Raw genomic sequence first — 62,094 nt, 5'->3', positions numbered from 1 at the left:
AACGTGTGTGCAATCAGTAATTACAAACATTTAGAGAGAAGCAGAGAAAGAAGAAAGAAGGGCGGGCTTAGGAGAGGGATGGCAGTCAATTTAGTAGGGAGAAGAGAAGTGGGGAGCAGGCTGTGCTGTGCATTGAATAGGCATCTCACCAGGTTCACGAAGAAGGTTTCAAAGGACTTGTTTGTTGCTGGACCTTGGAAACGATGCAGGCTTCAGATGGAGGAGACATGTGGGTGCTGGAGAACAGGAGCCTGGGGTGCAAGCTTCAAGCAGGCTGGAGGTAGATGCTCAGAGCGAAGTGGGGAGCGAGAGCAGCATGGTTGGGGGAAGTCTTGACTTCTCACTGTGCAGCAGAGGTCACAGACAGTCCCTTCTCCCTAGAAAGAGTTTCTGCTTTAGCCTTGCAGCTTGGAGCAGCAAACCCCAGGATTGTTCTTGAGCAAAATCTGCTGGTTAGGCAAAACTTGTTAGCTCTCTGTTCAGTGAGCTCCATTCTTTATAGTTGTTTCTTCCTTTGATCTCTATAGAGTTTATTCAAAATATCATCATCCTTCCTAGATCACAAAAAGGTGACAATTTGCCGTTACCCAATCAATACCTTCTTTTAATTATTGATATTAGCTCAGTCTGGGGAGATCTGAATCCCATCTTCTGTTAAGTGTGTTGGGCAGAGTATTGTTCTACTGACATTCTCAAAACAAATCTGCATCTTTGAGCTTGCAAATGGGCCTCATCTCTTGTCTCCAGATTTCTGGCACCTGGTCCCAGAAAGTGTTAAAAGGTGTTAACAAAAGAATCAGAGCTATAGGTGTTATCTTTGTGTGCATCTACCTAGGGTGGGATTCCTAAAGACAGCAATTGGCTGTAACAATACTTCTAATTCTACATAGCAAATGACACTTAGAGAGATTATCCCCTTTGGTCAGAGCAGAGCAATCATTAACAAGGATTAACATCAACTTTTTGCAGGAGGAAATGCGAGCTCAGCTCCTAGCTTCTTCCAGAGACACTATCTGACAGCAAGTTAAATTTTAGCATTTGGATAGAAGACCAAGCTTGGCCTTTGTGTTTCTTTTGAGTACCCTTTCACAAACATTGAGTATGCAATGCTGGATTGCCTCTGCCTTCACAAAGCAATTAGCAGAGGCAGTCATGAGACCTGGGTGTCATGCCCTGGTCAGTGCATCTGAATTCAGGCATTAATTGATTCCTTAATAAAATGGAGTCAGACACAGGCGTGGATTCCATATAATTCTGGGTTGGTAACTCTGGTTTTAATGTTGGGGTCAAGGTGTCACCAACAATGGATATGATGGCACTCTTCAAATATTTGAAGGATTTTCACATAGGTTCTACTGTGCTACTTTGCTTTCTAACTACTGAAAGAGACCCACTTTTGATAATACATTGGGCATTTCCACACTTCCAGATGTTTTAGTCACGACTAAGCTCCATTGAAATAAATGAGACAAGTAGTCATGACTAACTTCCTCTTTCATACCAAACACTTGCAATACAAATTCTCAACATCAGTTTTCATCTTGATACAGCTTCACATAGCCTTTGATAAGCAGTTTGAAAATAAGTAGATAAGCTACTGCAACATTTTATCTTAAAGTTGCTTAATACATGATTGTCATGAGCCCTACTATGAGCAAAGAAAAAGGATTTCTACATAGTGTAAGTGGAAACACAATTCTAAGGTACTATGATTAGTAGATGAGATATATTTTGAAAAATGTTTGTTTTTCTTTTTGGGTGTCTAGCTTACCTTTTTGGTATTCTGAAGTTCCTAAACTAAATGACTTTTGTGGATACACTTAACTAAATCCAGCACAATATAAAAGAATGCAAAGTATTACAATCAATATGATCGCCTAGGTCATAGAAAACAACTTCCTGATGGAGAATTTTGATCTTTATTTTTCAGTACTGCAGAATATATATAGCCTTACTCATTCTGGGGATTGTAACACTCTAGACAGTGCTTCCTAGTGGCAATTCACATGAGTGCTGCACTGTGGTTTTTTCAGCTGCTGCACTCATGGTAATGCCCTGGAAGTAAACACTGTAAACAGAATTGTGCTGCATCAGTACTTCATCCAAGGGGGCAGTGTGTGTGTGTGTGTGTCACATTCCTGTGAAGTGATCTTTTCATTACTGCAAATTGAAAGAAGACTATACCAAGGATCGCTACTAATACCATTATTTATATACTACTTTTCAACAAAAAGTTTCAAAGCGGTTTACATTTACATAGGGGAACAAGAAAGATCGTTTCCTGTCCCCAAATGGTTCATAATTAGAGATGTGTGGGGATGGGGGCATAACAAAAAATTCCCCCAGAGAAAACGGTTCCCCCACCCAGACTTCACATCTCAGCTCGTAATCTAAAAAGACATAACGTAGATACCACTGGAAGGTGCTGTGCTTGGATAGGGATAGTTGCTCTCACCCTGTTAAACATAAGAGAATCAGCACGTTGAAAGGTGTTTCAGGGCTCACACATTCAAGTGGGTTGGAGGGTCAAATTCCCCACCCAGCAGATGCCCAAGAGGATACACACAGGATTGATTAAGTGCCATCAAGTCGGTGTCGACTCTTAGCAACCACATAGAAAGATTCTCAAGATCATATCATGGAAGCTGGATAGTTTTGTTTTTCGCTTTAACTTGACTTGGAATTTGCACATGAGCAGTTCTTGATCTGTTCCACAATTGGCCCCAGGCCATGACTTTGCTGTTATAACTGAGCTCTTCCACCTCCTCAATTTGATTTCTGTGTACTCCGTCTGGTGATCATGTGTATAGGCTGTGGTTGTTTGAAGAATGTGTTAGCAATGAAGAGATCATTGGCTTGGCAGAAACTAATAAGTCGTTCTCCTGCTTCGTTTCTGTTTCCTAGGCCATATAGACTGACTGTGTTTCCCTCCTTACCTTTTCCAACTTTGGCATTGCATCTTGCTTGCATGTTCTGTCAATTCCAGACTGAACTTGAGCATAAAACTCATCAACTTCCTCCTCTTATGTATCAGTTGGGGCATAGACTTGAAGAACTGTCATGTTAAAGGGTTGTCTACAAAATCTAATTGATATTAGTTGGTCACTGACTGCATTGTGCCCAAGTGCTATCACTGCTATATCTTTCCTGACTATGAAAGTAACACTGTTCCTTCTTGGGTTTTCGTGTCCTGAGCAGTAAACAGTATGATTTTCTGACCGAAAGTGTCCCATTCCAGTCCATTTTAATTCACTGATGCCCAAGAAGTCAATCTGCAGTCAATTCATTTCATCTTTCACTGTGTTGAGCTTTCCCATATTCATGCTTCTTACGTTCCATGTTCCCATTGTAATTCTGCCTCTGCAGCTTCGGATTTTATCTTCCCATATGACAACATCAGCTGCTAGACATCTAAAAAGTTTTAGTCTAACTGCATCATAAACACCATCGGTACTCTGAAAGATCCTCAGCTCTTCCTCAGTAGCATGTTGAGTGCCATCCAACCTGAGGGGCCCATCATCTAACACTACATTAACCATCATTCTATTTTGTCTATCCATGTGGTTTTCTTGGTAAAATACAGGAGTGGTTTACCATTGCCTTCTCCCACGCAGTATGAAATGATGCCTTTGTCATTATCACTGAAGTGATCGTCCGTCTCCAGCACCTTCCTATATAGCTGCTGCCCAATATAGGTGCCTGCTTGCTTTAGCTGAGCAACTGTGATGACCTTTGCGCTTTGGGTGACTCTACTGGGAGTATACCTCTCGGCGTACTGTGCTCATCCCTCCCAGGAACACCTTCCCCCCACTGCCACAATGAGGCAGCATAGCAGGACATGTGCGGGGGGGGGCACACACAATTACTTCACTTAAAAATGTTGATTCCACCTTAACGCACCACCGTTGTATTAACCCATAATTCTTAGACTATTCTTCTGGATTTGATGGTTTCTGTCTTTGATTTCCAGCTTCTGATTTAGAAGGAAAGGAGAGAGTAATCGATACTAATGTTATCTGGTTCATAGCCCTGAAAATGTTCCATTGGTTTCTCTGGAAGGTAAGAGTGAAGTGCTGAGTGCATTAGATCCCCCTAAATGCCCAGTAAGTCCTGTGCCATTCTGTTTGATGCCCTTTGTATATAGTAGCCCAATTATTATTTTAAAACAGTCAGCTTTGAGAAGAAATCACTAACATGTTTAAATACATTCATTATTTGCCAATTGGAATGGATTACCTTTCACTTTCCTACTACAAACTGCTGTAGTGAGAGGGCTGAAGTTCTTGTGTGGGAGTGTGAGGGAGGACAAGCTGTCCCTTTGTACTGGCGGCTGACCTTGGCGCTGTTGCTGTGGAACTTCCTCTCTTGCCCATGGCCAGCCACTGCAGTTAAACCAACCTGTAGGACAGAGCAGCTTCTTTAATTAGTGGATTAACTTTCCATCCTTATGAAAAATGTGCTTGATGTAATGTTAAGAACCTGGATTTTCTTGTCTGTGTAACAGAGAGGCATTTTAGACTGACTGGTAAATAAAGCATGAGGGTTGCTCTGGATTTCTGCAGCTTTTTCAAAGTGATGGAATGCTGCCTTCATGGCGTCCCATTGGTCTGAGATGTTCTCTCCCCCCCTCCCCATATATTAGGGTTTCTGTATAAAAAAGAGCTATTCCTCAACCTGCCTTTCACTTGCATCAAGGAGAGTGAGGAGGAACGTTCAAGGAAAGATTGACAAAGACAATGTCACACACTGTCTGCCTGCTGATATTTCTGCTATATCTTGGATTTACTCTCCCGATTGTGAAGGGAGTGTTTATGGACAAACTTGCCAGTAAGAAGAAGTGTGCTGATGAGGAGTGTTTGTGTAAGTCTCTCATCTGTTTGTTAAATTGTGTGCACCGAATGTACAACATAATGCCTGGTGTTCTGAGGGAGAGGATGGTGCATTTCACCGGTAGTTTATCACTTCCTAGAGTTAAACATTTTTTAAAAAAATAATTATAATTGTTGCAAAGTGTCCAGGTGTTCTGTACTTCTGCAAGAGCTGAGTTGCGTGTCTTTGATGAAAATGGGTAAAAATCTGCTTCTTGATTATGTGAAGCACTGTTGCATTTGCAGAGACTTGCAGGGATATCCTTTCCTCCTCTTCAAGTCCTTGAAAAATCAATCTCCCTCATTTAAGTTTGCTTCTCTCTTTCTTTTCTTCAGACGCCATTTCTCTGGCAAGAGCAGAAGATGATTACAATGCACCAGACTGCAGATTCATTAATATTAAAAGGGGGCAATTGATCTATGTTTATTCAAAGTTGGTGAAAGAAAGAGGATCTGGAGAATTCTGGGCTGGAAGTGTAAGATGGCCTTCAATACTTAAACACTATCCTACCTCAGCTATATTCTTCTGTTTTGTTTTGTTTTTTAATTTTATATGGAGTTTATCAGAGTTCTTGAAAAGCCAAGGGACAGAATAATTCTGGGTCATTCTCTAAGGGAGGCCCAACCGTATGCCTAGAAACATCTCTCTCCTCTTGCCAAGTGGTTAATGGGGTGGGGACGTAGGAGTCATGCTTACTCAAGAGAGACTGGAAATCTGTATTTCAGCAAGAAAAATCACTGCAGTTTCCTTCCTCCTGATGTTTGCTGATGAGGAGCATGTGAGTTTTCATGATGGGACCAATATCTGTGGCTGTTGACCAATAGTCAACATAGGACCCCCTGCTAATTGAGCAAAGATGCACCTTTCAAAGTGGTGGTTCTTTTATATTTAGCAGTGGGAGGGCAACAATCCCAGTACAGCATCCTTCCAGTGGCTGCTGTTGGTTCTACCTTGTGTTTCTTTTTAGATTGTGAGCTTTTTGGAACAGGGAATCATCTTATTTATTATTTATTTAGCTTTCTATGTAAACCGCTTTGCAAACTGGTTGAAAAGCAATATATAACTATTAGTAGTGGTAGTGGTAATACTTGGGTAAACATTGGGCAAAAATTTTTTTTTCAAGTGGATTGGAGTTAGAGTACTATCAGAAACCTTTAGATAGGCTGAAATCCTAAGCACACTTACTAAGGAGAAAGCCCCATTGATTCAGTGACTTCTGAGTAAATATGCTTGGGATTGCATTGTTTTTGGACTACTTTTGCATGAAGTTAAAAGGTTGCAGTGAAAGATTGAATTAATTTCTATTCTACATGTTGGTATGAGAGAGACTAAATATATATACTTATAGAAAGGAAATAATTACCAAAACAATAACACAACTTTGTTTTACTTGTTAGCATCTATTGAAATCTCCAGGACAAACCTTTCCAGTAATATGGGCTTTTAAGCATAAATCCTTTGGAGGCTATACATACACTTAAAAAAGAAAAGAAAAAAGCTGACTCTGTGTTACTTGAAAATGCATGTATACAAAAACAAAGAAAGGAGGTTGAAAATGTGATTTATTAAAATAACATGATCTATGTTGTTAGTACCTTATGGTGGCCAAAATTATCTCAAAAAAGAAATGGCAGTCTTTGTTTCCCAACAAAAAAAGCAAGGTAGTTTACTCTGGATAATAGCTGTGCTTAATTCCGGGCTTGTTTGCTGTCACCTGTAAGGTTTATGGTGAACAATACGAGGACCAGATGGGCACTGTTGGTTATTTCCCCGGGAGTTTAGTCACAGAACAGCATGTCTTTCAGGAAGCAAACAACACAATTTCCACAAAGGTAAGAAATGAGCTGTACCCTGCTACCTCCATGAATGTTTTGAACTGGTCAGTGCTGGTTTATTGTCAGAATCTCATGGTTTGGGTAATCATAGAAATGATGGTCATTGGTGGCGTTATAAGTCAGATGAATATTTCAGCAACATTAATTGTGTGACAATCTAGCTTCACTGAAATTATTAAATAAACCTCTGCAGAGTTTTCCTGATTGAATTGGCTCTGACCCTGGGTATACTGAGAGGTGCACTCCTTTGAGCACAAGGTATGCACTGTGGTTCTTGGCAAGGCTGCTTCCTGTTGCTAGAAGCTTTCTGTTTTCTGGCTGGGCTGTGTGCCACATTTTCTGCTTCTGCCCTATTGGGCTCCTTCCTCTTAAGGGAAGCAGAAGAGAACCTGAGTTTTTGCTTGTTTCAGTTCTGGAAGCCCTGTGGTTTCTTAAACAAAACTTGAGCCTAATTCTTACATAAGGTGGCAAACCTGGGTTGTACCACTGCAGGCAAAACTTTGGGGCCACTTTGGATAATACATGTACATGGAGTGGTTTGAACAATATTTTTCCAGCCCACATGTCTTTTGAAGACATTCCAACATCCTTCCAGCATATCTCTTTATCATATGTGGGGATGGATTGTCCAAACTGCCCCTCTCATGCTCCGAATACTAGTTTAGACCAGTATTTGGAGTGCATGTATGTAGAGCAGTGGTTTAGACAATCCTGCCCCACTGCCCTCCCAGCAAAAAGGAACATACCCGGAGGATGTTAGGACGTCCACAGAAGACATCACAATAGGCACTCTCTCAGCACGTCCCCCTTTTAACCACATGGGTCCTTTCTGGGGGCAGGGGAGGTATCATTCAAACCAGCCCCATCTAATGGAGGAGATCCATGATTGGATCTCCCAGTGTTTTAATTTTAAGTTAGAAGCAGATGAGGGGGTTCAGATTGTGGCAGCTGCACTAGGAAGGGTTTTAAAAACCTTTTGCATGGTGCGTTTTTCTAACTGTAATTGTGCCTTTCCACCTGCTAGTAACTCCACAGGGGTGAAAAATGCAGGTACTTGCATGAGGCTTGTATTTCTCTCTCTCTCTCTCTACCAGGCTAGTGGCAGCACAGGAAGCAGGGATTTCAAGGGATAAAAAAGCATGGGACAAAGTTCTAATGTACCCTCCAGCCCCCCCACCAATTTGCCACTGTCTCAATCCAATTTTGTGGAGGGAGTAGCTGCTTTTAAGTTAAAACACTGAGATCTCCAGTGACTGGAGATCCGGTCATGGATCTCCTGTATAATATGTAATTTGGCCTTCATCTGGCTGAAGGCACTGTCATACCAAAAAAAACTCAACAAGCATATTTGGGAGAAGGCTAGACTAGAACCCTTCTTTCTGACATCTAGTTTTCAGTGTGTGCGGATATTCTATTCTATTAATGGAAGAGCCTTTAGTCATATGAGCCCACACCTGCAGTTTGAAGTAGTACAGCCCAGACATGGGCTTACTATCTCAGTGAAAAGTAGGCCTCAGTTGAGAGTGAGACTGTAGGTTCTTTTAGTCTCCAAATTAATGTTTTTTGTCTCCCCACCCCCACCTTTCATGACTGGCTTCCTCGGTTTAATAACATTAAATAATGGACCCCCAAATAGCTGGTATAGTCAGGACAGTCAAAAGATCTCTCTTCCTCTACTCCCCTTGCTCCAGTTTGAGAGACCTATTTTCTGTGGGGGCAGACTCCCTCCATCTGCTCAAACTCTTCTCTCCTCTACCTCCCTCTCAGTCTTTTAAGAAAGAGTTTAACTCTCCTGTTGCAGTGCTCCAGAAAAACTCCTGTGCATCACAGCTGTTCAGTACAAGGGGCTTTTTGGAAGCTGAGAAGCAGGCATGTAGTATCCTACAAATGTTCAGATCAACCCCTGTATTTGTAACACCAGTGCAGCTGACCATATACAATAGCAAGGCTGGAACTTGGGATTTTTGAACATAGTGCTAGTATCGTACACTATTTCTGCCCATAACTTAGGTTTTTGGTTTTCAAAAAGTGAAGTCCAGAAATGGCTCTAAGAGGCATTGGTGAATCCTAACACGGGTTTGCATAAGCAGGCCAGCTTTTCTATTAATGTGGTCTGTGGGGGGCAGTATTTCTGCAAACTCATTGTCATATACTACACTATTGCTGGGAATCTCCAGACCCTCAGGATTGGATTTTGGGGGGAGATGAGGGCTACAGGACAGAGAAGGATGGGAAAGTCCAACTCAGCAAGTGACACTGTGCAGTTCTTTAGATCCAAGCCATTGTCTTATCAGAACTGAATTCTTGAACTTAAAAAAAAAGATTTTATTTCTTATTGTTTTCAAACTATACAGCTAGACCTAATTTTTTTTAAAAAATGTTACTTCTTTTTCAGGACATTGATTTCTTCTGTGAATAGAAGCCTGTAATGTGAACCCCAACCAAGTTGCTATTGAAAGACTGACAGAACAGAAGTCCAGAAAAGCTGAACAAAAGACAAATATGTTCTTGTTTATTGTAGATTACTGAGAAATATAGAAAGTATTACTTTACTAAAGAACTTATTTAATTAAAGGAAGGAAAACAATGAACTAAGAATAGTCCTATGTAATTTTTATTTACTTTTCTGCATTTGATACTAATCATCGTCAGACATGCTGTTGCCTTTTAAACTACTACACTTTGCTTCAGTGTAATAAAGTGGTGTTATTTTAGATAGGACGCTACACGCTTTGTGTTGTTAATCTGTGCATTGACCATCTTTCTGAGCAATCCTCTGGGAAAAGAAAAGGTTTGTTTTGTCTCGTGTCATGTGCAGTTCCCACCGACCAACTGCCTATATCTGTATTTTATCCCTGTTCGCTTCCTCCATGTCTAGAAATGTATGAAGAATAATTTGCTGAGGCGGTTTTGGCGTTTTACTTTTGGAGAGTATATGCAATTGTTCGGTAGGTTTGTGCTGACCTCCAGTGGCTGTATTGTGCTCTAGGTTTTAGAATGAAATTAACATTATATTCTACTGCAGTACTCTCAACCTGACATTTAAAACAAAAATAAAAAAAGCAAAGAGCTACCAGTTTAGGTATAAGAGGAGGCATTTTGAGGGAGAATTTCTGTGTATATTTGTATCCCAGTTCCAAAGGTAGCTGTATGGGTTACTCTCCAGCAGCTATCCCAGCAGATAGCTTGGCAAGCTGCTTAATAAATATCATGGGATCTACATTATGTTGCTTGTGTCCCAAAGAATCAATTGTGTAAACAGAAATTATGATAAATGAACACAGGCGTCCTAAGCAGGCTTACCCAGAAGTAAGCCCCACTGTGTTCAGTGGCACTTGCTATTATTATGAACTAGTATTTTTAAGCCCGTTATAATAACGGGCGCTAGCCTTCCCCCCCCTTTATGGTTTTTGTGTGTGTGTGTGTGTGTTTGTCTGTGTGGTTTTTTAAAAAAGAAAATGCTGCCAAGAGGAGACGGAGACCGGGGAGACGGAGGAGACGGAGGCCGGGACCAGGGGCCGAGTGGAGGCCGTAGAAAGCATTTTTAAAAATGCAGCCGCCGCCGTTGCCGCCGAACTCCCACCCTCCCTCCCAACTTCCGAGACCACCTTACCCCGGCCCATGTCAGTTGGGCGAAGAAAGTCCTTAATTGAAGGGGGAAAGAGGAGCTCGCCAGCAGAGCTCCTCTCGGAGCAAAGGCTCTTCCCGAACTGGCGCTTTGGGCGCGAAGGACGCCTATTGGGTCCTTCGCGTCCATAGTGTCAGTTCAGGCAGAGCCTTTGCTCAGAGAGGAGCTCTGTTTGCGAGCTCCTCTCTCCCTCTTCAATTAAGGACTTTTTTTGCCCAACTGACATGGGCCGGGGTAAGGTGGTCTCGGAAGTTGGGAGGGAGGGTGGGAGTTCGGCGGCAATGGCGGCTGCATTTTTTTTTAATGCTTTCTATGGCCTCCGCTAGGCCCCTGGTCCCGGCCTCCGTCTCCCCGGCCGGGCAAGGGCCCCAGCGTGTCCCAGCCGCCCGGCTTTGGCGGCGGCGCCAGGCCTCGGCGGCGGCTCTGCCACCACCTCGGCCGCCTTCCCCCGCCTCCTCCTCCCCCCGCCCGGCTTCGGCGGCACGGCCAGGCCTCGGCCATGGCTCCGCCGCTGCCTGGGCCGCGCCTCGGCCACTTTCCCCCGCCGCCGCTTACCCGGCTTCTTCGGGGCGGCCGCTTCTGGCCACCCAAGATGGCCGCCGGGTGCTGGCGGTCATGTCTCCCTTGCTCTGTTCTGGGCATGCACTTCGCGCATGCCCAGAACAGCCCAGGGAGGCACGGACACACGCTTGGTGTCCATCCACGGACGGACACCAAGCCTTTTATTAGAGAGGATTACTATGCTTACTTCCAGATAAGTAGGCATAGGATGCGCTTCAGTTAATCAACATATTTAATTCTCTAAGGCATACCTGTGGCTAACCTCATGCATGGCATCTGTTGCAAGAGTTAGGAGAGCTGCCGGATAGTCACGGGACAGGTGGGAGGGAGGAAAATGGCGGCTGTGGCTGGCAAAGGAAACCAGACTGGCCAAAAAGTGGGGGAGTGGGTGGCAAGAAATGGGGGGGGGGGATAAAAAGCCTCCCCATCCACCCACCAGAAAGTGGTGGGGGTCGCGAAGAAGCTGGTGCCTGACTAGCCAGAAAGCAGCAGGCAGGCCAGCTGGCCAGAAACGGGGACGGGAGAAGAAGCCCACCCTCCTGCCCGAAAGCAGCGGGTGGAGAGGGAAGAAAAAGCTGGCACGCAGCCAGCCAGAAAGTGACGGGCCAGCTGGCCAGAAAAGGGGGGGCAGGGTGGAAGGAAGAAGCCTGACTGCCTGCCCCCCCGAAAGTTCGGGGGGAGGGGGGACAAGAAAAAGGCATGCAGGCTGACAGGGGAAGAAGGTGGCGGTGGGTGGGCCGGCCGGCCGAAGGTGCAGATGTTCTGCGCCCAGCCAGTAGAAGATTAATAGTGAATATATCTTACACTGTATTTCACCTTTTTCATTAATTTTCTACTATTCTATTTAAATATTATTACAAATTGACAATATAAATGTGCACTTGTCAAGCACTTCCCATACACTAAGATGTTTAGAATTTCAAAATTCAGGACCACAGCGGCTCACTGACTTAAGTCTTTCATAATCAACTTTTAAATTTTTAACTACAAGAACTCATGTGGTCTACTGATAGCTTTTAAACTTACAAACCAGGAGTGTATACTCACAATCTTTTAAGAGTTACAGAATAATTAAGACTATCTATTGTGCTTTACTGGATCAAGCCAAGAGTCATCACATCCAGCATTCTTTGCAAGAAACCTAGCAATCAATAGGTGATAGGTAATCCACCAGAAACCGACCAATGGCCAACTGGCAGATTGCAATTACTTTTTGCCAACCACTGCAGTACACAATAGCAAATTTATGAAAACTGTTAAGGTAGAATGTATAGTGATAGGCAAAATAGATGGAGTTTGCACATAGGCTCCTATTTTGGGTACACACTTGGTTATCAACAACCGGTATACAACAGAGAAACAAGTACAGCTGCCAATAATTATTTTGGAAAACAAGAAGTTTTTTGGGTTTAAGTTGAATTTGTACATCCTTTCACCTCTAGATGTCCTCATAGTTCCAGCTCCCCAAAGTTACAAAACTGAAAACCAGGTTACATAAGTCTTGGATTAGTGCATGTTTCTGGGCTTATAGGCACTAAAGTATCTGGCCTGTGGTAAATATCCTATAATAGCCTATGGGTAAGGTGGTCCTTGAAAAGATGCTTTTTAAAGCAGAAAGTCTTACAAAGCTTAGCCACAAGGCTATGAGACAGAAATTACAAGAAATTAAGGCTATTCACACAACTGAAAGGTGGGCAGGGGGAAGGCTGCACTAAACTTAGCATCCCCAGATGATTCCTCGATGTTGGTGGGAAGTACAGACCGTGCTCCCAGACTATCTGTGCTGCTGCATGCAGTGCCAATCTCTGAAGGCTGGTTGATGCATCCACATATCCCACAATGCACCACGTGCTGAGCATTGGGGGATACCCTCATGAGACGGGTGCTCTAGACACCCATCTCTGTGTGTGCTTGGGCTGCAAGCAGCCCAAGCACCCGCATGACCCTTGTGCCAGGGTTAAGGGTGCACTTGCAAAAAGGAAAAAGGCTGGGGTAAAAAGCTGGGCGGGCAGTGCCAGAGTCCGCAACCAAGAGTGAAGCTCAACTGAGACCCAAGTCTTAGGTTGTGCTAGACGGCTTGTGAGAACTGCCTTACTGTTATGGTCCAAGCAAGACAGTGAGGTTGTTCATACAATCAAAAACTGGGCAGGACAAATGTCCTGTCCAGGTTTGGAGCTGTGTGTGCTCCCAGTTTTCGCTTGTGTGGGAAGTAAACAACTAGGTAGGAGAAGTGATTGAGTGAGAGACAGGAGCTGAGTAGGACACCTTTGCCTTCTACCTTGGTCAAATGCTGGGTATGAAAGGTGGCTAGGGTGATAATCACTCCTCCCCACTCCTCCTCAGTTGTTTGATCCCACACAAATGAAAATTGGGAGCGCACACAGCTCCCAAATCTGTTTGTGGTTGTGTGAACAGGCCCAGTGTGATGTTGGGCTATAATCAGGTGCAGGATTTAAGATCTGCAGACGCTCGCCCTCAGTTGAAGGTACTTTGAGCAAAATGAAATCAAACAAAATGTATGTATTGTCACTTGCCTCATTTGGTATCACATTAGAGGCAGTTGTCTGAGACTCCACAGGTCCTGTCTGACATTGCTTTTAGTGGTGTAGAAGCTGTTGTAGTGTAGCTCTTTCCTGAGGTGATAAAAGTCCAAGGTCACATGTGGGGAGCTCTTGCTACAGCTGTTTCTCACTCCCGTGTTGCTTCAGTTCTCTGGGGTGGGGCGTGACCTTGGCATGGGAAGAAGTAATGGTTTTATTTATTTTTAATTGGCCTCCATGCTAAATAATTGGAATTCCCCCTCCCCCATTCATATACTCAGATGAAAAACTTCCATTTTCTCCCTTCTGGAAGTGCTGGCAATCCACACAATATTTAAAATGCCATTTGTGATCCATACTGAGTATCATATGTCATGCCAACTTTTAACAATTTCACATTTCAGGAGTTCCTTCAGTGTCAAATCCTTGAGGCTATTTCCATTTCCCTTTTCCCTTTTTTAAACTTAGTTGTTCAGTTTTCCCAGTGCACCTACCCTTAAATCACTGTCCCTTTCCTTACATTTCTATTACCCTTTTATTTTTAAAATCCTTGTGATAACATCCCTCAAGCACAACTGTCTACCTCTTTATCTGACTTTCTGTCATATGATAAAAAGGATTTCATACCATGAGGCTATTTATGAAATGTTGTCAAAGAGAAAGTGGTTTGAAAATATGCATTCAGCACTAAGAAAATCAGCACTAAGAACAGCCAGTTTGGCAATCTTCCTAATGACAAACCAATAGTAATTTAAACATGAGAATTGGGTGGAAGTAATTTGCTGTGTTTACGCTCTCATTGTTGGCCTGCTTGGCACTTTCACACTGCTTTGCTAAATGGTGCCAGAATCCAGTTTCCTTTGGCAAAACTGGTGGTTTGGAATTGCCCTCCTGGCATTCCGTTTTTGCTTCCTTTGTGCTCACTATCCTCTTCCTAAGGCTAGCCTACAAGCTTTGGATGTCCTTGAGCAGGGGCGTATCTAGGGTAGGGCAGGTAGGGCACGTGCCCTGGGCACCACTTGGGGGGGCGCCATTTTTGAAAATTAATTTTTTTAAAATGGCCAGCAAAAACAAAATGGCCACCGTGCATGCTCAAATGGCCTCTGTGAGGCCCTAGTCCATGCCAGGACTTGCAGAGGCCATTTGAGCATGTGCGGTGGCCATCTTGTTTCCAGTGGCCATTTTTTAAAAAAATGTTATTTTTAAAAATGGCCACCACACATGCTCAAATGGTCCCTGTGAGGCCCTAGAAGCCAGTGGGGGGAGGGGAACCTTTGCAGACCCCCTCACGGCCTTTAGGAAGCCCCCGAAAGGGGCTACAGGTTAAAAAAATTTAAAAAATTTAATATAATATGAGTCACTGTACACATATTCAGATTGGCACATTGGAGTTAAATGTGATGTCTTAATAATATGGCTATTAATGGTGAGTTTGTCTTTTAATCAGTGTGAAATCCTTAGTATTAAGCCCCACTGGGAGTTTCTTGCTCTCTTTCTCTCATTTTAACTGTCCTTCTGAAATACTAGACTATATTCCAAGCAGTGACACAGTTTACTCTGCATATCCTTTAATTATTTTCAGAGTATCTGGGAGAAGTCAAATTCTCCATTTATTTTTAAAACTTATGTAATAGTGATGCTACAATGCATAGTAGAGAATTAGACAGGCACTTCTGTTTAGTTTTCCAAGTACATCTCCATAAAGTATTTGGGTATTTCATGAGCCCCAGCATACTGAAATGTGTAGTTTTCCAGCATTTTTTGATCTGGCTACGTCCACTGCTAAATAGTTATTGAAATATTAAAAGATTAATGAGCTTGACTTGTATTTTTGAGCTGATATTATGGTGAAGTTATCTGAAAGATGAGTGTCAGATGTTTGGACAGGGGGCGCAATTTCAGTGCTTGCCCTAGGCGCTATTCTCCCTAGATATGCCTCTGTCCTTGAGAGATTAACTGGAAATTACTCAGATGAAAAATTGAAGAGATTGTTTAATCTGTGAGACACTTCAGTCTTACTACACCCGATTAAAATACCTCAGTCTTATTACACCTGATTATTGAGAAAGAAAAGGTTACAGGGCACTCTACTCATGGGATGAGATGAATACACTCAATCAGACCTGCTTCAGATAACCAACGCTCCCCATTTGGGGATAGCGGCACCAGGTTGGTTCTCTCCAGATTCACCTCAGCAGCACATGGCAATTAATATTCTCAGACTTTCAGAGCAACAGATGTAATTGATTTAAAAAGATTTAAAATACCCTATGAACACAACAAAAACAGCTAACAAAATAAAAACCACAGAGAAAAGGGGCCAAATAGAATAATAAGCAACTAAGAGTGAAGCTCAACTCAGACCAGAAAACCTGGAAGAAAGTGTGTCAGCCAGGGCCTTCATCCGGGTCCAGCTGCATTGGGCCCAGGGCTCTTGGAATGGCTGCTGCTGACACCGTCTCTGCCCCCATGATCTTTGCGTGGTGACGGCAGAGCGACTCTGACAGGTCCCGCAGCAGGAGGGTGCCCATGGGGCACAGTGTGTTGAAACTAGCCTGAATGCTGATAGCTGTAGGTGTACTGATTGATACATTGTATCAAAATCTGATGGCTATTCTAACTGTTGGAAATTCTCTGTGGTGAGAGAATCTCTTTCTCATTATAGCAGAGTGCACAGAGGCACAACACAGCGGAAATTTAGTTAGGCATGCATGTATGCTGAGAGTAAAGTAACTTGGAGCCAATTCATAGTTTCAAATCAATATAAAAGGCATTTATTCTAGATAGGAAAGTGAGGAGTTAGGATCTCTAATCTATCTATCTAGCTGGATGCAGATGGATTCTGCATCCTCTCTGCACATATGGTGCAGGGAGAGAGGCTTGCCATGTTGCAAGGTAGGAGGCCAGGTAGGAAGAGAGAAGAGGAAGGAGGAAGTTGAATTCCCTAAGAGTAGCAATCTACATTTCAAAGGGATAGCATCAGAGCAGTGGAGAAGGGATGACCAATGTCTTGACCCTCTAGCCCTCTTACTAGTCTGTCCTCCACTGTCTGAGGCAAAGAGACAGCGCAAAGTCCTTTAACTTCCAACACTAACAGACTCTTTTTGCTGCATTAACACACATAGCAATTCTTCACGCTTTTGACCTGAGCTTCTATTGCCTAGCAGTCTAAGCTGGAGATTCCTTGAAGCAGAATTTATGGCAGAATATTATTAATTTTAATTACAATTTACCCTGATTGATTTATGCTCTGAGTTAGGAACATAGGAAACTGTCTTATATTGAGGCAGACCATTCATCCATCTAGCTCAGTATAGCCTGCACGAATTGTGTTTTATAGCTGCTTCCCTCACACACACAAAGAAATCTTGTGTAGCTCTAACAAAAGGTTTACTTAGCAACAATTCCATTTTCTCCTTCTCCTTTCCCTCCCTTTTCCTTTCTGACTCCACCCCCCACACTCTCTATAGCATCCCCACTGGGACAAACGTCCAAACAATTAAATACAAAAGATAATTGGATAGAACACATCCAATTGGCAGTGGCACTCTAAGTTTTCAAACAGGAGTCTTTCCCAGCTTACTTGGGGATGCCAGAGATTACCTGGGACCTTCTGCCAGATGCTCTACCTCTGAGCTACAGCCCCATCAGATAAAGGGAATATTTTACTGCAGACAGTGCTCACAGGTAGTCTCACCCATCCAAATGCAAACCAGGGCAGACCCTGGGGTCTTAGCAAAGGGGAAAATTCATGTTCACTACTGCACGATCAGCTCTCCATCTTATTAAAAAAAGGTTAAGAGTTTAAAATCTTTTCAGTCCGCAAGTGTAAATATAATACTACTCCATCTTATTTATTTATTTATTATTTCCCTGTGTAAACCGCCCTGAGCCATTTTTGGAAGGGCGGTATAGAAATCAAATTAATGAATGAATGCTGGTTCAAACATTAAGGCCTTTCATTGCCCAAAGATGTTCAGGTTTGAGCTTTGGTGTGAGAGATAATTCAAATGCTAGGAAGCAACCACTGAGTAAGAATGCTTTTTTCTATATATGTTGTCTTTGTCAACATTTTTTTACATGGTTAGTATTATTAGTACTGAAGTCTCCTGTTTAGCCATAAAATTGGCTAAACTATGGAGAAAAGGGGACAAATAGAATCAAAATATATTGATTCTTGGCAAATGAGTAGGAGGCATATTTATTTTTTGCTCTTAGGAACATGCTTTACAGGAATGCAGTAGTAGTAGTTGTTTATTTACGATCTTAGATCAAACATCAGACTATACACAGAATATACACAGTAAAGAGAGAAAACAAAAACAGAAACAAAGTCTAAAATGTCATCAAATACATAAAATCAGGAACCTTTGACAGTAACCGATTGCTGTGCTCTAGCTTCTCTTTGTTTGGTCAACGTGTAACAGTATTTAGCAACCGCCAGGGATATTGTTGGGTCCCTATCTTCTAATAAACATATAAGAATTGTCTCCACTGAGTGGCTTTTGAGATCTTTCAGATACTGAGATAAAAATAAATCTCTTTCATCAGTATAAAGTGGACAATGTAACAGTGAATGCATCAATGCAAATATTCAAAGATCTACCACAGTTTTCTTCCTTTACTTTCATTGTAAGTCAGATGGTATGGACAAAAGTACAAGAGGCCAAGACTGGGATTAGAAGCCTAACAACAGCCCAGTTTTAGACATGCGTACTTTGAAGTAAATCTCACTAATATCAATGGGACTTCCAATAAATGTACATAAGATTGCAACCAAGCCTTCGCTGACCCTTTGCGTGCTTACTGATATCACTGAGTGCTTGAAAAGGTTAAAAAACGGCCTTAGGTTGAAATCCTGAACATATGCACTCTGGCAGATGGTCTCTCTGAGATGACCCAGAGACCAAGCTGGCTGCTGCATTCTGAACCAGCTGAAGTTTCCGGACTATGTACAAAGGCAGCCCCACGTAGAGCGCATTACAGAAGTCCAGTCTGGAGGTTACCAACAAATGTACCACTGTTTTGAGGTCATTGATCTCAAGAAACGGGCGCAGCTGGCGTACTGTCATTTTAAGAAAGTATATAACCCCGCCAGTTTCCCTCCAGAACTGCATGGGTGGAGTTTGCTTGGGATATTTTTTTAATGTCCTGGTCTTGTGAATAACTACAGAATTATCCTGTTATTTTTGTTCAGTAAAGAAGCCTGTTGCTTCAAGCTGGTGATCTGGTTACTCATTCTGCCCTAAGAGCCTAGTGGAGAGACAACAAAGATGATCCACAAAGTGAGTACACCCAAGAGACCCACAGCCATAAGAAGACATTGAGGCAATCAAGCAATCCTTTATTACGGCCAGAGACCAGCATAAAATTGATACAGCTTAAAAATTACATGTTATGTGATGTTGTTATGATGATATGATGGTACATAACTTGACAAATCTAAAATTAAGGATGATTGCAATTTAAAAGGCAAGTTAAAATACGTATTAGTACATAACACCAAAAGGCTAAAACTAAGAATGATTGCAGATTAAAAAGTAAAATAGATAGAATATACTGGTTAAAATTAAATAAGCTAAAAAGCTAAAATTACTAAATTTTATTTTTTTATTTTTTTATTGTTGCATTTATATACCGCCTTTCGTTAAAAGACAACCCCAAGGCGGTTTACAAAAGTTAAAACATACAATAAAAGACAATAAAAATATTAAGCTAAAAAATACATAAAAACAGACCAAATTTAAAATCTATAAAATACTAGCATAAAAACAATACAACAGGTAAAAATACACAGAAGCAGCAGTAAGAATGATTATGTAAAAGCCTGGATAAAAAGCCAAGTTTTAACAAGCTTTCCAAAAGCCGTGATGGAGTCCGAGGAGCGAATGGCCACTGGGGGAGCATTCCAAAGTCTGGGGGCAGCAACAGAGAAGGCCCTGTCCTAAGTGCACAACAGCCGGGCCTCCCTCATTGTGGGCACCCGGAGCAGGGCCCCCTCAGATGTCCTCATCAAGCGGGCAGCAACCCTTGGGAGCAGGCAGTCCCTCAAATACCCCGGGCCCAAACCGTTAAGGGCTTAAAAGGTCAAAACCAGCACCTTGAATTGGACCCAGAAACGAACCGGCAGCCAGTGCAACTCTTTCAGAATGGGTGTGATGTGCTCCCACTGGGCAGCTCCAGATAAAACCCTAGCTGCTGCGTTTTGCACTAGCTGCAGTTTCCAGATATTCTTCAAGGGCAGCCCCACATAGAGTGCGTTACAGTAATCCAGCCGCGACGTGACTAAGGCATGGGTAACCATGGCCAGATCTGCCTTCTAGAGAAAGGGACGCAGCTGGCGCACTAAAGCTAAAAGAGAGAAAATAATAATATAGTGAGACAGTTTCTGTTATCGAAATGCCCCGAAAAAAATAAAGAAGGGGCTATTCCTATGACCAGCCAAGGGGACCCCGGCCCTGTTTGGGATGGTTGTGTGCTGCCATGGGAGTCGCACAGCTCCCGGTGGCCAGCCCTCTAAAATGCCCCCCGTTTTTGTGATCATGAGTTGCCATGGCGCGGTTCCGTGCTGCAGCGAATCATGAGGAAAGCCCCAACTGGGAGTCTACAACAAGCCTCCCTGCGTCAGGGGGCTCCCCAGAATGCCTCACACACTTGTATGGGGCATTCTGGGACTTCCAGGGGCCAGGTGGCCCCTGATTCCCGCCATCCCAACCAGCTCCACGATGGAGCCAGTAATAGTGTGGGTGGCACATTCCCTGCTCGCGTGTGGGGAGAGTGGGTCAAGCCCACTCTGCCCGCACAAGCCCTCATGGTGCTTCACACTACTGGTGTGAAATGCCTCATTATGTGCACTAGGGAATATGCTCAACTGAATGCAGTGCAACTCATTTCCAAGTAAACACTCGTAAGATCATACTACAGAGATGCAATCCCCTATGCACACCTACCTGACTGGCAGTAAGGCCAATGGAATACAATGGATCTTACATCCAAGTGTACAGAGGATCAGATCCTGATTTCAGATGTTCAGTGTGACAAGTTAAGGATAGCTCTATCTGGCCAGTTCCCTTTCTGCAGCATCCTAGAAGAGGGATGCACAACTTGGGCCCTCCTCCAGGTGTTGGATTACAACTCCCATAGTCCTGAGTACTGGTCACTGTGGCTGGGAAGGAGTTGTAGTCCAGAAATAACTAGAAGACCAAAGTTGTGCGGCTCTGGCCTAGAAGACTGAGTGGTTGTGAGATACTTGGAACCTTGAAAAATGGAGCTGGCATGAAGCAGATAACGCTAGTCTGCAGCTATGCAGAATTCAGCTAAAGAACTGTTTATTTGACTTGACTGGGCTGCTGATGAGGTCCCATTCCAGAGCTGCATCAGTGTGGGCATGTTGATCAAAGCCAATGCGCAGCCCTCTCCTGTGGAAAAGCAATACTGTTATGTGAATTTCCCCCTGAGTAGAGCTTCACTTCCAGGAACTGGTTTACTAATTCCTAGTTAGGGTTGTGCCTGCATCTTGCCTAAGAGATAAAAAGAAAAGGGTCTCAGACTTCAGTGCTGTCAAGATTTGTTAAAGAAGGTTCATGACTGATGTATCTGACTACTAAAATGTGTGTGGGTGGATGGATGCTTTCCATCGAGCACTGATATGTGCTGACAGGCTGTGCGCTGTTGCACAAACAGGCCTGACAATTAAAATGTGCTTGCTTGATGTGGCTAGAGAAAGATGCAGCTCTGCATCATTTCCTTCAGACCTTGGAGTGGGGGGAATAAAATACATATTATTACAAGTAATTGCATGTGGATATCCCCCAAAAGCTTGGGAGGGGGATGTTGTTAACAGGAGAGTGGGGGTGGGGAGAGGATAAGGGCTGTTTAATATTTTTCTTCCCAGCCATTTCTCCAAATTCTCCTTGCAGCTACTTTCCATCCATGCAGGAAATGATAAAAGATTATCTATCTATCTATCTATCTATCTATCTATCTATCTATCTATCTATTCACTAGCTGAGCCAGACCAGGGGCAGCCCGTGTCCGGCCGCCATGGCCCCTCTCACCCCGCCCCACCCCTTACATCTGACATGAGACATGGAGATTAGCCACGCCCCCGCATCTGATTTCAGATGCAGGGGCATGTGGTCTGGCTACCGAATGGGGCCACGCAGCTCCGTTTGGGAGTTAGATCCAGGCCAGCGCTGCTTAAAGGTAGGGAGAGCCGCTTCTGGCCATGCTGCAAACTCAGCGCTGGCCATCCAACTCCCGTTGCAGGGAGACTCTGTAGCTCCATTTGGGAGCTAGATTGGGGCCAGCTCTGTGTTCGCAGTGCAGCCAGAAGCAGCTCTCCCTGCCTTTAAGGCAGAGAAGAGCCACTCCTGGCTGCACTGTGAATGCAGCGCTGGCCATTTAACTCCTGAATGGGGCTGTGTGGCCCCGCTTAGGAGCTAAACCAACACCCCCCACATCTGATGTCAGACTGATGTCCCCTGAGGGGTGGCGGCCCAGGTTCTTTGAACCTGGTCGCCCAATGGTGGCTACGCCCCTGCATCCATCTATCCACTCACCCACTTCAGGAAGAAAAGCATTTGGGGAGTGTGATTTTGAATAGGGAAATGGTTCAGAAGCTCCTTCCCCCCTGCCTCTTCCATTCTCAAATGCTGTTGTCAAGGTGGCTTCTCAATTAAAAAACAAAAGCCAGGGGAAACAAACATGCAGCTGCTTGTAATGCGTGGCCCAAAGACCACATTTTCTGCAAGCAAATGTTTCCCTTGCCAAATGGGCCCTTTATTCTAGGGGAAATACTATCTATCTATCTATCTATCTATCTATCTATCTATCTATCTATCTATCTCATATTGAATTTAAAACATCTGTCATTGCTGAGCCACTGACAGTTTCTCTTGACTGGACAATTGACCTTTTGATGACACTGGAAACACAATGCTAAATGCTTTAATAAAGAAGTAGAAATAAAAAGGGATGCTTTGAATCATACCAGCCTGTATGGTCTGGAATGCATTGTGCAAAATCCCCACATTTGGTGCAAACAAAGAAGCCACTTGCTGAACTCAGTGGACTTTCCCCACCTGACCAATCTTCAGCAGCACTTTCCCCTTGTTCTCATTATAAAACAAAACCACTGAGGGATGGGCCTTCTCCTTCTCCATTGCTGCCTCGAGGCTTTGGAAAGTGCTCCCTGCTGAAATAACATCCTCCCCATCTCTGACAACTTTTTAAAAGGCAGTTAATTAGACTTATATTTTTAATTAGACTTATAGTTTTTAACCTTGTGTTAAATTTTAATTAGACTTACAGTTTTTAATCTTGTGTTAAATTTAACAATATTTCAATGTTTTAATTTTGTTTTAATTTGTACTATTGTAAACCACCCAGAGACATAGGTTTTGAGTGGTATATAAATATTATGAATGAATGAAAGAATGAATGAATTTAAAAAATGATCCCAAACAATCTTTGCTAAATGTAGGGTTTCTTGTCCACTGTACTTGTTGAGTATTCTTCTTTATGGTAATAGTTTCCCAAATATTTTTCTGGTGCCAAGAATGAATGGAATTATGACAATCAACTCTTGAAGGCTCAGAAGTCTGCTATGTCTGGAAAAGGAAACCCAGTGCCTTGGAGCCAGGGTGTGGTGGGGGAATGCACTCAGCTTTACCCAACAGATACTGGTAGGTTGTTTAGCACAATCAGATGGTTACTGTCTAATAGCTTAGATGACTTCTGTCCCCTGACCTCGGCTACAGTTCAAGAGTCCAGAGGGAAGGTAGGACAAAGTCCTCTCATGCAGGCATGTCATCTGGAAGATCAGGCATGAAGCCCCTCTCTGCAAGTAAAAAAAAATAAATCTACTTATCTGTTTTCAGATCCCCTTCCTTCCTCCCTGCTTCCTCCCTGGCTTTAATCCTGGCTTGTAGGCATTTCTTGCCCTGCCTTAGCATTGGCAGCATCATATTGCTTCCAGGCCTACTTAAGGAGAAGGCATGCATTCTAAGTGTGGTAAAATCCACACTTGTTCATTGTATTCCAAAGCAATGGTTTTCTAGGCAGGTAATGCAACCACTTCTGCCACACTTTTAGAGGTCCATTTGCTTTCATGTTGGGTTAGCTCCTTGCACCACAGAGATAACAGCTGGCCCTGACCACTGTGGTGACTCACAAAAGACTATACACTGGTGGCTACTCCCAATTGCTGTGAAGGGGAATCTTTATGGAAATTTTGGCATTATTTATTAATAATCTTGGACCATAAAATTGTTACATCATTGGTTTAATGACTATCTGCTGGCATTTCAGAATGCTTCTGTTTGCTATTGTAGCATTTAGAAAATCATCCTCAGAGGTGACATCTCTGTTAAAAAAAAATCTAATGATTTTGGCTTTGTTTGCCAAGATGAAAATTATGATACCTCTGAGCTCACATATATAACAAAATATTTTAAAATTACAGTACTGTCAGCCTCAGCACTGAGATGATCATTCATAGGCACTGTGCTTGCAGTACTGATGGCGTTTCCTGCTTTCCTGTCACTAGTCCTATGAAGAATATGTGTTTATCTGTCTGCATTTGTCATCTTCATGCACTGAAAACGTGGTGTCAGGGTGGAAACCAGGTACCCTGCATCTCTTGGGAATGGTATCAATTGCTAGGAAACATTAGAAGGCATCTTTATCTCTTCTTAAGAAAGATAAGATCAGTTTCTACAGATGTAGCCATATCTACATCTGCACCTACAGATATGGCTACAGTATAATTACATTATGAACTAAAAATCCATTACCATGGGAAGTAACATTGGCTGAAGGTACTTTTTGTGTGGGGCACTTGCTCTTTGATTGTGGAATGCTGCACACTGGATTAGATATGTTCATCTTGGAGTGTGTGTGTGTGTGTGTGTGTGTGTGTGTGGTGGACCTTTTGAGCTGAGGATGGGACTAGAGTTGTCAGTCTCTTCCAATTATCTGAGTCTTGGACAAGAAATATAAGAATGATGGTCCCCATTGCTAACTACGTCCTTTGTAAATAATGCACACGAACAAATGGCCTACTCATAATGTAAAATTGTATCTGGATGTGACATCCTGGAGGGTATATTACATCCATTCTTCCAAGGAAAACAGGATTAGCTAAGTAATTTGAGTCTTCTTGAAGGAAAGTCTACTTCCTGTATTGTTTGGTAAAGAAGAGGCAATAGATTTAGTTTCTCACATCCATACTGTTGTAAAGGTTTTTAGTTTTAGAACACACATTATAAAATCCAGGCACTCTGCAGGCAACCAGCCACAGTGTGGCATTAAAATTAAATCTTCCTGTACTTCACACAGTCATCCCAGCAAGTCAAAGCAATGCCTATAAACAGCTAAAATTGCACAACTTCAAACAGATGAGGGCTGCCAGATGTAGCCAATGCCTCCATTTCAACATGATGTCATATAACATAATGGACCCCCTTATTTCGGATATCACAGCTTTTAAAAGGAATTATCTAGAAACTCAGTTCGTATATAATGACAGAGGCAGCTGTGTTTAACTTAAAATTTCTGCAGGATTCACAATAACATGGCCCTTTGGTGAAGGAGAGGTTTAAGGAGATTTAAGGAGAGGTTGACACTGAATCTGGAAAAGATGCAATAAGAGATGTCCTCTTCTGCCATAATGTACTCCCCAGAATATTCTTTAACCTTGTTAAAAACGTGTGATCTTTGATATTTTGTATTCCTAAAATAGCCAAATTGTAGACTGTAGGTTCTATATTGTTTTGTTCCACAATCTGTTCCACCCTGGGATGCGCAAAGCCTCCCTGACACATTTCACTAATCTTTTAAACACCCTTTAAGCTTTCCTTGAAACTCTTTATTTGTTTGTTTGTTTGTTTATTTGAATGTTTAAAATACTGCCTTTCTGCCTTTAAAAAGGCATTCAAGTTGGTATACAACATAATGTCAAAATATAAACAAAATCAAATTAAAAACTAAACAATATACAAAAAGAAAATAGAAAAAGTCATGGCCCTCCAGCGATGGCATTCTAATGCTGTTATCTTGAATTTTTTTTAAAAAAAACCCGCACACACCAAACAAACCCTTGAGTGTTTACTTCTGCCCTAAGGCTTATGTCTGGTAGCCAGTTCAGGGACTTACTGACAACCAACTATAATCACTTTTCCCATTCTGGTTTCTTCTATTAGCTTTTAATTAACTGTGATTCTTGGTTATTTTCCATTTTCTTTAGTTCATTCTTCCATGCCATTCAAACCTCATGAGTTAAATGCTCAGAATTATGAGACTTTAAATGAAAACAAGAATAAGAAACATTAAGAGCGCACTGAGGCTTTGCTGTGTGTTATGATGATTATAATTTCAAAGCTCTAGAAACATAAAAAGGGCTTTGAAATGGTAATACATTCACCATCTAGCACAGTTCAGCTCCCTGCTTCTTTCTTTTCAGAGATTTGGAAATCTGACCATTTTATCTTAACTCAGTTGGGTTATGTGAACCAAAATACTTGCTTTTTGAATTTTTAACGAGGATCCAGAAACTGGACACAATCCAGAGAAATTACATATCTTTCCATCCCACTGGCAACAGCCTCCATAGTGAGATGCAGCATAACTGCATCATACACAGCAGTTGGGGAAGGGCTCAGTGGCAGGACACATACTTTGCATGAGGATGGTCCAAGCTTCAATTCCTGGCAACTCCATTTCAAAGTATCAGATAGCAAGTGATGGCAAAGATCCTTACCTGAGACTCTGGAAAGCCACTGCCAGAGTAGAAAATACTTGATCCACATTAAAAATCAGGGGTTGGCAGGCAGCCCCTGGCATGTGCGCCAAGAGTGGCACATGAGGTGCTTCTTTGTGGCACAGACAGAGGCTGAGGAAGCTCCTAGGAAGAGGTGAAGTGGCCCCACTCGTGATGGTGTAAGGGTCCCCCCGCTCCACCTTCTTCCTGTGCACTTCCTCCTCAGCCTTTCCTGGCCAGATTGCAGCTGGTAAGTGAAACTGGGAGGCGTGTTTTCTAGGGGAAGAAAGAGACTGTCCCACAAGGACAGGTTTAAAATGGGCCTCATGCACCATTCAAAAGAAAGGTAGTTTACCTGCAGAAACATATGGCAGTGCAAATCTAAATGTAGCTTTAAGAGCTGCTCATAAGCAGATTGGCAAGATCGTAAGCAAGGTAGGACAGTCTGCTTTGTGCACAGTGCTGCTTTAGCCACAGCAGCGCAAGTGAAATGGCTCTCTTTGCAGCTGTCTTTAGAATCAAGGTGCCCAGGCGTGTTTGCTGATTAGCTGAAATACCCACTCCAACATGGATTCAGTTGACATAGTTCACAGTTGTGTTCCCTGTAGCCACACCAAATCTCTGCATCTTAGTTCACCAAAGCACTATTTTTACATACAGCACACACTAATTAAATGTTGTTGCTCGAGTCAGACAGACCTGGGCGTCACAGGATTCCCCCCACCCCCACACACATTATAGTTTCATCAAGTAATCTGATTCTGTTTCAGTTTCCTCTCCCACATTCTGTCTCGATTTACAACTTGCCAGTAGCAGCTCATGCTAACAAGCTGGAGTGGCCTCTTGGCCTCACCCAACTGTAATTGAGCCATGAGGGCTGGTCATTCATCTGGTAGGAGAGGGAAATCCTCAATAGGGTGAATGACCAGGGTTAAGAGTTACCCTCCCGTACTGGACAATAGGGATGTGCAAACAGGTTCAACATTGAACATCAGTTTGGTTTGATCTTTGGGGTCGAACCAAACCATCCCTTGTTCGTTCAGACCCTGGACAGAACACGCCCCCCCTCGACTGTTCAGGGGGTCTGCAGACATTTCTTTTGGGTAAAAAACAAAAAACAAAATCTTTTTACTTACCCCCTCTAGGGGAGTTGTTGGAGGCCACCATGCCAGAGGTGGAAGGCCCAAATGGGCCAAAGAATCAGCCAGCCAGCTGGAATGGGCATCAAGGGAGGCCGGTGGTGGTGGGGGAAACCTCCGTGGACCCCCTGCTGGCCTCCCTTGATGCCCAAACTGGCCAACTGGCTGGCTCTTCGGCCCATTCAGGACTTCCTCCTCTGGCGTGGTGGCCATTTGGGAGGTCACTGTGCCTGTGCAATTGGCCTTTGTATGGGGTCATGGGCATCAAGGGAAGCAAGTGGGGGGAGGGAGAACCTCCACAGACCCACCTCCCTGCTGCCTTCGGCAACTCCCCCAGAGGGGGTAAGGAAGAAGAAGAAGAAGAAGAAGAAGAAGAGGAGGAGGAGGAGGAGGAGGAGGAGGAGGAGGAGGAGTTTGCAACCTCCGCCCCCCGGACTGGACCAAACTAGACTGGGGTGGGTGGGGGTTTTGAGGGGGTGCCAGACCGAACTGGCCTGGTCCAGTTCAGGTCTGGTCCAGACTCAAACTGACAAATTTCATCTCTACCAGGAGTTCACTAGGTGGCCTTAAGCAAGCTAACTCCTCTCAGTCTCAGCACCTCAGCTGCAATCTGCAGCACTAACCATACAGGGTTGTTGTAAAGGTTACAATTAATGCAAATGAATGCTTTGAACATTACTTCTTAAAGCTATCTATGCAAGTGGCCATTACTACATCCCATGGCAGAGAATTCCGTATATTAACTATGCACTGTGTGAAAAAGTACTTCCTTTTGTCGGTCCTAAATTTCCTGGCCTTCAGTTTCATGGGATATCCCCTGGTTTGAGTGTTGTGAGAGAGGGAGAAAAATTGCTCTCTGTCTACTCTCTCTACTCCATGCATAGTTTTATACACCTCTATCATATCTCCCCATAGCTGCCTCTATTCCAAACTAAAAAGCCCCAGATGCTGTAGCCTTGCCTCATAAGGAAGGTGCCCTAGGCCCCTGATCAGATGAGGCCCCTGATCAAGTTTTCACTCTTCTGTATCTTTTCCAATTCTACAATGTCTTTCTTAAAATACAGTGACCAGAACTGAACACAATACTCCAGATGTAGCCTCACCATAGATTTGTATAAGGGCATTATAATATCAGCATTTATATTACCAACCTCCTTCTTAATGATCCTTTGAAAAGAATTGGATTTTTTCATAGCTGCTGCACACCGAGTCGACACTTTAATGAACTGTCCACCATGAACCCAAGATCTCTCTTCTGGTCAGTCACTGACAGCTCAGACCCCATCAGTATATATGTGAAGTTGGCTTTTTTGTCCCTATATGTATCACTTTACACTGAACCACATTTTGCATTTTGTCACCCACTTACCTATTTTCAAGAGATCCTTTTTGAGTTCCTCACAATCTGTTTTGGATTTCACTGCCCTAAATAGTTTAGTGTTATCTGCAAATTTGGCCATTTTGTTGCTTACCCTCAACTTATAGATCATTTATGAATATGTTAAAGAGCACTGGTCTCAGTAGAGATCTCTGGGGGACCCCCACTTTTTACTTCTCTCCATTGTGAAAACTGTCCATTTATTCCTACCCTCTATTTCCTGTCCTTCAACCAGTTACCAATCCACACATGAACCTGTCCCTTTATCCCATGACTGCTATGTTTACTTGAGCATTTGGTGAGGAATGTTGTAAAAAACATTTTGGAAGTCCGAGTATACTATGCCAACTGGATCAACTTTATCCACGTGCCCATTTGACATTCTCAAAGAACTCCAAAAGGTTAGTGAGGCAAGACTTGCCCTTGCAGAAGCCATGTTGGTTCTCCTTCAGCAAGGCCTGTTCTTCTATATGTTTAATAATTCTGTCCTTGAGAATGCTTTTGCCTGGCCCTGGCACAGAATTTGCCTGGCCCTGGCACAGAAGTTAAGCTAACTGGCCTGTAGTTTCCTGGATCCTCCCTGGATGTCTTTCTGAAAATCAGAGTTACATTGGCTACTTTCCAGTCCTCTGGCACAGAACCTGATTGTAGGGACAGTTAATGGAACTGCTCCTGGGTAATGGGTAAACACCCCAGAAATTGCATTCGGGCTCACGTGGGGAAATTAGCTCAGGGACAAGAACAGTTCCCCATCAGATTAAATTTGCACAAAATTGTGGACCCAGGAAATAACTGGACTGAAGCAAGATTGAAGTTTCAAAAATCAAAAAAAGGGTTGAAGAGAGGGGTACAGCAGAAAAAAAATGTGGTTAAAGCAATCCTATTAAAGATACGTTCAATAGCAAAGAGGTGTTTTAGCTTGAAGTCCTAATTGTATAAATTCCCAGCTGGGCTAGGGAAAGAGGCTTTAGAAAAGGAGGCAGATGGATTTAAGAAAAAAGGAGCAGGGATAGAGATGGACCTAGCAAGGGGCAAACATTCATATTACCTGAGCTTCTACTGGAACAGAAATCTCGAGGCTGCCTGAACAACCAAGGGACTTCGTTCCTCATGGATAGCTTGATCAGAAGCAGGGGTGAGAAGATTGGAGGGGTTAGGTGATAGGGGTGCGTCTCTGTGGAACCAGCTACCTATGTTGGTGAGGAGGACCAATAATCCAATCAGTACTTTTAATAGGTGCCCCTCTACCTCTTTAGTGAGTGGGGAGAGTAACCTCCATGAGCCTTATCTGCGTCCTTCCTGCTGAGTTAATTGGTGCATTAGCTTCCTGCTATTTATTTATTTATTTACTTACTTACTTACTTACTTACTTACTTGCACAGACAGGTGTTATTGACTGGTTTGTTTTATCCAGACATCGAGTCCTTCCCAAGGACCTGGGATGGCTGAATTTTATTATCAATGTTGTTGCTGTTATTATAGATATCGTCGCAGAAAATAGGCTGTTCCAAGTAAAGTTGCTTTTTGTAATTGGCTGAAGGTGATTTCTGTGTCCCCTATGGTGTTGAGGTGCTCTTCAAGTTGTTTTGGAATTGCTCCTAGGGCACCAATTACCACTGGGATTATTTTGGTCTTTTTCTGCCACAGCCTTTCAATTTCAATTTGTAGATCTTTGTATTTCGTGATTTTCTCTATTTCTTTTTCTTCTATTTTGCTATCCCCTGGTATTGCTCATTTGATTATTTTAACTTGTTTTTCTTTCTTCTCGACTACAGTTATATCTGGTGTATTGTGTGGCAGATGTTCGTCTGTTTGTAGTAGGAAGTCCCATATTATTTCTTGTTTACACAGTCAGACAGGTGTTATTGACTGGTTTGTTTTATCCAGACATCGAGTCCTTCCCAAGGACCTGGGATGCCAGAATTTTATTGTCAATTGTTATAGATATCGTCGCAGAATATAGGCTGTTCCCAGTAAAGCTGCTTTTTGTAATTGGCTGATGGTGATTTCTGTGGCCCCTATGGTGTTCAGGTGCTCTTCAAGGTCTTTTGAAACTGCACCCAGGGCGCCAATTACCACTGGGATTATTTTGGTCTTTTTCTGCCACAGCCTTTCAACTTCAATTTGGTGATTTTTTCTATTTCTTTTTCTTTTATTCTGCTATCCCCTGGTATTGCTATGTTGATTATTTTGACTTGTTTTTCTTTCTTCTCGACTACAGTTATATCTGGTGTATTGTGTGGCAGATGTTTGTCTGTTTGTAGTCAGAAGTCCCATAATATTTTTACATCTTCATTTTCGACCACTTTTTCAATTTTATGGTCCCAACAATTTTTGGCTACAGGTAGCTTGTATTTTTTGCAGATGTTCCAGTGTATCATCCCTGCTACTTTGTCATGCCTTTGTTTGTAGTCAGTCTGTGCAATCTTTTTACAACAGCTGATTAGGTGGTCCACTGTTTCATCTGCTTCTTTACAAAGGCGGCACTTGCTGTTTGTTGTGGATTTTTCTACTTTTGCTCTAATTGCATTTGTTCTTAGTGCCTGTTCTTGTGCAGCCAGTATTAAACCCTCTGTTTCTTTCTTCAAGTTGCCATTCTTAAGCCATTGCCAGGTCTTGGTGATGTCTGATTTTCCACTTATATTGTGCAAATATTGACCATGCAGGGGCTTATTTTTCCATTTTTCTGCTTGGTTCTTGACTTGTTCTTTCTTGTAGGCCTGCTTTGTTTCATGGGTGTTGAATAGTTTTGCATTATTGACCATTTGAAGTGCATCTTCTTCACTGTCCTTGATATATTCTTCAAGGCCTCTTTTCTCCTCCTCGACTGTTTGATGGACTTGCAGCATTCCTCTTCCACCTGAGCTGCGAGGGAGGTATAGCCTATTGACATCACTGCGGGGGTGCAGAGCATGATTGATGGTCATGATTTTCCTGGTCTTACGATCTAGCTTCTCTGTCTAGCGTCTCTGCCTGGGTCCAGTCTATTATTCCTGCAGTGTATCTGATAACAGGTATAGCCCAGGTGTTTATGGCTTGTATGGTGTTCCCGCCATTGAGTTTGGACTTGAGGATTTTTCTAACTCTCCTGATGTATTCACTTCCAATTTTTCTTTTAACTTCAGTGTGTGCGATGTTATCAGCCTGGAGAATGCCCAAGTATTTGTAAAGTTCTTTCTCTTCCAGGTTCTTGATCTTGCTTCCATTGGGCAGTTCTAGTCCTTCTGTTTTTGTTATTTTTCCTCTCTTCATTATTAATGCAGCACACTTGTCTAGTCCAAACTCCATTGCTATATCACTACTGAATATACAGAAAGTGTTTAGCAGTGATTCAATTTCTGACTGGGACTTTCCATACAACTTCAGATTGTCCATGTACAGCAGATGGTTGATTTTACTTGATGTTTTAGATGTTTGGTATCCGAGGCCTGTTTTGTTTAGTAATTGTGAAAGTGGGGTCATGGCGATTACAAACAACAGAGGGGATAGTGATTCCCCTTGGAAAATGCCTCTTCTAATGCTAAACTGTCCAAGTGTCTCGCCATTGATTGTTAACTGTGTACTCCACATGCTCATTGCTTTTTAAATAAATATCTGAATGTTTTTGCTGACACCAGTTGTTTCTAAACATTTTAGTATCCATGTGTGAGGCAATGAGTCGAAGGCTTTCTTGTAGTCAATCCATGCAAGACTTAGATTGGTTTTTCTTCTCTTGCAATTTTCTAAAATCATTTTGTCATCAGCAGCTGGTCTTTTGTGCCTCTGGTGTTTGGGCAATTTCCTTTCTGTTCAACTGGAAGCTGTTTGTTAGTTAATAAGTGTTGCATCACTTCATCTGCTATTATTCCAGTTAATAATTTGAACATGGTTGGCAGACAGGTTATCGGTCTGTAATTACTTGGAACTGCACCTTTTGCTGGGTCTTTCATGATGAGATGAGTTTTCCCAGTTGTTAGCCATTGTTCAATATCACCTCCTTGCAAAATGTGATTGAACTGTTTTGATAGTTGTTTATGAAGGCTTGTTAGGTGTTTAAGCCAAAAGCCATGCAGTTCATCGTTGCCTGGAGCAGTCCAATTTTTAATTTTCTTTGCTCTTTCCCTTATTAATTCTGGTGTTGTTGTTGTTGTTGTTACATTTATATCCCGCTCTTCCTCCAAGGAGCCCAGAGCGGTGTACTACATACTTGAGTTTCTCTTTCACAACAGCCCTGTGAAGTAGGTTAGGCTGAGAGAAAAGTGACTGGCCCAGAGTCACCCAGCTAGTTTCATGGCTGAATGGGGATTTGAACTCGGGTCTCCCCGGTCCTAGTCCAGCACTCTAACCACTACACCACGCTGGCTTCACAAAAGGAGGGGAGACTGAGGCAGTTCACTCCAAGTGCAGAGTGGCCTTGACTGGAAATTAACCTGCTTTAGTTAACTTCTGGGGTCTACTTAGGGTATCCCAGCATAGGGAGGGCATGCATCTGATCCCCTTTCCAATTTGTTTGTTAGTAGCCAAATCTAGGGGCGACTGGCCCACTATCAACTAAATGATCTGTCCCCATATGCCACAAGCTGACGGCTCACTATCCCATGAAATCTCCAAGTCTGGAGACTCAAACACAAGCGGGGTTGGGGGTGGGGTTGGGGCTTCAGGAAGCCTGCAGAAAAGCATGGCTAGTAACAGGACAAGTTACATATTTTTGCTAGGAGATAAAATTTCACATATGAGTTCCTTCAGAACTCTCGGGTGGATGCCATCTGGCTTTGGCGATTTGTTAATTTTTAGTTTTTCAAGGCAGTTGAGAATATCCCCTGTCATTACCTCAAATTGGCCTTCTAATCCTGAGAAACCCATTTCCAGAGCAGGTATATGGTCAGTATCATCTGCCGTGAAGACAGATGCAAATAACTCATTCAGCTTTTCTGCAATCTCCTTATCCTTTTCATGCCCTCATCATCTAAGGGTCCAACCACCTCCCTGGCAGGTTTTCTGCTTCTGATATATTTAAACAAGTTTTATTTATTTATTTATTTATTTATTTATTTATTTATTTATTTATTTATTTATTTCGATTTCTATACCGCCCTTCCAAAAATGGCTCAGGGTGGTTTACACAGAGAAATACTAAATAAATAAGATAAGATGGCTCCCTGTCCCCAAAGGGCTCACAATCTAAAAAGAAACATAAGACAGACACCAGCAACAGTCACTGGCGGTACAATGCTGGGGGTGGATAGGGCCAGTTATTTCATCTGACACTTCTAGAAATATGCTCCTCAAGCTCTCTTTCTGCATTCCTTATTGTCTCTTTGCATTATTTTGCCAGAGTTTATGTTCCTTTCTGTTCTCTTCATTTGGGCAGGACTTCCGTTTTCTAGCTTCCCTGACTTAGCCATGCTGGCATTCTCTGGAACTTGGTGAAACCTTTCCTCCTTCTTGGTATACATTCCAACTGAGCTCCTGTTATTGTGGTTTTAAATACATTCCATACTTTCTGGAGTGATTTGACTCTCCCTTTCTTTCCCTTTCAGCTTCCTTCTTGCTAGTCCCCTCATTTTTGAGAGGTTTCCTCTTGTAGCTTATCCATAATTTATGTAAGGACCTATTCTGTGTTTCACAAAGCATATAGACAGGGGCTATTCATTAATGGCTTGAACATCTTACCATGTGATTCCTTTCATGTGTAGAGGAAAGCTTATCAGCAATTTGCTAACACTTCTTGTCATGCAGCAAATTTAAAATAATTAGCAAACAAAAGCCGAGAGACTTTCTGCAGAAGCTTCAAAAGTACAAACAGAACCCACAATGGCGGACAGTGCTTGCTCTTGCAAAAAGCATTTATCATCTGACAGAATACAACTGGGAAGGCAAAAGCGGGATCTAATAACAGCTCTCTTGCCAGGCTCTGCATGCAAAGTCATTAAGGAGAAGGTTAACCCCTCTCGCTATCACACACTCTCCAGCAAGCAAATGTTGATTTACCCAGTAACGAAGAATATTTGTCTAGTAGAGAGAAATGAACTGTACACAGTATGGCAACAGACTGAAAAGGCCATAAGTCACACTCGTGGTCAGATTGCCCCTGCGTATTTTACTCTGAGGTTGAGAGTCTCAGGGCATTTCACTCGAAAACTTCCAGAAGTCTCAAAAGTCTTGGGGAAACTATAGCTTAAAATATGGCTGCGGATTCAGTGCTGCAATGCTGCAGGAAGATCACTGCTGGGATCTTTCCTCCACCTGGAATGCTCGTATTGCAAGGAAACGTGTAATGAGGCTTTTCTCACAATCTCCCAAAAGCGGGTTAAGGGAGCCCAGCCCACAGCTGGGAGGTTGTGAGCTGCAACGGGAGCTGCGTGGCTCCCGGCAGCAAACCTCCAAAAGTCCCCCTCCCCTTCAACGGGGTTAGCAGAATGAGTGCTCCGCTAACCCCGTTTTGGCTATCGTGAGTCTCCACACCACAGCAACTCATGAGGAGACCCCTGACCGGGAGGCTCCAACAAGCACTGGCACAGGGCATTCTTGGACTTCTGGGGACAGGTGGCCCCCGATCCCCACTGCCCCTACCGGCTCCATGATGGGGCTGGTAGTCATGTGGGCAGCCAATCCAGCTGCCCAGGGCAAGCTCCCTGCTCGTCTGTGGGGAGAGCGGGCTAAGCCCTCTTTTCCCTCAGAGCCTGGTTAGGGTTAGGGACCTAATAGACGGAAAGTTCTTCTTTCCTGTAAGAAAACCGCCTGTTTGCATGTTTGTTTATAATTATGTGAACCACTTTGGGAACTTTTGTTGAAAAGCGGTATTATATACTACTATGAATATACACACACACACACACACACACACACACACATATATATACACACACATATATACATATATACATATACATATATACGTATACATATATTCATAGTAGTAGCCTTCATTTAAGAATATAAACAAAACTTTCTTGCACTCGTGGTTAATAAACACTGAAACGATGATGTCAAAGTGTGCTGAATGTTTGGAAACAAGGACATGTCTAATTAATGGTTGAGTCATATTTTCACATTTCTGTAAGAATATTGTAGAAAATATGCCATGTGACTATCAGTTGCAGTTTGATATCTACAGGGTTCTTTATCAGCAAATCATGTTTCTCACAGGCAACTGCAATAGGAAAAGCAGTGTTTTCTAGTGTTCAAGAACATGTGAAAACCCTGGGCAGGATCCAGATTAAAGTTATTCATGAATGAATCTCAGTGGTTGACTTGATGAGGAAAATTATTTATGTATTTATTTTTATTTAATAAATCTGTATACTTCCCACTACTGAAGTCTCTAGGAGGAGGTTTACAGCATAAAACAAACCAAGAACTTAAAACATATTAAAATCAGATTAAAATATCGGAAGAGTAATGAACTGCCTTCAAAAGAAGACTGGCTGATAAAAATTTTGGAATATGCGGAGATGGCAAAACTTACAGCACTAATAAGAGACCAAAACTTGGAATGTTTTAAAGAAGATTGGAAACCATTCTTGTTGTATCTAAAGAATTACTTTCCTACTATGGACTTTACAGCAGGGTTTGAAATTTAGTAAAAAACTGCAGGTTGGGTAGATTAGCTATGTTTTTAAGGGTTTGAATTTATGTTTTGAATTATTATTATAGCAAGGGTAAATTTTATAGTTGATGATTCACGAAGAGATGTGTGCAGGAAGTCCACCTTTTTGTGTGTATTTGCAATGAATGATAATATTACTACTGTTAGAATTAATAAAAATTGAATTTGGGGAAAAAAATCAGATTAAAATATCCATAAAAACACAACAACTAACTAAAAAGCTTCGCTGAAGAGATGTGTCTTTAGCTTTCCTAAGAGCCAAAAGGGATGGAGCAGCTCTAATCTCAGCAGGAAGTACATTCATTCCACAGTCCTTGGGCAACTACAGAGAAGGCACGCTTTGAGCCTTTGAGTCATCTCCAGATGACCTGGCGGCAACCTCAGATAGATCTTTCCTGAAGATCTTAATAGGCAGCAGGGTTCATAACAAAGAAAGTGTTCTCTTAAATATCATGGGCCCAAGCCATTAAGGGCTTTATAGGTAATAACCAGCACTTTGTATTTTGCCTGGAAACCTATTGGTAGCCGGTTACTCAAAGTTACTCAAATTAATTGCATTGGAAACCACTGTTGTAAGCTGCCCAGAGAACAATTTGTTATGAGGCAGCTAACAAATCAAGTTTATTATTACAGTATAATTATTTTATTATGGAAAGAAAATAACCTTTTAATTGCAATTGGACCATTCTGAGTAATTTTTAATCATGTCAGCCATTGAAATTAATGAGATTTAAGTCATGACTAACATCTTATTTATTTCATATTGGAGGATAATTTGATATTGGCTCTGGTAACTTGGTAGAATGTATTGTGTACTGCCTGCTTATGAGTAAAGTCCAGAAATTCTGAGGGTGAGAGAGGCCATGTGAGGAGATGAAGGAAACAGTTTAACTTTTGTAGGAGAAGCCTCTGTGAGGGGCTGAGCTGCTATGAGCCATCTTATTTATTTATTATTACATTTGTATTTATTACATTTACATTTTATTTATTACATTATTACACATGTGTTATTTATTTTTCTATGTAAAACAAAATGTTGAAGAAAACTTCTACAAAGGAACAACATTGCCCCTTCTTCCCCTAAAAATCCACTCTTGGAGGTTTGGGAGCCTCTGGAGCAGAATGGGATGTGGCTGCCAAAGCAGCTGCTGAGGGACAAGAATTGGTGAAAATCGCCCTTGACTCTTATAGGAAGAGATGTGCTTTCAATTAACTTATTGTAGCATTACTATTCAAAATGTAATAAGGCCACATTTTAAGGTGAATGTACCTTTCTATTTTTCATTTTTAATAGAAACTTTTAATTCCTGTAGTTAGGCATTTTTGTAATCCTTCCATGAATAATATTATGCACGCTCTGGTGAAATCACACATTTCAAGTACTTCTGATGTTCAGTGGCTGTGATTTAACCTTGCTTGAGAAAGTGGGAGCGAAAAACTGGTTTGACATGATTTGACAGCCGGATGCCTCAGCTGTAATTCTAAAGCCTGAGGGATGGCCCACTGGTAAAGCCATTTCCTACCCTCATAACCAGGGAGTGTGGAACAGTCATAATTACCCACAGGATCTTGGGTGGTACAGAGCTGCAGATCAGTGCATATTTCCTAAGGAAAACTTGGTGGGATCAGGTGTTGCTTTTTCTGAGCATGTGACTGAGTTATTTAGAGACAAAATCCACCCCCCACCCCCAATAAAATGAATTAATGACTGGTTGTTGTGTTGGGCCTTTGCCTGCAGGCAGCTGCTCTTCAGGTCCCTTTCTGCAGTGTACCTGCTTATTATAGATGGAGATGTGAGCTGTCTGGGTTGATCTCTGGAAGGTAGTGATATGGGGATTTTCCTGCCTTGCAGCAAATTCTTTCAGATGTATTATTTATCCAACCTGCATTGACAATATACACTTTATAGGCACAGTACCAGATTAAGACTGGCCAACATGAACAGTAATAAGGTGATTTTGTTGAATCCAAATAAGGCAGCACTGTCCATGGATAATGAGCACAGCTTCAGGACAATGCCGGATTATTTATAGTCTGCTCAAAACTGTTCAAACAGGTCTGGATGACCTTTGCATTAACTAGCTAAAGGAAGAATACACAATAGTTACTTTCGTTGTTATGCAGCTCCGATGTGAAATTTCAGAATGGTCTGGCTGGCTAATATAAACAACATCCAATTAAACTAGTTTGCTTGCAGTACATATCATTAGAACCAGTGTTTCATCTCAGGGACTCCCAGATGTTGTTGACTACAACAATGAAATGGCTTTTGCTTGGGGATTATGAGAGTTGTAGTCAACAACATCTGGGAATTCCTGTTAGGGGGAACACTGATTACAACTGGAGTTAGTCTGTACTGTGTGTGCTTATTGGGCAGTGTAGCTGTGATAAGCAAAAATAGACCAATTGTTTAAAAGCAGTTCAGGCTGAAATCAGTGTATAATGGCATTTATGCACAATACACACAAAAAAGCTTTTGAACTTTTCGTGTGCCATTTTAGTGTATAATATGTTAATGCTGTTAAGGCGGGATGAAATGTGAAAGAGAATTTTTTAAATTAAATGCACATGCAGCTGTCTGAGTGTGATTTTTAATTTGAATTGATCTGATGTTCTATGTATGCTGTTATATAGAGTCAGTGTGGTATAGTGGTTAGAGTGTTGGGCTAGAACTGGGGAGATCTGGGTTCAAATCTCTACCCAGCCATGGAGCTGACTGGGTGACTTTCGGCCAATCACTTATCTCTCAGCCTGGGTTGTTGTGAGAATAAAAAGGGCACACCTATGAATGTCACCCTGCACTCCTTGGAAGAAGAGCAGCATGTGAATTATCACTATTGTTGTGCGTGATGTCCAGTAAAAATGTGCAACTTTTTTTGGAAGTACTGTACATACCTTCTAGCCCATGTGTGTTCTACAGATACTGGAAAAGCAAAATTGCTTTATTTATTTATTTCATTTATATGCCGCCCATCCCAGAATGGCTCAGGGCGGTTAACACGATATATTATACTATATATAACTTTTAAAATTTTTTTCACAAAAACATAAAAGACATAAAAGAAAAACAGTTAAAATGAACATAAAACTCATTTTTATAACCATTTAAAACCAATTAAATATTATTAAAAGCCAAGCTGAAAAGATGGGTCTTTAGGGCTCCTCTGAAGGCCTCCAAAGACAGTAAGCCTATTATACTCACAGGGAGCACATTCCACAATCAAGGGGTGACAACTGAGAAGGCCTGATCCCAGATTGCCACCAGATGAACTGGTGGCATCTGAAAACAGACCTCTCCTGATGATCTTAATAATCACAGGGAAATACAGGGAAAGGTGTTATCTTAAGTAATCCAGGCCTAAGCCATTCAGGGCTTTAAAGGTGATAACCAGCACTTTATATTTTGCCCTGAAACATACTGGCAGCTATTGCAACCAGACCAATCTGGTTTTCTAAAGATTTATTGAGGTTGCAATCCTACGTGCACATTTCGGAGGAAGTCCTATTGAGATTAGTGAGATTTATCTCTGAGTAAACATGGAAAAGATCAGATTGCATGTGTCATGTGAAGAAAATATCTTCAAAGCAGCATAAAGGATGAGGCTTATCACAGTCACGAAGCTTTACTTTGCTGCAGGTAAAGATAAACCATTTAGACCCCAGGGTGCTGGCCAGACTCATGGCATGCATGCTATTTCTTGTTCAGTCTCAGATTTGTGTGAAATCACACTGCCATATTTACCATATCTTTCCAACCTTCTCCTAATTCTGTTGTCTCACTTCAGGAAGAAGAAAAGAGCTGCAATTTAAAGGTATTCAGAATCACAGACCATTCCCATTCCTTCTAAATAATAGTCATTTTTTCAAGAGTGTACTTGTATGAGGAAGGTGAAAACTGTTCTAAGGATATATTTAGAAATGGCAAGGCACCTTCAAATAATAGCTAAACTAAAGGATGTAATGCCATAGAGTCTGTGTCATAAGGTTTAGAAGCTATACCAAGCAATCTACCAACAGAATCTTTGCCAAAGGTGCTCTGTTGGTTAACTTCGCCATTAATAACAAATATCTTTGAACATTGCTGGTATTTAAGCAGGGGTGTAGCTATAATTGAGCAAAAGGGTTCAAAGAACCTAGGCTCCCAGCTCCTGAGGGGGCCCCCAGCTCCATGTCCCTCCCTATTTTCTTCATTATCTCCCTTACTCTGAGGGGCCGCCAGAGAGAGGGGTGAACACGGCCCCCTCTCCTCTAGCTATGCCCTTGGATTTAAGTAAGAGCTTATCCTCAACGCCATTTTGCTTTTGCATGAGATTAGTCATGTGGTTCCAGCAGGCCCCCTTTGAGAAGCCTGAGGGCTGAATGTTTATTTGAGGGCCTCATCTGTCTGTAGTGCCTTCTCAGTATTTCCAGTGTCAGTATCAGGTTCTCAGTTCGAGTCTCAATCTTGTCTACGACTGATTTTTGAAAATACTTGCATACAAATTCTATATTAAAATTTTCTGAATTTTTAGATCATGTGGTTCTGAAAGTATTTTATTTGTTCGCTCTATTTCTGTTACATTTGTACACATTTCTACTGTGTGTCCAATTAAAATGTAACAAGGAACTCTGAATAAAAATGCTTCAAGGACTGCATATTGTCTGTCCCTGCACAAATTCATTATTTGCCATATAAATCTCTGCTAGTGGCCGAGCTGTGTTGTAGCTTTAACATTCAGACAGACCAACTGCCCTTTTAGACTGAAATTCTTAAAGCCACAACTCTGGAAAGCCTGTCTAAAGAGAGCCATTGCAAACCCTAATCTTGATTTACTGTGTGGCTCTGAATAGTTTACTATATCAATAATTCAGTAGACCAAGTTCTTGAGTATGCTGCGGTTTAGTTCATGGGGATGTGACTGGAGTCCTAATAACCATTTTTAAATATTAAAGCTTTTTATATGAAAGCATTTATGATGAAACATGAGTCTGCATCTGTGTAATGCAGATCTTATTTGTGCTATGAAGTACAAGAAAAGAACCCAAATAAAACACTGGCAACAATGGTTAGTGCTGAACTGAACAGAAATTCACTTTTTTTTTCTTTACAAGGAATGAGTCGCAATCTCCACTATCTTTCTATTGTGCTCAGTGCAATATTACCTAGGATACCAGTGTCTTTCTAATGTGTTCAGTGCAATCATATCTCAGTGCTGTATACACTGTGAAGGTAATCCACAAACATCCCAACCTCTCCATAGTTCTTGCAATATTCCGAGGTGGCCGTACTGTAATTTGTACGTCTGGAAAAGGCACGTTATCAATGGCTCTGCAGCTGTTATTACTATTCTATAATGAAAGAAGTGTTGCTTGTCATGTTTTTTTCCTTATCTGGTTGAAACACAAGTGGTTTATATATGATGATTGGCTTGTGTGATGCCATGCCTATTGGATGGTGTCTTTTGTAGGTGCAGAAGAGTGAAACCAGGAGAATCTCTAAAGTAAGTGAAGTTGCATAGGAATGTGAATAGAATTCAGATCAGGAGTTCCAACATTCAGCAGGAGAAACCTGATATTTGTGGCATCCTTTTGATGGTGTGAGAAGGTAAGAGCTCCTGAGGAGATGACTTCAGTGATGTTACAACACGTGGGCAAGACTCGTGCATACTTGGGAACAGTGTTCCCTCTAATTTTTATCGTCAGTGAGGGGAAGCAGTTTTGTCCTGGGCGGCAGTTTCAAGGTAATGTGTGCACATAATTCACACATACACACACACACACACACACCTGGTCTGGTAGTAGCAAGCATGACTTGTCCCCTCAGCGAAGCAGGCTCTGCCCTGGTTGCATATGAATGGGATTCCCCTTAGGGGATGGAGCCATTCTGGGAAGAACATCTAGGTTCCAAGTTGCTTCCAGCGCATCTCCAAGATAGGGCTGAGAGAGACTCCTGCCTGCAGCCTTGAAGAAGCCACTGCCAGGCTGTGAAGACAATACTGAGCTAGATAGACCAATGGTCTGACTCAGTATATGGCAGCTTCCTATGTTCCTATATTAATACTGTGCCTTGCAAAGACTGTGCCACGCAGTTTTTTAAATCTCCCCACCCCCACCTTTCTTCTTCTGCAGCTTATTAATCAACACTGAAACTAGAATCCAACATGCATTTGCAGAAGATGCATCACAAGGAGGCATCCCGGCTTTCTCCTGTTCCAAATCATCCAGACTCTTACTAGCTCTGCTTCTGAGTAAGAGGGTGTGATCTATGCAAAACTTAATGGTTGCTTGAGGTGCTTTTGGTTGGAAGGTGGGTACATGGGTGGGGGGATGTAGTTACAAAGACAGTACAGGAGATAAATACAGATTTATTATATTATTTTACCCCAAAAGCAATTGGACACTCCTGTGATTATTGATGAATTTCTGAGGATTTTTCCAATTTTTGTATTCCTTCCATAAGGAATAGTGGGGATTTGAGGCAGCCCGTCCAGCCCATTCTCCCCTTTGCAGGGTGCCCAGGGTACCCCAAAGTGGGTTTGGTGGCACGGCAGGTATGGCCTCAACTCCCCCCAGGCACCCTCAAGTTTGTAGCATTTATTGTTTATTTTTAAAGAATTGTTGAAAAGAATTTTTGCCTTCCATTGCAATGCATTAGGAGGGCTTCTCCATTCATAAGTACTGTGTGTGTGCCCTTAATTGCTGTGAACTCTGAGTTCAGAGTTCACAGCAAATTAAAGGCACACACTGTTCAACTGTAGTACTTATATGAATGGAGAATTCCTCCTAATGCATTGCAATAAAGGGGGAAATTCTTTTAAACAATTCTTTAAATATAAACAATAAACCCTACAAACTTGGGGGTGCCTGGGGGGAGTTGTGGCCATACCTGCTGTGCCTCCAGACCCACTTTGGGGGGCCCTGGCACTCCCCAAAGGGGGGAATGGGGCTGCCTCAAATCCTCATTATTCCTTATGGGAAGAATACAAAAATTGGAAAAAATCTTCAGAAATTCATCAATAATCACAAGAAGTGTCTGATTGCTTTGGGGTTTGGTGGGTGGTTGACACCATGGGTGCCTACCACCCACTCCAGTTTTGTGCCCCTAGGTGATCTACATAGGGAGTAATGGGCCAGTTCGAGTCCCCATTATACCCTATGTAGAACCTTTCAGAACTGGTTCGACTTGGGTTCGAATTTGAACTGAACCAATGGGAATGGGTGGTTTTGAGCAAAACCAAAACCAAACCTACCCAACCTGGTTTGAGGCTGGTTCACATTCGAACCAAACAGGCGAAGCTGGTTTTGTGCACACCCCTAGCGCAGAGGGTGTGTGCATGTGCACCCGGGCGTGTGCCTTAGAGGGAAGGCTGCTTGGGAATTTTTATAGCTGGGGCTAACCCCTGCTAACTTGGCAAAGAGGCACCTTTTAATGTGGTGATTCTCTTTATTTAGCAGAGGGAAAGTAACTGGCCCTATCCACCCCCAGCACAGTACCTCCGGTGACTGTTGCTGGTGTCTATCTTAAGTTTCTTTTTAGATTGTGAGCCCTTTGGGGACAGGGAGCCATCTTATTTATTTGTTATTTCTCTGTGTGAACTGCCCTGAGCCATTTTTGGAAGGGCGGTAGAGAAATCAAATCAAATCAAAAAATAGATAGACAGGTAGATAGACAGGTAGATAGATAACCTGGACATAGATATGGGAATGATACAAATGGGGACAACAAGCTTCTAATCAGGGATGTGCACGGACTGAGGTTTGTGTAGAGGTTTGGTGCTGAACCGATTGGACGAGGTCTGAACCAGTTTGGTGCCACAGGGAGGGGAGGGGCAAGCAGGATCTTTTTGAAAAAGGAGAGCAGGTCATTACCTGCTCTCTGCTGCTGCATGCAACTTCCTGCTGTGTTGGCACTTGTCCCAATCATCCATGTGTGCCACCAGCATGCACATGGCATCCATACACACGTGGGAGCCATATGTGTGCTGGCACTGTGTGTGGGTACTTGGGACAAGCACTTGTGCAGCAGGAAGCTGCATGCAGCAGCAGAGAGCTGGTAAAGACCTGCTCTCATTTTTAAAAAAAGATCCCGCTCATGGTGCCGCTCCCCTCCCCACGGTGCTGAAGCTGTGCACAAACCTACTTCTAATGCAAAATATTCAACATTTGTTAAAAAGTAATCAAAATATACAAGCTCATTTAGCGAAGCAGTAAAATAAGTCTCTGATGGTAATACTAGCAAACCATATAATTAATGTGGGGAATTTGATAGACTTGCATGAATGTTACCATAGAAAAACAATGCATTCAATAATAACCATTGAAATGAATGGAGTAACCAAAGAGTTCTGGGAGGCACGACTCCTAGCAAGTCCACTTGATGTAAGTGCCATTGCTAGCTTTTGCTAGGCTATGTGGGGATGGTTTGTGGCAGGGAGTTAATTGACAAGAGAAACAGCAAGTTGGTGGAACCAAGTGGTTAGAAAAGGAGGGGATAGGCAAAACAAGTTAATGCACTGCAGCAGGTGAACACTGGTTTAAGTGAGAAGGGGAGGTTGGGGTTAGAGAGATGACAAACACAAGAGGGCATTTCTCCCGTGCTGGTCACTATAACTATAACTGGTCTTCGCAAAATAGGTCAGGACACAGATTTTTTTTTAGAGAATTAAGTTAAACTTTGGATGTAGTTGGAGAAATCTATTCATGAAAGGATCTCCATTATGCTGGCCTTGGGAGAGTGTTCCCATAGGGGCAAAGGCTATATCCTAGTTCCTCTCCCATCACAATGCTTGTGATCAGAGAAACACTAATTAAGGGGTCCCTCCCTGGCCAGGGACTCCACTTTGCTACTAAAAGATAGAAAAGAAACAGAAGGAGGGGAAAGGAATCCCTGTCCTAAAGTGGGTGATTGCAGGGGGTGTATCTACCTGTCCTGTAGCCTTGGACTGGAACGATGAAGCTGGAGATCCGCTTGGTGAGGGGATTCTGAGGTAGCTAGGTTAGTGGCTTGTGAGGAATTGAGGGGGCCAAAATAGTAAGATCAGCTCAAAAATAGTGAAACCAGCTCTTTGAACCAGAGAGTCTCAGGGTTGAAAATCTCTGGGATTCCTTCACAGGACACACATTCTATCTGGGCTTTGCAATGGGGTGGACGGTCCAAGTAACGAGGGTGGCACAGCCTCAGTCCCCGGGAACAGCTGTGTGGATAGTGGGCAAATGCTAATCCATGAATTGTGCGAAGCTGAATATGGAGTTGTATGTGAAGCTGTTCAAAGTACTTGCTCAAGGGGGAGAGTTACGTTCTCAAATTAAGCATATAGTATTCAACCCAAGGGTTGAGTGCCTTCCACCTTGCTCTTATTCAAAGAGGAAGGTGGGAGTAAGATTAGTTTTTCTAAAGTGAGAATTCCTGTCTGAGTGTCACTGAGAGGTAGTGATAAAGTCTTGTGCTTGAATCTATTGTTTTGAGATATTCAGACTGGCTGAGTCGACTAGGGGTAGAGATCACTCTAAGTGTGCAGCTGCTCTTCAAGATTTCATGAGGTGCTAGTGCTCAGGGCTGATTCAATCAGTACAGTGGCATAGCAAGGTTGAAGTGGGCCCAGAGACAAGATTTTAAAATGCCCCCCCTCAGAAAGTAAAAAAATCTTAAATGAGGCTGAATAGTGGTAACAAAAAGCATAGTTATCTATATTCATATCTGTATCTATATCCTATGTGCCACAACAGAACATCATCCTAAATCATTTTTTAAAAGATTTTGTAAATGCTGGACGATGCAAGTCATTTAATGGTACTAGAGAAAGACATGCAGTTCTGGTAGCTCCAGGTCTTAACACTCACATCAATTTCAGAGGATGAATACAATTGAAGGAAGCCTGGGCAGGTGCACGGCTGGGGGAGTCAGTCATGTGACTTGCCTCTGGAGGGGGCCCCCAAGACAACTCTCTCTCCTTGGCGTATTATAGTTATGCCCCTGAATCAGTAGTAGGAAATTGTATTCACACTTGGGGGGGGGGGGTGTAATTACTCTGCTGAGTAATTCCTTTTTCTATAATTACCTTTGATTTTCTAGGGAAGTTATTTTAGCATATGCTTACCAAATTTTGCTACTGTGGCATCTAATTTCCTTTTCAGGGAAATCCCAAATATTTGATTGCTCAAAGATGTGTTCAGACTTATTGTCATGGGTATCAAGTAGAGGAAAGGGACACTGATGCCAACTTCTCTCAAATTTCATTGCAAAATGTCTCTTTGTTTTTTGGTGGATCTGAAAAGTCCTGATTCTGCTTGGGAGACCCATATAGTTTGGGCCAGAAAGGCGGTTACTCCTAACACTGACTAGCTTGAGTGTCTAAGCCAGCGCCTGGAGATTCTATGCGTTTCTATACCTACATTAATAATTTAGTAGCAGAAGAGCAATGGCTTTGCGAATGAGTCAGAGTTTTCCTCACAGTGTTTAATTATTTATTAAGCTTATACGTGCTCTCCAAGGCCAGTTCATGAGTACAAATTTCTTCCTGTTGAGATTGAACACAAAAAATTAAAATGGATAAAAGGAAGAGGAGATTCTCCTCTCCTCCCTTTGCCTCTCCCACTCCACCCCTTACCACGTTGGACTCCATGCTCTGCTGCTTCTGTAGCCCCTCTGCTCAAGCCAAGAAGCACCCAGCACAAGCCCAAGGCAGTGTCAGGTCTCTCCGGACTTGGCTCCATGGAGCCAGCTTTGGCAACAGCAGGCACCACTGTTCCTCCAATACCTAGCTGGGCAATTTCCAGTCAAATAGTGGCTGCTTTCAGAGCCAGGTCCATGCAGTCAAGCAGGACCTTCTGCTTGAGTTATGCTCGGTTCGGGCAGAGAGGCAGTGGTCACTTTTTTCCCATCCCCTGTGATGACTCTGAAGGGTGCCTGTGTGTCAGCTTCCTTCCCAGGCTTTGCTTTCTGAAGCCATTGCGAAGGCTTGGGCTAGCTTAATGTAGGGAAGGAAGGAATTCACCTCAGAGGATACTTTTGAGGGTTTAAGTCCTGCGAGGCTAATTAGGCCAGTCCCTTCATGAAGCAACCTCAACAAGCACCTTGCTTCAGGCATAGGTTTGGGGGCACATTCCGAAGGGCCTCATGGCAGTGAGAGTAGGGTTCACTAGGGTCAATCCGCCCCCTCGGGGTTTCTTTTGGCCAGGTGGCTGTGCCTGCTAGTCCTTGGCAGGTGGAGGGCTTGCTTATTCTCCCTCTACCCCCTTCTTCTGTTGCTTATAAAAAGTGGGAGATGGAGTTTTCGGAGCTGGAAGAGGAGGCAGCGGCTGCACACATGTGCATGCCTGCTGCTGCTGTAGGTGGCGGGCAGAGCAGCAGAGTGAGGCATGTGGCATGCTCTTGCCATGCCATGCCACGCCACGCCATGCCATGCCATGCAGTGGTTGTGTAGTTAACAGGAGCAGAGCAGCAGCAAGAGATCAGCAGCACCAGCACCACAATGGTGGAGGGAAGTGGCGGTGCCTGCTGTACACTTATTGTTCCAGCCCCTCGGCCAGCAAGCTGGCCATTGCATCAGCCTGCCTGTTTGAATTGAAATAATAAAAATCCTGCAAAACCTGTTTATTAGAAGCAAAAGTGGGATGAAGATACTCAGCTTGAGCAGCAATCCCTCTTTCATACTTTAGTTTTTTGAAGACGACGAAAAAAGGCCTCCAGCCTTAGAATGTGACTGTCTTCTTCCTCTTTCCCTCTCTCATGTCCTGTTGGTCCCTTGTGCTAGCTTCTACTGCAGAGCCTATTCTCTTCCCCCATGTTCTTGCTCTTCTTCTCTGTTTGCCTGCTCTCTGCCTATCTGCTCTGCAGTGCCATAGTCATGGACATCATGAGTGGGTGGTAAATGGGGCTTGGACTCCCTATGAATGGCTCAGAGCCCGGAATCTTATCAGCCACCTCCTCAGTTGGGGGTGGACAATTGCCTCTGCTGCTCCAGCAGCGACGATTGCGTCTCATCTCTGTCTCCTCCCTGAAAGGTGTCGTGCTGGGGACAAAACAGATGCTTTATCCCCAGTATAGCACGTCTCTTCCAGTTTTCCGTTGAGGAGGAGTTGGATATAATTATTCTGGGGATGGAATGATTGAGTTTAATTATCAAATGGGGTGGGGGCGCTGTGGACCTGGGGCATATCTAGGGAAAATAGCGCCTAGGGCAAGCACTGAAATTGCGCCCCCTGTCCAAACATCTAACAGCCATCTTTCAGATAACTTTACCATAATATCAGCTGAAAAACACAAGTCAAGCTCATTAATAGTTTAATATTTCTATTTCTAATATTTTTAATATTTCAATAACTATTTAGCAGTTGACGTAGCTAGACCAAAAAATGTTGGAAAACTACAAATTTCAGTATGCTGGGGCTCATGAAATACCCAAATACTTTATGGAGGTGTACTTGGAAAACTAAACAGAAGTGCCTGTCTAATTCTCTACTATGCATTGTAGCATCACTATTACATACGTTTTAAAAATAAATGGAGAATTTGACTTTTCCCAGATACTCTGAAAATAATTAAAGGATATGCAGAGTAAACTGTGTCACTGCTTGGAATATATTCTAGTATTTCAGAAAAACAGTTAAAATGAGAGAAAGAGAGCAAGAAACTCCCAGCGGGCCTTAATACTAAGAATTTCACACTGATTCAAAGACAAACTCGCCATTAATAGCCATATTATTAAGACATCACATTTAACTCACTTATCACAAGAAGCAAAATAAGAGCAACTGAATAAAATCCTAGCTCATAAGCTTCGGCTCAGTATTCACAAGCCCTGATGCTCTGTACATAGTGCCAAACTAAATATGTTTACACTGACATATTAGATTTTTATTTTTTATTTTTTTTAACCTGTAGCCCCTTTGGGGGGTTTCCTAAAGGCTGTGGGGGGATCTTCAAAGGTTCCCCCTCCCCCTGCTGGCCTCTAGGGCTGCGCAGGGACCATTTGAGCCTGTGTGGTGGCCATTTTTTAATATATATATATATATATATATAAAAATGGCCACTGAAAACAAAATGGCCACCGCAATGCTCAAATGGCCTCTGCGAGGCCTGGGATGGCCTAGGGGCTCACAGAGGCCATTTGAGCATGCACGGTGGCCATTTTGTTTTCAGTGGCCATTTTTAAAAATTTTAATTTTTAAAATTTTTAATTTTTAATTTTTAAAAATGGTGCCCCCTTCAAGTGGTGCCCAGGGCACATGCCCTGCCTGCCCCACAATAGATACGCCCCTGGTCCAGATCTCTTTAGTACCTAGCAACTCCCCTGTTCACCTTCTCCCTGATGCCACCCAAATCCATCTGTAACAGTCCTACTCTAGCTATGTTGCTTATATCTCTGTGAGCTCTCAACAGGCTGCAGATGATGACAGATGGCCATGGTGCATAATTCTGGTGGTTATCTAATTAATTTACTGTTTAGGTGGTCTAGAGAATTGTCATAATAAATTTCACAGTGTGCCATTTACAACAGGTCTACCCTGATGCACATTTTAGAGCTTCCAGATGTATTAATGTTGAAAGGTTTCCTAAGGACACTTTGATGTGACTCCTTATTAAATCTCCTAGCAATGTGTGAGATGGTCAGAATGAGCTTCTTCATGAAAGAGATGTCACGCTAGTCAAGATGAGCAATCTACCTTCCAGGTGCATTTCACACTTTTATTGAGATAAAACAATTCGCCAAAACCCTTGTTGGCCCTTTAAAAGGACATTGGGTGCATAGCTGTATAGATTAACAGAAACACAATTGCTTCATGTTCTCAGGGATCTTTCTGAAAAAGGCTATGATGACACCGAAGCTTCTGAATACTGAACAGCAGGCTCAAAGCAGGCAATTTGCAGTTACTCATTTGGTTCACAGAGGCAAAAGGTCTACTTATCCATACATTTGGGCTAAAGATTTGTGTTTCTTGAAGACAAATAGTTACTCTGTCAAGGCCACATGAACTGTGAGGATTTGAAGGATAAATTATTTCAGTTAATTTATATTTAAAGGGCCAGTGTTTGTTGAAGGGTTTATTACCAGAATTTTGGGGATGTGGCTTAGCTCAGTATAAGAGCACAAAAAAACAACAACCCCCAAAACAGAGGCCTCAGTTTCAATCCCTTCAATGGGGAGCAGAGCTGGTCTTGTGGTAGTGGCGTGAAGTGAAGGGTGGAGTGAATATTTATTTATTTATTGTATTTAAAATATTTATACTCTGCCCCTCCAGTACATTATTGCTTGGGGTGGCTCACAACATTTATAACATAATTACAATATAAAATCAGACTAATAAAATCAACCAAATTAAACAAGTTAAAAATCCAAGCTAAAACCACAATCAGAATTAGCTTTTAAAATTTCAAATTAAATTCTTAAAAAAGCTAAAGGCTAAGAATTATAAAAATTAGTTAAGAATAGTTCAGAAGATTTAGAAATGAGAACAGGCAGTAGCTGTATTAGTTGTGGAAGTATTCTATGAATAAAGATAAAGAGTTCACTTAATCTTCACTTGTTTCTTTGAGTTTGAAATATTGTGCAAAAGGACAGTGCTGCATGAAACAGAGAGATTCTGAATAGGGGTGTGCATGGACCAGTTTTTGCGCTTCGGTCCGAATGAGAACCAAATTCTGACCAAACTGTGGGTCACCAAACCAGTTTAGGAACATAGGAAGCTGCCATATACTGAGTCAGACCATTGGTCTATCTAGCTCAGTATTGTCTTCACAGACTGGCAGTGACTTCTCCAAGGTTGCAGGCAGGAATCTCTCTCAGCCCTTTCTTGGAGAAGCCAGGGAGGGAACTTGAAACCTTCTGCTCTTCCCAGAGTAGCTCTCTCCCCTGAGGGCAATATCTTACAGTGCTCACACATCAAGTCTCCCATTCATCTGCAACCAGGGCAGACCCTGCTTAGCTAAGGGGACAAGTCATGCTTGCTACCACAAGACCAGCTCTCCTCTCTGTCGGTTTGAGCAAACTGATTGGCATGCGTGAAAGCCAGGTAAGTGCTGTAGCCGCGCCACTGCTGCACGGGCTGCTGGGGAAGTGCTGCTGCTCCTGGCATTTTCCAGGACCACTGGTAAGGACCTTCACATTTTATTTTCTAGTTGCCTCTTGCAGCCCCCTGGAGCTGCCCTCACTGGAGCTCGAAGAGTCGAACCAGTTTATTCTGAACCAGGTTCAGTTAGGTTCAATTTTGGACCAGCCCACTTTCCTGGAGTGTGGTCTGGAACAGCTTGAACAGACCCGGTTTGTGGTGGACTGGTTTGTGCGGCTGAGCTGGTTCTGTACACCTCTATTTCTGCACATCGCTAATTCGGAACCCTCCGCTTCTGTTTCTTTCCCTGCAGTCCCTTCTCCCCACCCAACACTTTCCCCTCAATTGAACTCCAGTGCAAGAGATGAGGGGAAGATTTGTCATTCCTTTGTATTTTCCTTTTGCTCTAAAAATTGTAGCTCTGCTTAATGTTGGTGGGGCAGGTCTGGATTTAAACAAATTGATTTACTGCCAATGGATCTAGCTTGGCCTTCTTGAATTCCCTAAAGAAATAGTGCTTGAGGTTGGGAACTGTTATGTTCAGTAAGCCAGGCGAACAGATAATCTCAATTTCTGTTTGTCAGCTATCTGGCGTCTTAGTCATGGTTCCTGCCAACTTTGTCTTTTTTCAACAACAGGCAGGTTCCACCTACTTCATATATTGCAGTGCCTGTGAGTAGTAAGGGGGTGGGAATTTGCTAGCTGAAAGTGGGTTGTATTGCAGTGATATGCCCCTCAGCACCACAAGGAGGCTGTGTATGGTATCAGTCTGCACAAAGGCTAGCCTTAGGTTGTCTTACTTAGAAAGGTACCCTATCACTGTGCATTTCTGCCTTCCCTCTTACTTTCACAGGGAGGTTCACCCACACAATTTGTTTTCCCTTGTCATAGGGGAGTACTTTCTATCCAACAACATTTCAGTGCTCTAAAAAATGATCCTTCAGATACACACAATACTGTATTGTGGAATAGTTCACAGGTAAAATCATGGTGTTACGCAAAAAAGCCAACATACAACAGCAATCTTTGCATATAATGAGCAGGATACAAACTCTTTCCCTCATGTGTGAACTTTGCCCATGCACAACTATTTTCCCCAAGCTCCCTTTCCCTCTGCTGCCCCAGATGTCTTGCAAAAACATGTCGTTGAGCACTAGGGGACCTTCAGGAATATACATCAGCTGTGGGTGGGGTGGGGGTGCTCAGGAAAAAAATTGTTGTGTGTGGGCAACTTTCAAGAGAAGCATTAGTTTGGGTGCTGCCCATTAGGTTTCACTGAAATATGTCTCCTCTAAGAAGAGTAGAAAAGTAAGTGTGTGTGTAGTGTCTGTGTATATGATTCATTTTTATTCCTTGCAATAAGCACCTTCTTCTGAACTGCATGGAAGACCTTTTCAAGTACATAAAAATCAGGGATGTGCACAAACCATGGTTCGAGCACATTTCGGCCACAGGACGTGGGAGCTTTAAGAAAGAGGAGAACTGGTCCTTACCTGCCCTCCCACCACCCTGTGCAGAAGAAGCCCCACGTGGCGTCAGCAAGCACAAGGCGTCTGTGCCTGTGTGGGCGCCATTTGAGGGCTGAGGCCGTGTGGGGCTTCTAGGGCTGTGCGCCGCCCCAGAAGGAAGCTGCATGGGGAGGCAGAGAGCAGGTAAGGACCTGTTCTCTTTCTTACAGCTCCTGGGCCCTGCTGCCGAAATGTGCTCAAACCGCAGTTTGAACCACGGTTCATGCACATCCCTAATAAAAATTCATAAATTACCTGCTTGAATTCAGAATGACTAGAAGCCCCTTGCAAGTATGTAAGAAATTTATACATTACTTGCTTGAATGGAGAATGACCCATTCTCAATTAGTTTCGGTTGTTCTGAGCACACAGATGGGAACAAATAGCCAGATGTTTAGAATAGTCCCATCTGGTCCGTGACCAAGTACAAGTAATTCAGGTGGTACTTTCCCATTCATTAAGTATTAAAAGCATTCTTCATTCCTTGAATCCAATCACTGGGATTCCCCCCCCCCCACTCCCCGGATGAAATTTTTTTCTCATTCAATAGAAAATCTCATTGAATTAACTTGACGTCATGAGCCCTATCATGGCAGCAATTTTTCCATGACAACCCATTATTCTGCATAGCTGAATCAAGTACAGATGAATGTAGAACTGCCTCTGTGCATACCAAGTTTTCATTTACAATGGCATTTGCTACTTCCTATTGACAGACTATATATATACCGGCACCAATGGCAACAGTGTCTTTTATGTTCTCCAGACTCCATCAAACGGACAGCCATTGCTCAGAACAGTTGACTTGCTCAGCTTATAGGAAATCCTCAAACAGCATGGAGTATACATCATTAATGTTGAAAAATTACAAAATAAACTTAAATTATGGTCTAATGGCCACAGTAAACTCTTGTTTTATTACCAAAGCTGTCCCAGTGGTGATTTTTATGAGGAGAGAAAAAGCATTGTGGCTAAGTCCTATACAGTTTTGCAACAAGGATGCAATAGAGAAAGTGAAGCATTGCCAAAATGGCACCAGCACCTATGCCCCTGCTGCCCACCCATCGCTTCATAAGGTTTCCTGATATGAAAGCCTGCTTCCGTTGCAAAATAGATATTGGGAACCCCAACCTTTTTCATAGAAAGGCAGCCTTTGGATCTGTGTGGAGACACTTTATCCTCACAAGCAATTAAGATGACATTAGCTAATATTTTTAAATTTATTATTCAAATGTTTCCAATAATACTAAAAACTAGCTTTTGTCAGGCAAAAAATAATTGTCAACTTTATATGGGGTAGAAAATGGGCAAGAATAAGTGAAAACACTACGAGAAGAACATCAAATAGAGAAGGTTTAGTATTGCTGGACGTACATATGGAGTAGCATGCATACCAACTGCGTCACATTCTTAGGTTTGCAAATGACAGCATTAAGTCCTCATGGCTAGGCATATAATCCTGCCAGTTGCTTGGTTATATGTTAGAGAAAGTCATGTGGCAAGATAAGCATAAGAGATGTTCAGAACTGACAATTCATATTTAGTGTCAACATTTTCTGCATGGGATTGTTGGAGAGAGAGAATTGCTCCCAGATGGTCTCCAGCATCAAAAATTCTGGGTCAGCATCCTTTTCAACCAAGCCTGAATCTGTCCGTATTCAAGTTATAGGGAGAAACTTGAAATCAGTCATAACTGACCATAGGTAGTAGATCATCTGAACTGGCCATGGAGTGATGATGGCTTAGTTTTGGCCAGGTTTTTCCCCCTCACAGCACAGCAGTGTGCCCCAGTGTACAGTCTGGGGATACCCGGATTGGCAAACAGGGACCTGTTGTACAGTAGAAATTTAAATGGCAAACAGGGACCTGTACAGTAGAAATTTAAATGTGTCCAATAGTCTAATCATTTTAGGTCATTTTTTGGAAAAATATTCCAAAGTTTTGAAAATTGGTACAGATGTCAAGGACACTGTTGTAAGTTTTATTGAGGGATAGTAGGGGTACAGGAAATGAAAAAGGGATGGGTTATTCTTGAAGCATGTTGGCACGACTGGAAGGAGAATTGGCTTGAGGATGAAAAAAGAGAGAGAAAATGCATTGGTCATAGCTACTTGAATCTGGTTGGGGGAATCCTTCTCTCCAGGGAGCTCAAGAGTGAAGCGAGCTCATGAGGTGTGCCCGGTTCGCATGGGGTGCTGTGTCTGATGGCGACTGTGGCAAAAGCAGTGGCATGCAGCAAGGGCACGAGCAAGCCAGGTGCCATGTTTGAGGGAGATTTAGGCATGACTGATGGACTACAGGTCCTCTTGATGTTAGGAGACTCAATCCAAATAAGGTACAGGTATTTGTTATTGATCAGGTTGTATAATCTGGCTGGCTTCTGTGTATGCTTCTTTAGACAGTTTCATGAAAGAGAGATATTGCCTTGGGCAGTCACCTGAATAGATATGGGAGGAGGCAGATCACACATTCTGGCATCTGCTCCCTTGCTTCCGATAAGGGTGGGAGGTAACAAGGCGAGAAGATTTGTTTAGCCTTGAAACATGGGAGGAAGAGAGCTTGCATTCCTTTCCCTTTTGCCTTCTTTCAGCTTCAATTAGAGTACGCCCTGAATTTCTCTCTGCCTATTTTCCAGTGCAATCAGAGAGGGACATTTCCTCTGGCCCTTTGCAGTCCTTTGGAAATAGACCTGAAAGGCACTTTTAGGGATACACCTTGCCAAAATGATATTTTGTCTGGAATGTAGCCAGTGTTTCTCTTCCAAGCCGGCAAGGGAAGGAAAATGGCTAAAAGGCTAGGTTTTAAAGGTACATTGAAGCACCCCAAACATGGCATAGTGGAAATAGCTAGTAACACATTCCCAGAATCCACCTTTTCGGCACATTTTCTGATATTCCTCTTCAATGAATAAGTCCTGCGGTTTTCATAGAACACATCAATGTTTGTTTGATGGACATGTCAGACCAAATTCATCCCCAAAACTTGTCTATCCTCCTGTGAAATATCAATTGTTGACAAACTTCTTGTACTCCTCTTTGTCCGTTTTTGCTTCATAATTTAACATCTCTTGCGAGTACAGTTGGCATGCTTTTGCATATGGGAAGCGGCCATTGGCATGGAAATATGGAAGCATGTCTTGCACCCAACAAATATATAGGTTCAAATAGACCATTCTTTTTGATGCATGTAATACTTCAAAATAGTAACCATACAAAAGTATTGAGTCCAGAGATTTGCAGTGGCACTTACTCTTTCCAGGTTTTGCGGTTGCTCTTTGAATTTTTTTGCAATCCTTCTCTGTGGAGGCCCATTATTTACTTATTCAAAAGAAGCGGTGCTGCCACTGAAATCATGAAGGATTTCCTGAATAATCTCATAATCTTCAATTACTGGATGTTCACCCTCTAACATAATAATTGAAAGTGCTGGGTGAACCAGAAAGTGACCTCTTATGTCCTATCGGGATGCCATGTTACCTGGTTGCTTGGGTGTTCCTGTGGAGTCGGGAGAAGGGCGTGGCATTCCTCCTGTGGGGCTTTCATTCCCTTCAGGGGGCAGTAGGGATGAGAAGGGTGACCCAGGCTGGTCAGATCCCAGTGGGGTTGGGAGGGCAAGGCAGGGAGAGCTGCAGGAAACAGCTCCAGGAAGACAGCTAGGTTGGGTGTGGCAGGAAACAGGAAACAAGGTCAGGAAGAGGGTGGGGCTGGAAGTAGACTTTAAGCCCTGTCAGCTCTGCACTGGGGTATTTAAAGACAAGGCAGCTGATTATGAGGGGCTGCTTCTGAGTATGGGAGCCAGGAGTTCTCCAGGAGAGGGAACTGGCTCCATGCAGCAAGCCAGGAGTAGGGATGTGCGGTTTGGTTAGGATTCGGAGGTTCGAATCCGGACCGAATCGGGCCCTTTCGGTCCGGATCCGGACCGAATCAGGGCCGGTTCGGATCCGAACCGGTTCGGAAAATCCGAACCGGTTCGGATGTCCCATAGCCTTCTATTGACTTGCCTTAAAGTTTAAAGTGTGTTCTCCATTTTGTGGCTCCTTCCTGCAACTTTTGCTCCTGGCATCCATTTTGTGAGGCTATTTTTCAGGCATTGCATTGGCTGTGCTATTGATCCTTTGATTGGCCAGAATGAGTCTTGCGCTCTGGTAGGCTGCTTGGCTGTTGCACTGTTGAGAGCTGGCACCCTGTTGACCGGGGGGGGGGGGAGTGCAAAGGTGGGGGCTCCCAAAGGAGGGAATTTCAAACCTATATAAACCCAAGCCTCTTGCCTAGAAACTTCTCTTTGGCTGCAGTTGTGAGATCATCATCTGAGACTCTTGCTTTCGCTGCTGGTTTCTGTGTGAGTCCCTGACTGTGTCCTATAGTGTGTGTCTTTGTGTGTGTGTCTCTCTCTCTGTGTGTGTTGTTGTGCCACCTTCTTTTGTCCATCTGCCCTGTGTCTGTCTGTCTCTTCTGTTTAATTACTTTATTTTCTTCTCAACTTTCCCCCCAACTTTTCCTGTTGTACTTGTTTTTCTTCTGTTCTCTCCTCCTTTCCCCACCCTCCCTACCCTTTTTCTCTCTCTCATTCCTCCTCCTTTTGGCTTCCCCTCCCCCACCCCCACCCATCTGCATTGCTTTCATTTATTGCTGTTTGTGCTTTGCCTGGCTTGTTTTTGTTCCACCTTTTGATTTTCATTCAATTTGATTATTTATTGCTTCTGTGTTAATTTATATATTTGCTGCTTAGGTTGGTTTGATTGTTAATTAATAATTTGTGCCATTGCCTGTGTTGTTGTGTTGCTGCCCACCTGAGTTCTGTTTCTTTTTGTTCAGACTGAGGATTTAGTTTGTATTATTGTTGTAATTGATTTATTGTCTTTTTTGCTTCTCTGAGTGGTCTTTCTTAGTTTTTGGTTGGTCCCCCCTGAGATTTCCTGCCCTTAGTTGCTGGCTGTGTTGTTCTTATTGATTTAAATTGGGTTTCTTCCTTTGTTGATTCATTGGATTCTGACTGTTAATTTGTTCCCCTCTGTGTGGCCCTGCTCCTAGCTTCCCCCCTCCCTCCCATCCAGAAACCCCCCACCGCCACCTCCACTCCTTCCCTGCCCCCTCCCACCCAGATTGTTTCCCTAATCCTCGCTGCTGCCTGCCCGAGTTCCGCTTTCTTTAGGATTTTAGTTCTTTGAGCTGCATCTTTGGTTCTGGTTTTGTTGTGTGTGTCCCTTCCTCCCTGTTGGTTGTTGGTTCCCTCGCGCCCCCCCCTCGAGACTTTCCACCAATTTTTGATTGATTCTCTTAATTGGTTTAAGGTTTTCTTTGTTTAACTTTTTTGCATATTGGTTGGTTTGATTCCTTGATTGTCCCCCACTTGCCACACTACCCCCCCTGGAAACACACCCTCTGGTCTCTCCTCTTCTTGCCCCCCCTGACTCCCTTTACATACCCCAGACCCCTTGCCAGAACACACACCCTCTGGCCTCTCCTCTTCTTGCGCCCCTGACTCCCTATACACACCCCAGACCCCTTGCCACACTAACCCCCCAGAAACACACCCTCTGGTCCCTCCTTTTGGGACCGCTGCTGCTGCTGTCCTCCCCCCACACCTGAATCCCCCCTCCCTGCTGCTACATCACAGCTCCCCCCCCCTGCTGCTCCTCCTCTCTTCTCTCTCTCTCTTCTCTCTCTCTCTCTCTCTCTCCTCCCTCTCTCTCTCTCTCTCCTCCCCCCCTCTTTCTTCTCTCTCTCCTCCATCCCTTCACTTCTTCCACAGCTGCAGCCACACAGTAGCCTACCACCTCTGACGTCACCTGGAGGTCCCTGCCATCAGGTTTTTTTTTTCTTTTCTGAAAGTTGCTGTTCATTTCATTTGTCTCTGCTTGGGGGTGAGTTGAGCGACACAAATAGTGTTGTCTCCTCACTTCTGTCCCTCCATCGTTGACCTACCCTGGCTGCGTGTGCCTCGTGCGGCCGCCCTGTCTGTGTCCCAGCCCAGGGTGGCTGGCTGGCGGTGGCGCATCCGTGACCAGCAGTGTGCAGCAGGAGAAGGACCGGAAGAAGAGGGGTTAGTGCGTGTGCAATTGTGCACCTTTTGTTGCCCCCTTTCCCTCCCTAGCTAGTTGGCGGCCGATTTTAAATAGGGGCACCCCTATTTTAAATGCATTTGTGTGTGGGGAGGAGGGAGGCAGGGGCCCTTGGAGATGTACTACTGTTGTAACTTGTGTCCTGTCTTGCTTGATGAAGAAATTGCTGCTGTGTGTGTTGTTGCATTGCATGCAGGTGGTTTTCCAACAGGTTCCCCAACACACCACACCCCAGGTCATTGTGTTTGGAAGATATATGATGATGTGCCATCATGCCATCAAGTGCTGCTTGCTTGCTTGCTTGCCTTGGGCAGAGTGGGTGGGTTCTCTCTGTGAAAGTGCAATTGGGTTCTGAAAGTGCAATTTGGGTTTTGTGAAATGGAAAGTTCCTAAATAGGCTCTACATTGCAAGAAGGTTGATGCTAATACCCCACAGCAGCAGCATTACTTGAAACTCCCCTCCCAGAACCACACACACTGTGTTCAGTTCACCAGAGAAGGTTTTCCTGGGCTCATTTCAGTTATGTTTTGAAGGTATATAATGATGATGTTCCATGCTGCCATTTGTGTGCCATCAAGTGTCTGCTGCTTGCTTGCCATGGGCAGGCAGAGTCAGAGTGGGTGGGTTCTGTGAAAGTGCGACTGGGTTCTGGAAGTGCAGTTTGGGTTTTGTGAGATTTAAAGTCACTAAATAGGCTGCATTGCAAGGTTGGTGCTCCCCCCAAAGCATTACTTGAAACCACCCCCCCCCCAGAACCACACTGTGTTCAGTTCACTAAAGAAGGGTTTCCTTTGATTTGCAGGTTCCCAAGTTTTGACTGCATCCCCCCCGGTAGGTGCTGTGCCCTACCCCCATCCATTCTCCCCATAAAAATAAAAAGACTTGCCCCCCACCCCACAACTACTCCACCCAACTGCCCGTGCCACCCACCCCAGGGGTCCACCCTTTCCCCAATTTAAAAAGAAAAAAGAAAACTCAGCCCCATCTCCTCAATTGGCTTAACACCCCAATTTCAAAAGGTTACCCTCCCCCTCAATTCAATTGGCTTCCCCCCCCATATCAAAAAGTCTTCCCTTCCCCCCAATTGGCTTTTTCAAATCAACCCCCCCCTCCGCCGGCTCCAAATCAATTGTCTTTTTTTTGCCCCTTCCAACCCCCTCCAAATTATTTTCTTGCCCCTTTCTGGCCTTCGTCTTAAAGTCTCCCTCCCTCCTTACCTAAGCATGTCTGAACAATGTGAGCGCCATGTGCCGGCCAGGCCTCGCGCAAGGTTGCCAGGCAGAGGGAGAGGCCATGTGCAGGGTGCGCCTGCGGTGTGGAGAGGGAGTCGGAGAGGACGCAGGGAGCCTGTGGATACCCCGCTCTTTCCCATTGGACAAATCTTCGCCCCAGGTCTGGGTTTGGTCCACAGGATTGATTTCCCCCCGCCTGCTGCTGGCAATCGTGGCAGGGGCATAGGCACTGGTAGGGCTGTGGCGGGTCCCTCCTCGGTGACACCAGGTGCTGCTGGGGTACCGCCAGTGGTTGTGGTGGAGGAGACTGTGGATGTGGAATAGCAGGTAGAGGGCAGTGAGGACCGTGCAGCCAGGTTCTCCCTCCCTCTGGGGCCCCTTCCCCCTATCCTTTCGCCGCTCAGTGGCCCCCCCCCTTGTGAAGCCCGCCACTCTGGGGAGTGGTCTGCCCAGGTGGTGGAGGAGAGGCCTGCCTTTCCTCTGCCCGTGGAGCCGGGCTCTTCCTCTCGTGTGGAGGGCGGAAGGGGCGGGTTGGGTGGCAGCAGTGGGCAGGCAGCGGTGCCCCCCCCCCCAGGACTGCAGCCACCCAGAGAGAAACAGCCTAGGACAGCGCCCAGGGTGCAGGAGGCCAAAGGCAGTGGCGTATGGGAGCATTTTGAGGTGCCTGAAAATGCCCCCACTCCATGCCCGCTGTGTCCACTGCAGGATGCAGGTCAGCCGTGGCAAGGATCCCAGGCACCTGGGTATGACACCCATGTGGAGGCACATGGAGCATCACCACCCAGGTCTCCGTGGACAGGCTGGCAGCGCTAGTGCGCCTTGTGCATCTGCCACTAGGGCAGACAGCGGCAGTGTGCCTGCGCCAGCCAAAAGGCAGGCTGCACTGCCAGTCCAGCAGTGGACACAGTTGTCGGGCAGCCAGCGTACTGTTTGTGTGGACCATCATCACCTCACCCGCCTCATAGGGGAGATGATTTCCACCGATTTCCAGCCATTTCAGGTGGTCGAGAACTCCGGCTTCCGCCGGATATTCCAGTACCTGGCTCCTGATTACGTCATCCCCTCAAGGACCACGTTCAGCCAGAACGTGGTCCCCTCCCTGTACCGCAAGTGCAGGGAGCTCGTGTCAGCCGGCTGCGTGCAGCTCCGGCGGGCACCAGCATGCATTTCACGACTGACCTCTGGACCAGTGTCAGTGGGATGCACGCTGCTTTCCTGGCCTTCACTGCCCACTGGTGGGGACTGAGAGTGAGGGGACCTCCTCGGGCGATGCTTCCCGGTCCGGCGTGGCTCCCACTGCCGTTCTGCACGTGGAGACGATGGACACGAGGCACACCGGGGAGGAGGTGGCGGCCGTACTCGACCGCCAGATAGAGGAGTGGATTGGCGGGTGTCCACAACTCTCCAGGGAATTCATTGTCACAGGCAATGGATCCAACATTACCGCCGCTGTCGAGACAGTCATGGACTGTGTGAACATACGGTGTATGGCACACACGCTCCATCTGACCGTCAGGGACAGCCTCGGCCTTAAGGAGCTGAAGGCGTCCCAGGAGAAAGGCCGCCCCCTCCTAGGTGCTGTTGCTGCCACGGCCACGCTTGTCGAGAAGGCTCGCAAGCTGGCCGCCCACTTCCACCGCAGCGAGAAGTCCAGGAGACTGCTTCGCCAGAAACAGGATGACCTTGGGCTTCCTCGCCATCTCATCCCTACGGATGTTGAGACACGGTGGAACTCCACCTTCCTCCTGTTCCAGCGCCTGTTGGAGCAGGAGAGAGCCCTTGTCGCCCTGGCGAGGGACATGTCCTTGGACGTCTGCGACCTCTCAAACGCAGAGTGGAAGCAGATGTCTGAGGCGGTGTCGGCACTCGAGCCCTTACAATTCGCCACGAAGGGCTTGTGTGGCGACACCACTCCCTTGAGCCAGGCGCTGCCCACAGCTATGGGTCTGGATAAGCTGATGGGCGAA

The 62,094-nt window shown here is 43.8% G+C and overlaps 1 protein-coding gene and 1 long non-coding RNA gene across 2 annotated transcripts; both read left to right on the top strand.

Annotated features, from left to right (window-relative positions):
- The first annotated feature begins 4,680 nt into the window (after positions 1-4,680).
- On the top strand, positions 4,681-9,926 carry OTOR (otoraplin). Its single transcript, XM_053284456.1, has 4 exons — positions 4,681-4,860; positions 5,205-5,344; positions 6,591-6,701; positions 9,100-9,926. Exons 1-4 carry the CDS (start codon positions 4,737-4,739, stop codon positions 9,121-9,123), a joined length of 399 nt encoding a protein of 132 aa, XP_053140431.1. The 5' UTR covers positions 4,681-4,736; the 3' UTR covers positions 9,124-9,926.
- A 538-nt stretch (positions 9,927-10,464) lies between these two features.
- Positions 10,465-53,678, top strand: LOC128340356 (uncharacterized). Its single transcript, XR_008313643.1, has 6 exons — positions 10,465-10,566; positions 18,631-18,718; positions 22,993-23,119; positions 40,084-40,110; positions 41,746-41,882; positions 53,550-53,678. It is a non-coding gene; the product is annotated as an uncharacterized LOC128340356 (long non-coding RNA).
- The last annotated feature ends 8,416 nt before the right edge of the window (positions 53,679-62,094 follow it).

This window comes from Hemicordylus capensis, chromosome 1 (genome assembly GCF_027244095.1).
Source record: "Hemicordylus capensis ecotype Gifberg chromosome 1, rHemCap1.1.pri, whole genome shotgun sequence".
Lineage (NCBI taxonomy): Eukaryota > Metazoa > Chordata > Lepidosauria > Squamata > Cordylidae > Hemicordylus > Hemicordylus capensis.
This window is presented reverse-complemented; position numbering and strand designations above follow the sequence as displayed.

What these genes read in the sequence shown, in the direction of transcription:
- OTOR (XM_053284456.1), top strand. Translation starts at nt 4,737, where the DNA reads ATGTCACACACTGTCTGCCTGCTGATATTTCTGCTATATCTTGGATTT. An exon ending in TGCTGATGAGGAGTGTTTGT is followed by an intron (nt 4,861 to 5,204) that starts GTAAGTCTCTCA and finishes TCTTTTCTTCAG; the next exon opens with ACGCCATTTCTCTGGCAAGA. An exon ending in ACAACACAATTTCCACAAAG is followed by an intron (nt 6,702 to 9,099) that starts GTAAGAAATGAG and finishes CTTCTTTTTCAG; the next exon opens with GACATTGATTTCTTCTGTGA.